Source organism: Sinohyriopsis cumingii, unplaced genomic scaffold (genome assembly GCF_028554795.1).
Source record: "Sinohyriopsis cumingii isolate HCF-2022 unplaced genomic scaffold, ASM2855479v2 utg000160l, whole genome shotgun sequence".
NCBI classification, from domain to species: Eukaryota; Metazoa; Mollusca; class Bivalvia; order Unionida; family Unionidae; genus Sinohyriopsis; species Sinohyriopsis cumingii.
The window spans coordinates 2,364,934-2,437,022 of NW_028315873.1; the positions used below are offsets into that span (position 1 = coordinate 2,364,934).

At 35.5% G+C, this 72,089-nt stretch overlaps 1 protein-coding gene across 1 annotated transcript; it reads right to left on the minus strand.

Annotated features, from left to right (window-relative positions):
• Positions 1-21,198: 21,198 nt before the first annotated feature.
• On the minus strand, positions 21,199-39,101 carry LOC149774634 (bone morphogenetic protein 6-like). The gene is made up of 4 exons (XM_089944961.1): positions 38,966-39,101; positions 24,720-24,903; positions 21,784-21,935; positions 21,199-21,416 (listed from the first exon to the last, which is right to left on the minus strand). Exons 1-4 carry the CDS (start codon positions 39,099-39,101, stop codon positions 21,199-21,201), a joined length of 690 nt encoding a protein of 229 aa, XP_089801087.1.
• Between the last annotated feature and the right edge of the window lie 32,988 nt (positions 39,102-72,089).

Below are 72,089 nucleotides of genomic sequence, written 5' to 3' on the forward strand. Positions count from 1 at the left end.
TATCTTGTAGTTTATTCCTTACCCGTCTTCAAACTTAATGACGTAGGAATATGATTGTTTTTTTTTTCGTCGACGAAATATTTATTTACCTCGTCCATATCTTGTAAATTGTTTATATCTAATAATTTAGGATCTGTATCATAATTGTATATATTCGTTATGTTCCATGGATGAGAATTTCGATTCTTTAGAAGTTTTATAAATGTATTCTTATCCGTGAATAAATCATCTCGTTTTGGTTACAACGTTTCTTCATGAAGAGGTGGTATATATGGCAATGCACGCACGCTTCGGATTGACGACTGATATATATCTACAGCATAATCTAACAAATTGATTTATATTGCCGCTGATAATATTGGTTTGTGAATAGTGATAGCCATTTTAGATAGTGTTCTGTGATAGATTTAATTCTGTTCAGAAATTCATCATTGATTTATTCAATTGTATCTTGCCCGTAGGTACGCCGACAACTTACCAATCGGGAGTGCCAACAAGTTTATCTTATTTGCAAATGTCAGTGAATTATTAGCTGGTAATCCACCAAATGATTTTGATCTAATATTTGGACAACTATGATATACTCGTAATTGTGCTAGTACTATTTCATTCGCGCGATCTGCAGTTGGAAAACTAATTCTAAATTCATGATTAGTTAAGGTTGCTGATATCATCGTGGATTTTGCCGGAGTTACACTAGCGACGATCTGTTTCAGTAATTATTGTGATCACAACATTATTATTAAACCCTTGACTTTAAATCAGAATTTCCAATCCCGATTTTATAAACCTGACGTCAATTCTGATACAGTCATTGCTTTGTCGTAAATCTTAGTCATTTCTGTGAACTCAGTATTCGATAGTATTCCATCGTTAAGACCTGAAGATATCAACGAAGATTGTATGGAGTATGCTAGCGTCGCTGTATGCAACTTTATTATATATTCATGTAATGTTGTATTTGTGCACGTACTTATTTTGTTTGCGATGATATTAATAATAACAGCAATTGTTTGAGCAGCTGAAACAGATTGTAATAACTGATGATAATGTCATTGTTATTGTTGATATCAATACACAGGTTTCAGCTATAACAGCAGACGTCGAATACACAACTATGACAACAACAACTACACGTCTGTGATATTTTTATTACTATTACTGAATACTCGTCAACGATATTTTTCAGTTTGGATTGCCATACACATACTTGGCTCTATCTGTAATGTTGCGCTGTAAGCTCATTATTGAAGTAGGTGGGAATTTAGCTACTAATTCAAGACACCAATGGTAGATCAAGCCGATTTTTTTCCTTCGGGTTCCACTACAATCGTTTCCTCGTGGTTCTGCTCCAACATCAGTAACATAGATTCAGAGAATACAGTTAGCGGATAACTCCGTGGTAATATGGTGGATATTGTAAATGTTATAACGCCACGTACTGAGAACCTGGATATACCGGTAACCTCAGTGCGATTTTAAATGGATTTATTGAGTGGTGACAATAATGCTTGTCCAGATGCTGCTGCTTATATTATTCTGTCGGTATCTTTTTTATTTCGGAGATTTTAATACCAACAGATGCTGGCTTTCCAAAATATCATCAGCAAGTACATTTACTTTTCTGCGATAATACAAAAATGTATTTACATGAGTAGTATAATCAGAAGCCAATGTCATCATTTCATTATTAATTGAAGCTAAAGAATTCATTATTGGAAGATTGCATTATCGGTTTGTTTCCTTGTTACAGCGTCATCGTCTTATTCTGGTTCTCCAAGACCAGTAATTGTATTACTAGCAATATTGAGAGAACCAATCTTTGTATCACGATATATTTGTACTTGACCAAGAATAGTATATGATATCGTTGACATAATAACAACATGCTTACTTTTTTTCCATTACTATCAAAAACAGCTATGCTATGTTCAGTTATTCCATTAATTCTAGCAATGATATCTTGTAAAGAAAGATTAATTGTTTTTAATTTTCCTTGCTTCTCTTGAAATACAACCACATCGTTTGAATCTACACTTGCAAGACTTAACAATTCAGATATTTCTTCACTAATCTGTTTAGTTACATTTTCATGGGTTATTTCGTTAGTGTTTTGTTTTGTGCAGAAGATCTTCCATATATATCAGCCATTATACATCATGATCTATTTAGAAAGTTGGTGGATGGTTATACCGTCTACTTGTATAATTGTGTACGATTTTATGAGGTGGTAATGTTGATGGTGACATAGCGTCAAGAACAGCAATCTCTTAACGACACCTATTGGCGGATCGGTTATTGTCTGTGTTGGTAATGTTAAATACCAGACGGGAGTACTTTGAAGATGAGTGATTTGCACGCCTCCGACATATTTTAAATGTTTTGGTGGTGCCAACCCATGCCAGTCGAAATAAATAGCTTCACGTGGATCAACCGCATATGAAAGTCATTACGTTCCAGGGCGGGAAGTTCATCGAGATTAATGATATCGGTTTCAATAATGTTTAATTGTTTTGGTAATTGAACACGCATAAAAACACCTTTAACGTTTTTATGGGTACGTTTTAGCAGCTTGAGTCAAATCAAAATTGGACAATGGAAGAAAAAGATTTGGGTTTAACGTCTTAAAACCTTTCCGTACCAAAGAGGGGTTCCTGGTAATCTTAGAACTCATCGTTTTTTTTGTTTTTTTTTCTTGGAAGTATTTATTCAGGGACCTGATGCTTTATTATTTATTCAGGGACCTGTTGCTTTATTTAATGCCATCCCAGCAGCAGTTCCAACATCAACAGCTGGTGTTCCAGCGGCTATTAATGCTGGCATAGTTTCAATAAGTGGAAATAAACCACCCGTAATGAATGCGTCTGTAACGGCACTAGCAAAAACATACAGTATGCGCCAGTCTGTAATCGCTTGGCCTCATTGAAGTACCTGCGTTGACATTCTGACAATGATAGTTTATACGGACAACCTGCGATTTATTCCATTTTTAGTAATATGTTTATTCCACAATTCCTTTATGATACTGATTGTAGCTTTTATTCTGACCAGAGGTCAGAGTAACACTAACACGATGATATGACCTAATATCAAGAGCGATATAATAGCTTGTTTTCTACTGGGGCATCACTGATTCTCATTTGTCCACCAACAGCTACATGTAACAATATTTTACCGCTGGGTATGACAGCGAATGCTTTGTAATTCATAGCTCGTATTACCACACGAGATCTAAAGTGTATATCAACGACATACTGCATAACAAAAATCAAATGTTCTTGAGGAAATTAATACTTTGGATACAGGGTTTTAAAATCTATTTTTGATATTTGAAGACCGGAATCAACATTTTGTTCACGTCCCATGAATGTCGTCGAACGATGATATGCACGTACAACACGATTATTCTCAAAGTTCATTATTAGAATATCTGGCTCGACGAAATATCGTCGTGGCAACGTTCGACATCATTCTGGCATATTTCAATGGTTCTTCCGTCAATCAGGTATGTAGCATCATTGAATAACGCCATAACACCATTATTAACAAAAACAACTCTAACATCCGCTCCATATCCAGTATTATCAGCATTCAGATTTTCACCTCTCTACTCCAATAAATGTTTCAGCGGGTAAGACATATCTGTTTGCATACTGAACTTGAAGTTTGATTCGTCACGCTGATTTTCGGTCTCGTGCGTCATAAGAATAATACTGATAATCACGTACAGACTCATCTCTGAGAACTGGCGAATCCATGTCAAATGCTGGATCAGATACACGTTTAAACTCTTTTCTTATAATTAATATCGTTTAACCAAATCGGAAAATTACGTTCCCTGCTATCAGACTAGGATTTATATTTTCTCTTTTTCGGATAGTGATACATCAGCTAACTCTGTTATATTTTTATTTGCAGCTTTTATTATTATACTGACATTTGCAGGCATAATTACCGTTAATTCTAATTTTGCTGATTGCAGTTATCGTCGTATTAATCGTGCTATTCTATCCTTGATTGCTGAGAATACTTTCCTTGCAATATCACCAACAAAACCAATACATTTTTTCAATAGCTTTCATTCAAGGTTGCTTTGCAATTTGTATTGTTTATAGGGCTATCCGTCTAAATAGACCCTGAACAACGTCCCCAAGTCCGTCAAGGTATCTTTGTATGCTGTTATTGAGAATTTATCACACTGACCATGATCGGTCCACGTTGCGCATTATGTATGATCATCTTTTTTTATTGTCAACAATCTAATTACATACCCTTAATCACCGTGATAATCATCAGCGATTTCGATGAAGGACCGATAAACACTACTGTACATGATGCCACCTGTGAATAATGTTTGACAAATATCAGTTGCTTCATTATTGATTTCTGTGTAATTATTCCCGGCTCGTATTCTGCCAATAGGTATTTATAATAATTCAACATCGGCAAGAACGTTATTTACGACAAGTACTAAAACAACTGCTTCGAGTAACAAGACCACTTCCAATTGGTACTTTTGCTTCTGTTTTACTTGCTGAACGTAATTCCCTCCTTCGTCTGATTTCTTAAAATTTCAAATCTTCCTCTTCCTCAATACGAGGTGTCATGAATAGTGATGTTTTGGTAGATAATATATCTCGAGTAAGGACGTTCTTATAGCTTATTTAACTAGTTTCTCGTATTCTACAAATGTATCCTTATATTCATCAGTGATTTTAGATAAGCCATGGGATTTTCGGAAGACAAAAGGGTTCCATTTTTTCTGAAATATCGGCGTTGAATGCATCTAATAATTTATCTTGACCTGGATATCCTGTTGCTGCAACCGCTACTGAAGTAGTCTAAGACCTTCTTTGGTAAATTTGGTTGGTGGTTTTGGTTTTGGTGTAACAAGATCGTTCACATCACCGACTTCCGAAAAGACTTTGTCAATACTCTCAAGTACTTGTTGTATTTCTTCTTGTATTGTGGCTGAGTAGCAGTCATTTCACCTGGAAGTTCCTGTAGAATCATTTTTGTTTTTTTTTTAGTTCTTTCTGCTATTGTTCCAGTTGCACCAACGTTGGAAGAAAACATTTAATAGCCTCTGTAACTCCTTATGTAGCCTTTTTAACAGGTTTAAGTAATTGTTCTGCACCTTCTGCAAATTCCACCTGAGGCTCTTGTCGAGCTTATAGTTATTAACAGCATTACAAACATGGATATAAGTTTTAATTGACTCTAGTCTCTCTCGAGCTAATCTAGCTGTGCGACATTCCATTAATGATATAATAATGATTTAATTACTATCACACTACAGCAGCAGGGAGGGGTGCGGCCAAACATGAGTGTCCTACATAGAAACAAACACGAATACAAATTTAAAAACAAACGACAAAGATAAAGTAACAAAAAAAGCTAACCCAAGTAGAGAAAATCTCGGTCGGTTAGAGGCTTCAGTTTGGCGTTATTACATTGGTGTTTTCATTTTTGTAGAAATCATTTTTTTAATCGTAAATGGACTTTCCAGCAAATGGTCTGTGTTCCATCCCTGCTGCTTAGCCACTGGGGGGCACATTTCACTCCCACTTAGGAAGTGGAGCGGTATAACTGTCCTGCTCATTCCCACCACAAATTCTGCAAAACGTTCCACTCACAGAAAGTGGTTTTCAATCCAGCATATAAGGAAGCCTCATCAGTCATACAATGTTGGGGAAAAAGACGAAAATCATAAAATAGAACAGACCATTCTCTAAAAGCAAGTTCACCAAAACTAATATAAGTCAAATATAGAACATATGTACGACATTACGGATTGATGCAATGATTCAGGGGTTATAACTTTGCATAGAGGATGATGATAATGAAATCCTGCGTTATAATGCTAGTAGGCACGCTCTCATATGAGTCTTATAAAATGAAGGCATGATAAATAATGACTACAACATACTTAAAAGACAACAAGGCTGAGAATTATTTGTAGAAATAATTGCATGACAAAACAGATATAGGATACAGATGCCTTAGTTCAAAAATCACAATTTTCACTTTCTCTTTAGAATGAATACATGTTTCCTTAGCATTTCCTTTGGGCCATATTCCCCAAAACCTTTTCATTTGCGTGACGGACAACATTTCATACAAGTATCTCTGTTGCATGACTGTTGTTGGCTAAACGTGTTTAGCATGGCAATACAAAGTCCAGTCGAATTACATTTCACAAAACAAATATATCACGCGTAATTCCGTACATTTTGGAATTTTAAATTTGGAAAGAATTATGAACTTCTGTATTTTGAGCTCCAACAAGACGTTTTATAGATATCTGTTTCTGATAAATATTTCGTGACAAATATGTTTAGTTCGATAAAAAACATTGATTGTGTCTGCCAATGTCTGTCTGTGAATTTTCTGTAAAGATATTTTGTATACATACTTTCATTTAGTTTGAAGTTACAAATGATGTATTTTAATTAATAAAGTGTATTTATTTATATAATGTCACTTAAAGTTTATGCATTTTATATCCTAAAATGAATGTATTGTTATATCATTTTGATATATATAAATATTACAAGCCAAACTACTCGGTAATCAAAACCTATGATTGTCAAAATCATGGGTTACTTACCTGTGTTTGTTTTAGAAAGGCCAGTTTTGACACAGTAATATTGCTTACGACTTTAATCTAACAACGATGATTGTATTCATGTGAGAAGGTCTTGTTTATAACTGATTGGACAAATGATAATATAGGTCTGTTTACCACGATATACTCAAAGTCAGATAAAATATACCATGACTAGATTTGCAAACAGTCGACAGAGAAGCTGGACATAAAATGAATGAATCTTATTCATTATAGAACCCTTGCGAACTCGTGATTGCTGGAATGTCAATATTATAGTTATCACATTATGGTCCAAATATTGCTTGTATGAAAAGAAGACCAGACAATTAAATGCATGATCATTTGAAGTATTATCTGGAGATATGTCTCATAATTCAACTCATACAATGAGCTTGATAATAGAAGCCGATATCCATTTGTGATTAAAATCGGATCAGAAATATAGCTTCCAGACACATCGACGTGCATACTATTCCAAATGGTCAGGTGAACTAACATTCGACTTGATCATATGCAAGTGTTTGCATGCTGTATTATGTATGGTCGTACTATTAGAGATGACACTAACACACCTTAACTTATTGCGTTAGTGTGGTCACACATATCTATACAACAACACACATGGGTCAGAAATATGATCATTTGAACAGGACATGCAGAATGCCAACGCATTAAGAACATTAATCGAAAGCCATAACTACTACGAAACAAATTAAAACAGACATACAGCGCTTATCCAAGTCCATCGCTACTGTACAAAGCAATAATTACACATGAACAGAGTTAATCCCAGGCCTTCTTACTGAAGAACAAGTCGGTTCAGCGTCTTGTAACACCTACAATGCACACAGTGGCGGACCTAAACTATAGTGCCACACATACAATGTACACAGTGTCACACATACAATGTACACAGTGTCATATGAAGTTACATATCGAAGTTAGAGAAGTTATGTAAATATGTAAAGTTAGCATTTAAAAGATGAAGTTGATTCCATTTACGTTTAAGAAGCTGAAAAGTCCCTAGAACATTACTGCATATAGGCGTAGACTACACAGGCATTATAAAAGAATGTTTTGGATAAAGTTATACCCATAACATAACATGTTACGAAGCAAAGTGAGTCATAACAACAGCTTTATTGATATACATGTCCAGACATAAGTCATAATGGTGAATATACACATATCAATTCACAACCATATATGCAACAATGTCTTGGACAACGGTAACAGTACTAAATCTAAATGTACAGCAATATACAACGGAAACAAAACGACACGTATATTGCACAGCAGTGTCCTGGACAACGGAAACATGCTTATTTATAAATGTACAGCAGTGTCGTAGACAACGGAAACAAGTCTAGATGTAAATGTATTGGACAATGGAAACATATCTATATTTAAAAACGAAAACTTGGCTACAAGTAAATTCTTTCACAATGGAAACAGGTCTACGTGCATAGGTCGTGTTCACCAGAAACATGACCACGTGTAAATGTCTTGGACAAAGAAAACATGGCTACATGTACATATCTTAGACAAGGGAAACAGGACTTCGTGCAAGTGACTTGGGCAACAAAAACATGACTAAATCTAAATTTCTTAGACAACGAAAAAGATGCCTGCAAATGGTTTATACCAAGTAAACAGGACCATGTGTGAATGTCGTGAACAACGGAAAAAGTACATGATAATGCTCAGAATAATAATGTTCTGTGGAGCGTGGAATGTAATAGTGATTTCGTTAAAACATATACACACATTTTCAACCAACTTAGCATTCACCAGCATACATCAGTCTTTAACCGACTATTGCTCACACAGTAATCCGGTAGCCGATTCAATGTATTACAGGAATGTCATTTCTCCCTATATGTACATTTTGCTTTATTTTGCTAGTCCATGATCGACGATCGATTGGCTTAAATATGTACGTTGATGCGAAACTTAGTGGACCATTTTGATGTTGGCTGGAGAAGATATTACTGCATAAGGAGATTTTAAATACAAAAGGTAAACTTAATGTTGGTATTGATAAGACGTTAGGTATTAAATTAAGTAGAACGCTAACTGAAGCCTGCAGTTTAAGTAACCTCAACAAACAACTTATTTCCTATGATAAAAAATGATTTTTCTCTCAGATGATTTTAATATAAATCATTCTGTAAACGATTTAACCTGCTTCAAGCTTTAAATGATTATATTTAATTGCACTTTTCGACATATATTAGTTCAAGCAGATTTCAAAACATGTACAATCGTCCAATTTAGTAACCTGACAGAAAAAGAAAACAAAGCCATTATAGCCAAGTTTGTAACATGTTTATATATATTGAACCATTACTGAGAAATATTCCTTTCTGTAGATGAAAAGAGTATTCGATATTACAAATGGTATTCTAAATATTTGGAACGAGAAGATTTAGTTTTATACTCGGAATACAGATAGTTGCAACACATTACTGTTTAAATGTACTTAATATTGTTTATAGCAATTGAGGATGCATTAAGTACGTGTACATGTCTCTCTATATTTACGCATAGCCATCTAAAGATTTTGTATGTAAAAACACATTAAAATTTAACTTAGATATATGGACAATGCTTCCGAAACAACCAATTTTAATGTAACCTGACTTTATCTTACAGTTAACCAACCGCTTCATAGTAATTAGCACATGTCTTGACCAAATAATATCTCTTTCTTTTGAGCCAAGCCCACACATGTATAAGAATAGTCATATAATTTGGCCTGTTAAATACGCCAGCCAAATCGGACACATACACTTTGACAACTGGCTACCTTACATCTAGGATAACCTGCGTTATTCATGAACCAATGTACTGTTTATTTGTTCTTATTTGAAAACAGATTATATTCTTTATTACTTTTAATAGTGTGATCTGTAATTACAGTTATTTCATACGGGGACAAAAGTGAGATCAATAGTTAGCCACATTTGAAAAAAAATAGAATCTTTGAAATGCCGTATAAATTTGCTTCTTCAAAAAATAGCAACCTTTAACTTTCTGTTATGCAATCTATACATAATTAGATTTAATTGTTTTACCGTGGTACAGAAGGAAGACCGATATTTAAATCCTAAATGACAATAAAAAAAATCATCATCGTAGAAGAACTGTTCAAAATATATTAGTTTGAATGTGAACAAAACATGGTCTGAGTAAATAACTATTCGTCTTCCAATGTAAAATATGGTACGCATGCGTAATAGGTCATCAAAGCTATCAAGGAAAATGTTGGCACACGGTACGTCAGCCACGCATGTGTGAATGACGTCAAATGGCATTGAATCCATTACAGATAGCAATAAAAGCTTATTCCAAACTTAAGTTAGAAGATGCACGTTATTTTCAGTGTACAAACCATTCTTACACCGAAGCTTTAATCTGCTCACACAGGAGCACAAAATCTGCCGCATGTGTGTGTGTCCACATGGGTGACGTCCGATAGATATGTTGGACTGGCCTGAAACGTAGCACAGAGAAAAAAGTTGTGTTTGATTCGGGATCGAAACGATAGCCAGTGTATGGGACAGAGCAGCGGGGAGGTGTGTTGTGATCGTGATACTCTAAGTATGATCCGAGCAGCTGTGTTTTGAACTTTTAGAAGTTTCTGGAGTAGATATTGAGATGAACCAGACAGAATTGAGTTACAATAGTCCAGTCTTGAAAGTACTAATAAACACACGAGTGTTTTAGTGGCATCAGCTGAAAGGTATTTGCGAATGGAGCTGATGCGTTTCAGCTCAAGATATGTAGTCATGAACATGTTCATGACATATTGGTGCAATGTGAGAGTACCGTCCATAGTAACACCTAGGTTTTTTACTGACTGTGTGAATTTAATATCGGTGTTGCTGATATTTATTGTTTTAGGTAATTAGATTACTTTAGAAGTACTATAGGATTAAATGATTATGGGTGGATGAGTTCAAATTCGTTTTTTCTTAGCTTTTTTTTTTTTTTTTTTTTTTTTTTTTTTGTTTAAGGTAATTTTACCTAACAATCTCTCTCTTTCTCTATATTATCAAGCTATTTCCAAAACCATTATATATCTTTCCATTTTGTCTCCATTTGTATACAGGTGTATGTTTGTCTTTGCTCTTCTAGCTATATCTATATCCCCTTCCTTTTTTCCTCAGTTACGTCTCTAACTAAATTTTTGGAGAAGTCGACATATGATTTTAAGGTGCAAGCAAAGATAAAATGTAAACAAAATATATGTATGTGGGGGAGCTGAGTGAAGTAGTTTGGGATTTTGGTACAACAAAATAGGAGGCTACAAATGCATCTTTGTTCCAATGAAAAATGATTATAAATGTAGAATTCGCAAATTTAGCAATTCATCCATGAACACTCTTTTCTCAGTTGGTCAAATTTATCATTACATCAGATACCCTAACAAATATTCTGTATGGTTTCCTCCTGGAAGAATTACAACAAAGTGTGGTTCACATAACGTTCTACATGCATTGAATAAACATGCTCCTTCTGGAAATATATAATTACCAGTTACACATAATAGCACCATAAAACAGTTATTTAAAGAACACTCAGTTCTCATTATAATGAGTTTTTATATAAAGGTGTAATAAAGAACTATATCTAGTTTTTAGTGTTAACTTTTTATTTTTTTATTTTTGCTGGATATGATATGTTTTCCTATCTATTTCTTCAACCTAGAGCCAGCCTCAGTAAACAAGAGGAAAGGAATGCTTGTTCACCACAGGAACATGACATTACTTTCTATCATTAAGTGATGTTGTATGGTGCTCTTCGAATATCATAAGGGTGTGATGTTAGCCGTTTGGGACTCAAGTAAATAAATGCTTCATGAAGGCCGGCGATTTTCTTTTAATATAGTTTGTATTATTATTATGGCAAGAAATTATGAAGTAAAATGTCATGATCAATTAATTAGAGAAGACTGTTATACACCTTAAAATCATATGTCGATTTGTCTCTACTCACTCGAGAAACATTTATTTTTATGTCTAATGACTCGTGAAAGTTTTCCTTGTGTAAACCAAGGAAACGTAGATATCAGCACATAGCATCGTTTACATAATCTATTATTACATTTTTACATCACCCTTTCTCTAACACGCAAACCTCAACAAGCATTACGTGATGTACTATATCTGCGTTATGCAGTTTTTTCTATTACTATCCGCTCACGTCTTTACGGCCAATCGTAAGCCATGGAATGCCAACAAAAGCAGGATGGATGCCGCAATTTGTATGGAACTTCATTATCAAATGTGCCTTATTAGGACTGTTACTTTGAACATGCTTTGATCATTTCTGCCTATCTTTAACAATTACATTTTTGTGTGGCCTGCATTCGGCAATTGTATGTATGTATGTAATACTATTATAGAGAAATTAATTTCAAAGATGGTAACATAATTAACAAAATGAACACGTTTAGTGCCATCTAAAATAAAACGATTTATTTTCGTGACATTCAAAGGTAACTTTAAACTGCACTAACAGCATTGTGAACCAAATTCCAAAATAAGATAGAGTTCCAAATAAATAATAGATCGTAGATATGATGATTTACAAATATATTTAATTAAGCTGATGAGACAAAAGATTATGTGTGCAACAACGATATAATGTAGACTGTCTTAGAACGAATTCACAATCATCCCAAAATAGAGTTTTGTCCAGAGAGTCACTGAGAACTTCGTACGTCTAATGAATTATTGCAATAAATCTTCCTTTCAAATTAGGTCTGAACACAAAAAGAAATGATTCTAGGCAAATATTAATGGCAGGAATGAATAGCATTTGTATTAGTCTTCGTGATATTGACTTTCGCCGTACTTATGATGCAACAAAATGTGTTATGTATTTGTTGCCAATTATTGCATCTGGGTAGACCTACGATATGGCAAAAGATTTTGTTTAAAATAAACTTCACTCTACCGCAGTATTTCGCAATCATTCATTATAACGTTATCATAAATATTGTTTGACTTTTTCAAACAAAAGAGTTGTTAATGCAAAACATTCTGGTCGAGGACAATGGTATTTTGTCAACGACAACCACAGGCTTCCACTATCATGTTTTGGTAAGCTTTATGCACAACTGACTTACCATCAACATACAAAATATATAATGGGGCCAATTTGGTTTTGGTTGGAACACAGCATACTTTGGTGTCGTGGACAATAGTCTGAAGAATCGCGTGCACTGTATGATTCATATGATCTGCCAGCGGGAACCTACATTCGCCAGCACAATAATACGCCTGATATCCTGAAGGGGCGATAATCCAGCTCTGAAATGGACATTAATATACTGTAAGTTGCAATCACGTGTGGTAATCATGGAACCGCTTATTGAATTAAAACTCTTCGTCACAGACTGAGTTCAAATTATTCACCTGCTTTTTTAATTCATTAAATCAAATTAGATTTTCAAAAGAATAACGACCTGGTCATATATTATCTGAAGCTGACTGTAAAATAGAAACATGTGTAAGAAATATGACAATGACAGTGGCGTGATAGTTCTCATCAGGTAAGATGCTAGTGCACTTCTCGATACCTACACAAGGGTAAGGATGTTGCACCAATATACAATTTAAAACTTTGGTAGTGCACAAGTACAATTTCATGGATTAAAACATTTACATCGGCCACATTAAGTTATAAAAGTGTTTATTTATTTTATTATTTTCAATAATATCGGAAATACCGTATAACTGTACAGCTCGGTATATAACTTTTGGGAGGGAGTGGGGTTTTGTTCTTTATTAAGAATTTGAGGTGTATTTTGAGGATTATATTTTATTCAATGCAATTTAATATAGTTTTTCATACTTGCGTATTTATTATTATATGTCATTGTTTATACCCTACAGAGTATTATGTCCATCAAACATGATGATTACAATTCATATTCATAAAGCAGCGCTAGTACATTGATTATATCATGCTAGTATGTTGTCACTTGCAACGTGAATATTTCGTATTTCAATGGTGTTGTATTCATAAAATGTTAGCTTTGCTTTCATTTAGTGTAGAGAGCCTAGCGTATTTGTAGACCTGACATAAATACAGAATTTGAGTACAGCAAAAATCACGAAGGCTCTGTTTATAACAGCCACTCAGTCTAATTTACACATTGACCTTACACTGTGACTAGAAACTACTAAAGGGAAACTAAAAGGAGCTGTGCTAATCAGGAAATCGTGATACGAGGGCTATGTCACATAAGAATGATGTGATGACAAGTCAGGATATGCTATGACACATAAGAATGATTTGATGACAAGTCAGGATTTCCTATGTCACATTAGCACTAGATACGCTAGAAAGGTGGAGAAAGTGCGTTTAAAAAACGTGAATGATGTGCAGGTAGACAGAGACTGTTGAAATATTATCTGTTTTAATCAGCTGTGGTCGTATTAGTCTGTCTTATCTGTATGTCGTGAGTTCCTTACACTTATGCTTATGTGGCTAGTCCAAATAGAACAAACGAACTAGATCTGTATTACAATGGAAATATGCTCTTGCTATAAAAAAGATAAGAAAAACTAAACAAGCATGCATAAAATGCTTTTGGTTTGGTAATGGAATTTCAGAATTTTAAGCACAAATGTTAATGGCTGCATCAATCGTTTTCAAAGCTATTCACCGTCAAAGTCCAGTGGAACGGTTTTATCATCATTCTAACGTTAATTTATTGACCTGGTGCTTCAGGCAAAACCTGTTGTGTCACGTGTAATTTAACACAAATAACACTATTAATTCGTGTACAATAGTGCAGTGTGTGGTGTTAAGAGTGCTCATTGGCTTCAAAGTTCCACCTGGGAATTCAAAGACCATCCAATGCATTTGTAGAAGGCCTCCACGAATATGGAATCGTGTCTCTCTACGAACATATCTTACCATCTCCGATGAAACTTAACAGAAGACCATAACTAAATTAAGGATCAAAGAAGAAAGCATTTTGAAATCATGTAAAAGTGGAGTTTCGATGACTTGATACGCCTACATCTTTATATGCAATGCATTCTGCCACATTCGTTGGATCGATTTTACAACTTTATGCTCTCTATCACGTCTGCGTTCCGAATCTAAATGATGCGTTTCTACAATATTAATCGGTTTCTTCAGCGGCCTGTACCATCATCTGTTGACTGTTTAAAGGATTACTAAACTAAGACACTGCTTCGACATGTGAACAAGAAATAGAACATCATGATTTCCCTCAAGATATTGCGAATTCAAGACGATTTTGTGATTCAAGAGGCGATCAGCAAATAAAGAGACAAAATGGGATGAGAGGCTGCATCATATGCAACAACGACAGCAAGGAAAAGATATGGATGAAAGAAAGATGACGACAAAGAATATCACTGTCTCCTACAGAGGGAGAACACGTTACCTACCCTTGCCTTAATTGTGTGGCATTGTAAGTTTGTGATATTTTATCCCATCCATGTTCAAACTGAGTCACTTTATTTGATAGTATGTATAGGTTTAAGGATAATTTTTTTTATGAACCCTTCTTTCTTCTGTGAATATAAGGTGTGGCGCTTTAGTCTATATTTACAATGTGGTAGCTTGCATGGCTCCGGATGTTGACTATATTTGTTCTCCATGTTACTTACAAGATCTAAATCAAACTGTTGTTGTTCGCAATGATTGTTACACCACTAGCTCATCGAATAATATTCAACCTCCTTTGTGCCAGAGTTGACAAAAAGAATCATGAGAGATATAAAGGTCAAGTGAGGAAGACATAGCTATCAAAATAAGCTGTAACCCAGCCATTCCAAGTAATCATGCTAACGTGAATCGGGACAAACATAAAATGTCTTCGTTTTATTTTGTTGGTGAACGTATGGATGAAATATAGCATACGCAATTTAGAAACAAACATAATAGTATAAAACAACGGTTTATTCCCAAAACATGTTTTAATAGTAGGAGCTGCCGACAAGTTAAAACAGGTGAATACTTTCTATAACAATTTCAAAAATATACAACTGCATTGTGTTCTCTCTACAGTACTAACCCGACCTGACGTTAAGGTAGTATTAGCCTTCCACTCGATGTATTATTATGACACTAACAATGAAATATATATGGCACCCTAACCCTATTAAAATTATTCAAACAAGTTTCAAGTTATCACACAAGGTGCAATAACTCGTGTATATTCCATCTTTTATATAATTAAACGAACTGTGCAAAAAATATATATATATATATATATATATATATATATATATATATACTAGAACAGAACAAATACAGTTTTATCGTTTTATAAATAAATTTAAATTGGAAAATTACAATGCAAATGTCTACTGAAAAAACTCCCAGTTTTTATCTCCCTCTTTACAATAAGTACTACCTAGTACAAACATAACATTACTCCAGTATTAGTAGTATGCATAGGTTAGTAACAAAGAATTTACCATATTTTGTATTCCGTAATAATTTTCTCACTATTACTTACCTTCTTTGCTGCTATTCGCTATTTATTATACCATGACCATGTATTATCTACAATAGCTCATTAAAAAAACTATCTGTAAATAAATTATTCATAATGTACATTAGGGTTCGTATGTTTCCTACAAAAGAACAGTTATTTCGCAAATAATTATGGAAGACATTTAGAATTTATTTCAACTTGGAACCCTCTGTAATGACGACCTAATACAAACATTACAAGAAAACTCAACTTTCACTCAGAAACTTCTTGATATATTAAAATAATATTCTCGTTAGCATATATATATATATATATATATATATATATATATATATATATATATATATATATATCCCCCAAGGTAATGCATTTTCCATATTGGAGCAGTTCAGTGACAATTGAAGTTAATCTATGACCAATATATAATATTCCAATCGATGAACAAGATCTCACGGATTTAGAATATTTTTTTTCTTCAGAAATGCATATCTTACAGTATGTGCCTACTCAATGGTTCGCCAATAAACGGGAGGGAAATCTTTTAATCAATGTCTCTTTCATAGCATACTTCAACTTTTAGCACCTTTGAGTAACCTAGCATTATCATTTGTAACCTTTTCAATGTTTGCCACCTTTATCAGACCTATTTCGGCATTTATTACAACGTCAAGTTAAATATTTTACTTATCAAATCATAATGTTTTTTTGACAAGTTTGTCCATTGCATCCAAGGGTAGATAGGGGTCTCTTCTGTATATGGTTCACAAAAGAGTAATGAATATATTTGCTATGAAAGCCGCAGCATGTTAAGAAAGATTCGAGGTTGTAATTAATTACTAGCAATTAATCATGCCACTTTAGGTCATGAACACTCATCATACACCCTATCCCCATAACTTTGCAGCCCATATTCAATCCATGCATGATTAGCAATCATCCACTTGCGACCCATTCATGGGAGTGGAGACTACGACGCGTATAGTGTTCAAATAACCTCCGGTGGGGCAACACTATTTAATTGCTCCTGCTGGTTATGGACGTGGTTGCGTACAGTACCAACATTTTGTTGCTAACCGATGTATTTGATGACACTGCTATGGACGTGTACATATACTTTTTGATACCTCACATAACCTTTCGTTACAGAGAAAATCTAACGTTGATTACACCAATCTTTGTTAGACAGTAAGTGCTGGACTTTTCGAATATATCAGGGTATGGTCAAGATGCGGTACATCAACACTGACTGTACGCGGACAATATTTAGAGAACTAGTTTGATAATACAAAGTGAGCGTCAGAAAGAAAATTCGCTGTTTAGTATTGCTAACAGAAAGGTTATTGCAAGTTGAAAGAAGATTGACTGTTACGATAAATGACGTTCGCTCATCAACGCCAGTTAAGTAACCATCAACAGAAAGTATTCTGACTGAGATTAATAAAGTCATTAATGAAGCCACTTATCAGCTATTCGCGGGATTATGAATGCAACTCTTGCAAGGGTAGTGAATTTTTACGGTAAGCCGTAACACAATAGTATTCGAAAAAACTAATAATGTATAGGTAGAAACTAATTTCTCTCTTTGGCTCAGTTCAAAGATATATCTGATCCAGAAAACTGCAAGTACTTGACACGTAAATGTTCGTTCTTCCCTGTGAGGCATTGTCGTAAAGTTGAGGAAAATGTGTACACAGTGATGATGATGGTACAGACTATTCTGTCAATACCACTGTTGGATTTGTTAAGAATAGCCTAACGGCGTTAATTAAATATAATGTCATTCATTCGATGGACAGGACATCGAATCAATTTTAGACAACGTTGAAATTGTCCAAAACAAGTTTTGGACTCGTCACGTATGCCAATTATTTCACAAGAGAACAGCTGTCCCATATATGGTGTTTATCAAGGATACATCTGTTAATGGTAATTCTAAGGATACTTCATAAGTATGGACTCAGCGACGATGCAGATGCACGAGCTGTAATCCTTGGCCCTATAGGCAATTTTCATTTTGATTTATTTAGCGCACAGGACAAACTCCTGGTGGAACATTACCATTTTCCTATGTAATTCCCTTCAGTCGCATATTCTGGTTCGCAAATATGTTTTCATGGTTTTGTTTTATTTAGCCATGGATGCAATTATATTGATGCGCAAAATCAGACCCAACGATGCTATTGGGGGGTTAAACTACTACTGTGGAAAAGTTGTATTAGAAACATTAAACTTGTGAATGCCTTTGTTATCACCTACAGTGACTACATAATATACAAGCACGAAATTTAGAACCACTTCTGCGTTGTACTTTCTCGCGATTAACAAAGAGGCGCCCGCACCAACTACTATTGCTGGTCAATATACTTGGCACAAAAGTAACTAACGTCGTTTCACTAAACCAACACATATGTTTGTGACTTTTCAACTTTCAAATCGAGACAACGACCAAACAGAGATAAAATGACATTTGAGTGTTTGCAAGTGATTGCGGTTTATGCGCAATTAAACGGTCATCTAGATCCTTCTTATGAATTTCGGCTTAATTTAAATAGCAACCATATTAAATGTGCAGGTTACAATATGTCCTTGTGTATTGACCGAAGTCAAGTCATTGACACTGGTTTCCATAATTCCTAACATGATTTCATACAATGTACCCGGTTTATTACTTTCTATTGGAACCCATGAAGTCGTTCAGGCATTCCGTTGTGTACATGTATTTGCATCTAAAGGGTATGTGTGGCTGGTGGGACATTTTAGATTTTATTCTGTGTAACTAACCGCTGTTTTATTTGACTATACCGGTAGAAACACCGGTTGATGGTCCCAAATGCAGCCAACGTGACAGTGACGCGTTGTGTGTGCATTTTAGTGTTTTCCAACCCCGCAGGTACTCTATTTATTTCACATTAAACTAGGGTTAATATTATACAAAATGTATATTAAAATTTATGGACTTTTCTCAGCTTGAACACTTGGTGCTGATGTACATTTGATGCAGTTGCCACCAATTCATATTGGTTTGAATTTGCAAGTCATGTTGTTGTTTGTGCCAATCCACGTAAGCTTGTGATTAGTGAAGACATAGCTGGTACATTTTAAATGACTAATGTTGACATTCAGGATATTATTGTAAAGTTAAAAGACGACTTACAAACAATCCGGTTCACTGACAATTGTGGAAGCAGAGATAGTGGCGTCTCTGTCACGTTTATCAAAGTCTACGCTGATTCAACCAATAATTTAGCAATTAATTAAATAACTAGCGTGATGTATCACTACCCGCAATACCGTCATGGTACAACATTATTGAAATATTAGTCAACGAAGGCGAGAAACTTATTGGGAAGGCCACGTTAACGAAGGGCCGACTTGTTTTCATGTGGGTGCAAATTGTTTTGATGCACCAAAACAACGCGTTTCAGAGGTACGCTAGTCAATTTCATGCATGTTTGCCTTACCTGGAAGTAATGGTGCATGGGGTAGAATAGGAACATTCATGAATGGCATGCGGTATATTCATCATGATTATGCACCACTAATATCAAAAACTTGGAGGCCACCGTAAGTATTATTGTATTTTCTTACTCAGTTGCATTACCAACATCATTAGTTAGCGGCGATGAAATTCAGTTCGAAGGAAATAATACTTATACGGACGGATGGTTAACAGTATTTGGCTTTTGTGGTTAAGATTAGAGTTTATACTTGTATATGCATTATTAAACAAACTGGAAGCGGATGGCAATTTTGATAAAAACTTACTTCACTTCTCGAGGAATATCAAAGACGTATCTGTGTTACCGAGCCCTCTTATGATTCGTTGTATAATCTTATATAGGTGCAACTATTCATTTCTTATCAAATTCACTCTGATTTGCCAATATCAACTTGAGCACAATTTGGAATCATCATACGATCATGTAAATACATTAGCAAAGTGGCATTCACCCCATTTATGGTCACTTTGAATATTTTGCACCAATATTGACTAAACTGAAGAGAAAAAATGTCTTGACTGCTATTTGAGAAGTACGCACTTGTTCGGGACACAGTTACTGGGCAAATACGATCGTTAGATGCAACATATGGGGGCTTTTTGGGTGTGTTTGTATATGAAAAGTGTGCAAACCACCAGAACAAACATAGCTGGAGATTTAAGTATTCACGAGGCAGATATTTTCATTAATTCTATCACAATTGCACCTGTAGAAAAGGGTAATTGGCTAAATATACGTCATCGTGTCGCAACTGCTCGTGATGATGAGTACTTATACGGTCAACCTGTCATGCATTTAAAAAACGCGATTGTATTATTAATAGAAGCTCTATGAAAGAAACTAAATCATACTGACGTGAAAAAGATAGCTGCGAGATTAAATAAAAACGAGGACCGCTATTATAATCAAATACAAATGCACATACTTGGATGTAGACGCTTTTTGTTGACTTGTTGCGGCAGCGATTGTAGTTCTAGCCGTGACTGCAACCACCATAACATCAGTTATGCTAGGTGCACCAATCGGAATTATAGTTGGAGCTATATCAATAGTAACCGGTGTCGCTGGTAGTGTTAGCAAGTTAATTTCGATGCGACTACATAAAAATCGTTTTGTAAGAAAATACAAGTCTCAATACGGTCCGTAATCTGTATTTAGTTTCAGTCGAGAATAAAATGATTTGAGGGGTTGAGTTTGAGACAGCGTTGTGCGAAACGGAAATCACAGACAGCTCCGAACAATAATAAAGGACAGCACTGATTTGCAAAATTTAAATGTTGATTATAAAATACGCATAAATCTGGTTATCGATCAAAATTTTAAGTTGCTTAGTAATTCATTATAGTATTATAGTATCAATCGTACCGGATGCAACCACATCCAAAAAGATGAATAGTAGTAGTAAATTGCTGTTTTACCCCTATGGATGCACTCTCGGCACTTGAAATAGTCGTAGACTACCCCCATGGATGTTTTACACGCGTGGATCATTAACGTGATAAACATGCATGGTAGCATATGTGCTAAGAAAGTCGTGTGGGTAGAATGTGTGACGTGGATCGGGGATTCAAATGGACCTGAGCCGCAATTTGCAACTAATACTTACATGAATGAAATTCCCAGAAATCCCTCGTTTTATTTTCCAAAGGAATAACCTCTTCTGTCGGCGAAATGTTCCGACGTTTTCGTTCTGAGCGTGCGTACCACGCGTGATCTTCGTTGGGCTTCTTAAAAAAGCAAATCATAAAAATTCTCTTGCTTTTAGGACCATCTTCAAGTACAATTCCAATCTTGTCGGGATCAATATACTGTCCTGTAATGTTAAACAACAGATACACGCCAGAGATAAAAGCTATTTTTTGTAAAAGCAAATATATGTGCCAAAGTTTGGAAATGCAGAGCATATTTATTTGTTCCTATTAATTAAAATGTAAAAAAGTTGTACCCTATGTAAGTAGCTTCGTCATCCTTACTTGTATTGATATCGGTATGAAGCAATAACATTTCGCATTTAACAAATTACTAAGACGCATTATGATACCATCTATAAACAGATAAAGAATTAATGACCTATTGCATTTGTATGTTTTGCAGAAACAGTTATTGGAGACGATTATATTTTACAAAAGAAGGAGAATAAACCAAATCTTATGTACATTCTTTTAGCACCTAACTCTCACCCATTTCTACGTCAGTTACTCGCAAATATAGTCCGAAGTTTCCTTCGCGGTTCACAGTCCAATATTTTGCAGCGTCGCTTACTTTCATACTCAGCCAACCTTCATAGCTTTTAGATACCGTCAAGTTAGCTGCCGGTTGAAGAATATTGTCCCTGAAATATATCCATCCGTGAGCAATTGAAAGAGTATTATATATGTTAGCATTGTGCAAAGTTACAATATACATACAATTACATTGTACTAATAATAGTGCATATAATTGAGAGATAGAGAGAAAACAACAGATTTTTAAACGTGTTTTATAAACTATACATACTACGACACGTTTGATATTAATCGCAATGAAAATGAAACATTTAAAAGTACATGTCATTAATAAAACAGGGAAGAAATGAACCTGCACATCGTAGACGTTCCAATCTAACGCATTCTACTCCAAACTGTCTGCAACAGTTTCATTTATACATGTCTTAAATATATGAAATTCACAGCCCATTTCCATGTGAACTATGAGTATTAAAACCATGACAAGAGAACAAAACACTAACCAGCCGAGCAACCAATTTCACGTCCAGCACACTACGCGAGTCTCATTTGAGTTCGTTCCGTTTTCAAAACCTTCGTGACAAATCTCTTTGTCAATAAATGGGGTTTTAAACGCGTTAATAAAACAAATGTTTTATCTCCACTCAAATCAAAAATTACACATTGGCGAGACTGATTTCATCAATATTGATGTGTATGTCACAGAATTAGGCAAAGAAATAACTTGGTTTTGCCTTAGAACTATTTGATAATTTCTAGGTGTACATGCGTACAACGTTATCTAGGGTGAATACGTGTTTTTCCAGGTAAGCGAATGTATTAATATGTACCTCGCAAGAAATTGCTTGTGACGAAGGAACATTAATAGCATGATATGCACGGGTATTTTACCCTGAATTTTGCTCACTCTCCTAAGGATTTAAGTAAAATCAATTTCTAAAACCGACACTGGTCGTTTTGGATCACGTCAGTGAGTGTACGCTCCCCATTGTTCTCCAGCCATAGGGGTAAGTGTTAATTTACATTTAATTTGATTTGCGAAGCTTATTCGGTTTGTAATGTCTTATTGCGTAATAATGTATTTAATTACGACGTAGATTTGAACATTGAATTACAAGTCAATATTAGAGGTTAAAGTATTATCATATATCAAGAGATTATACAGAAACTATTATTATGACCAATTTGGTTTTATTGTAGCTGATTGTGACTGTCACTGTGATTGTGACTGTGAATATGACTAGAGCTGTCTGAAGCTGTATAAAGTTGTTTAGAGCTGTCTGGAGTTTCCAGAGTATTTAAGGCTGAGTGCTGTCGATACGTATGTATGTATGTACGTATGTCTGTGCCACGGACGTAGACGTAGCAAATTAAAAAGGGTGTTGTATGCTTATGTACGTGTGTATACATATTACTGTACATGCGGTGGATCCATAATGGGTGCGAGCGGCCGATAAGATTGTGGGCCAACCCAAGGAATCGTGCGACTGTACAAGGGGTCTAGAAGCATACGTTTGGTTCAATTGTTGTTCCAATTGCATTTTAATGTTAATAAGATTATTTTGAATCTTAGTTAAATTCATTTAGTTATGTTCATAAGATTATTTTGAATCTTAGTTGTGTTCAAAAAGATTATTTTGAATCTTAGTTGTGTTCATAAGATTATTTTGAATTTTAGTTGTGTTCATAAGATTATTTTGAATCTTAATAGGAGTTCATATTCTAGAATATGTGAATCTCTCTTGTAGTGTAAAATACTGTTTGAAGCGTATATACAGTCCATGAGGTTTCTTGGATCCGTACTTCATACTGATTTAATATTTTTGGTTTATTTTCAATGTGTGAATGTTGTATGGAGTGATTTGAGTCAGTCGTATGTTGAGAGCGTGAGATTTTGTCTTTATTAATTCATTTTATAAATTTTAGTTCAAAAACCCACTCGGTTTCTATTCTGCGACAGTGTAACAAAGTCATATAATACACAAACTTACATGCGATATTCGGTAATAAATCCGCTATGAGTATTTGTATGAATACGCGTACCAGTCTTATTATATGTGCTTAACTAGGTCCATAGGTAGGAATATATATATATATATATATATATATATATATATATATATATATATATATATATATATATATATATATATATATATGAAACAGAGAGTGTGATTCATGGATTTTACTGACAAATGCTTGATAATACCAACATCAAATTTCTATACATTAGATTAAATATCATTGTCTTGCAGGGTAGAAAAATTTTAATTCGTATTCTACCAAGATTTTAACCAAGGTTATCGGGTAAGCGGCACCCATCTATTTGCCTGTAAGTGCAGATCCATACACCATCTGGACCATCCGCACATCACTAATAGCTGATGTTACAATGTCGGTGGCATCTGCATCCGTGAATAGCAGACACCCACGGATATAATGGTGATTCATTTTCATCTGTACAGCCATTCCGGAGTGATCAGACAAAACGGATCTAAATTTTAAATATGATTACTAATATATACCAAAAACATAACGGAAAGTGCTATCCATGGATTCTACAAAGAATTATACTAATGACAGACGTTATATAAATGCGAATCAATATTATTTTATAGATCAACAAACGTACATCGTTCCATGCAACTAGGTACTTCGAAAGTAAGTAGGCATTTGTTTTAGTAGGTCGTGTAAGTATGCATGTATGTATGTATGTATGTATGTATGTATATATATGTATGTATGTATGTATGTATGTATGTATGTATGTATGTATGTATGTATGATTTTGTCCTTCTTCAAATGAATACAACGAAGCATTGACAGCCGGTTATTCTTACTAATATTCCTATATTACCTTTAAGTACTGAATGTCTATACTCTAATCTTACTCTTTGTTAGTCCTTCGTCTTATCATGAAGATCTCAATCAGGTATTTGGATCTATGTTGCATTGTAGATCGTTCTTTGTAGAGTTTTACCTCCGCATGAGTTGCAATGACCCCTGGTAAGACGTTATTAAAGTTGAAGTACAACATACGTTTCCTCAGATGTGGAAGTGAATAAAGTGTATGGGCTACAATAGAGACGAATCAGTTCATTTAGAGTTTGTTTTAAACAGGAAAAAATAAAGTTTTTGAAACTACATTTACCCATCGTCTGGCCAAGAAGCTAATCAACTTTCCAACATTTTTTCCGTATTTATTTGTATGTGTATGTACGTGTGTATATCCCTGCCCATGTCCATGCGTATGGATTTTTGGATGGCATAGATGGTGTCACGGATGGTACATTTGTAGGATTTTATATGTTCGTAGACTATAAGATGAAACAAAATATTTGCATAGTATGCAAGTGTTTGTGTATAATATAAATTGATGATACTTATAAACCTTACGTTTATAGTTATATCAAAAAAGAAAAAAATAATGAACGAATATTTTAAGAAATAAATAGGGACAGCTAACTATTCTTGTATTGTAGCTCATTGACGACCTCAGGCTAACTAAAAAGATTTGTACTGTATATATCTCAGTGCTTTTGTTTTCAAAGGTCAGGACGATCTTACGTCTTACAATTATAACCCAAAAATATTTTGGTGGAGTGGGGTAAGATGACGACTGACAGAGTTTGCTTCTGACCTCAGGCATGATATAGCCTAACAGGGGCTCGTATCGTTGCTTAGAATTGACCTATCATACATGTAATATATGCATGTACTATAAAATACATGTACGATATAATAACTAAGGTCTTGATTTTTATATTCCCATGTCAAAACAGTTCACATTGATGTCATAAATAGTTGGTAAACGAAATACCGGTTATCTCTCTCTCTCTCTCTCCATTTCCTTTTCAACTTGATTGTCGAGAGAGAATATGAACGTTTCAGAAGAAGAAGAATATTGTGCTTTTCTTGTTTGTTTTCTTTTCCAATAAAGACCGTAAAAGACAAAGGCAAGGAAAGGAAAATGGAATATCCCTGTGTCAGTACCTGATCCCCTTGAAAAGTAAATGGTTGGTCCCTTTAAAACTAGTACAGTTCTCACTCTTGATGAAACAATACATCCCCCCCCCAACATAAAATGAGGTTATGTACATGACAGACTCGTTGATAAACAAACTTGGTTACTATAGTCTGAATCCTGACTTGGTATCTCACAAGCAGGATTGTTCCAAAATCACGTTCTAATGAACTAGTAAGCTACAAGTAAGACCCAGTGATTATCAGGACTATGCCGGTTGGAGGTCATTATCTCATATCTGTTTTTGTAGCCGGATTGGTCTGAATGTAAAGAGACAAAAACATACACTGACACTCGTTTACTTATTTCTGCCCTTTCTATCATTACTCTTCTGACTGTCCCATCACTTCCCTTTTTACTTTATGTTTGACCACACACCATCCGTTGCTTAATAGCCAAGCCCAAGTGTGACTGTGTCAGCATATTTATAGATAGATATACCTCCCCGTTTGTTTGTAACCCGTCAATACCAAATCTTTAATGTGATAAAAGTACACAAAACTTAGTCATTTCATTCATTGAATTTCTAACCTGACTGTGACGAGAGTGGCAATAACACTAGCATCCTCCGCACCTTTCAAGCTTAACGGTTCTTCCATACTAACACGGCAGCATACTATATACAATATGGGTGAGTCTCTATTCCTCAGACAACATAGTGATGTAGTTCATCCTATTCGGAGGGCATACGTTGTCAACACAGTAGCATGATTGCTTCTATCTTGAGATTCCTTATCACTGCTTTCTACAGATTCAAATGAATAGTGCATAGTTTTTTTATTACATATGCAGTATTTAATGTGTTTTTATGATTAGCTTTAAGTTGAATATTAAATGGTGTTTATCAATTAAGTAGTTGTCCCACTAAAGGCCCCATTAAGTGGTCAGTAGAGAAGTGAATTTTAAAAGCACTGACTGCATTACTATTTCTAAATTTAGAAACTAATGCTTGAATGATGGACTGCAATATCATTAAGGTTGCTAACTGAGCAACATAACACTGTTATGATAGTCTTACGGAACAAACCGTGCTGGTGGCCTAGTAGTTAGAGTGTCTGCCTCGTATGAGGAAATTATGGGTTCGAACCCCAGCCGGGTCATACAAAAGACTATTAAAAATGGTACTAGCAGCAGCCTCGCTTAGCACTCAGCATTAAGAGGTTACTGCTAGCACAGATTGACCATGTGTCAGGTTAATGTGACTGCAGGGTCAATCTTAGTCTGATGGGACCGATTGTAAGGTCAACATCATAAATAAACAGCATCATATAAAACTTGTTTTAAAGATTATTTTTAAATACCTTGTTCAAAAGGTGTCGCGTGCATAAATCCAAGGGGGGGGGGGGGGCACCAAAATGATCTGAATAAGGCCCCACATTTGCAAAGGCCAGTGCTGTGTGACTGAATGGGACAAGATGCTACATTTCTGTAACTTAATGCCTATTGCTAGACATCACAATAAGCTTTCTCACTGCAGACATCATTGTGATATGACTGAAAATATGGTAAAGCGACATTGAAAATTCAAATCACACACACATTTCCTAAATGATATCTGCTCCATACATGTTTCATTGCCTAATAGCTATGGTAATACTGAAATTACCATTAGGCCTTTTTACTTCTGGAAGTATATCCAGATAAAATCAAGTAGTTTCCTTTTTAAATTATTGGACCACCAAGTAGTTGTTTTTTTAAATTTTATGGACCACCTAGAGTTATTAACCACTTTGCTTAAAAAAATTACAATTAGTTCAGACATATTAGGCATATCTCTGCTTCCATAATTCTTGAATCTACTACAATGATGGTCAACACATTTTGAAGAGAAAAATACCCGTTTTGTCATATATGGACTGTATGAGAGAGATTCTTGAAAACTTGTCCTTGTTGACTGCTGATAGGTTATGCTATTGATCAGTAATTGTTCAGGCAGTACATGGTCCCTCCACCAGTGTATATCAGGGTTGATGCCCTACATGGCATGACTGACTGGTACCCTAGTATGTATCAGGGGTGATTCCCTACATGGTATGACTGATTGGTATCCTAGTATGTATCAGGGGTGATTCCCTATATGGTATCACTGACTGGTACCCTAGTAGGAGCTTCTTATCATGCTTCAAACGTGTGTTGTATAGTAAAAACGTGAATGGGTTGTTGATGCAACCAAATACTGACTATCCTGACTCTTTGGAAGATATTTACAATGGGCTTGATAAATGGTCCTATAAATAATGAAATGATGTAAAGCACAAAGTTTAGGTATAAATGACATTCACCTTGAATAAATGGCATTCCAGTTAATTGGTTTAAATATAATCACTTTGATTTTAATGACCTCATTTTGCGTACTGAAAATGTTTCCTACCCATTGCAATCCAATATTTCTCATTATTTTTAAAAATAGCTGGAAGGATGATGTTGTCATTGTGCTAACCAAAGTATGTCTGATTATTCTGCAGTTTTGTTTGATCCATTAATATGTCCTATTCTTGACATCTAACCCAGATATGTATCATAGCTAGACCACGTGCCATGCACAGCGACACATTTTCTGTCTGATGTGTTTTACGTATCATATATGTAGTTTTTTTGAAATATAATGATGAAACTACATGCAAAAATATATATTATAGATCACCATTTTCACATATTTGATAGGTCCCAATTTTAAAGGTTATATCATAGCAAGATACAAGATATATGCTCTTTAGATAAGTAACATAAAAGATTGATAAGCAATAAGCTTTGTAAAATTCAACAAATCAGTTTTTTCCCTAGAATGCAAAGTGAACATGTAACGTATGGTATTATGAATTAAATCCCAAATAATCCTAGAATTACAGTCACAAGTCCTAATAATTTAAAAGCCTGAATAAGTTAAATCCAAAACTGAGATTGTTGCTGTGCCTATAGTAGCTTACAGATTGTTGACGTTCCAACAGTCTTTTGGTGAATCACGGTAGTATAATTCCAGGTTTGAATTCACTATGTATTCAAATGACTGTATCTATCCAAGATATTTGTCAGAGTACCTTTGAATTTCCAGAGAATATAATCACTTGAATTCAATAATTTGAAGAAAAACATTCCAGTCTAGAAAAAAATACTGAACTCAACTTATAATTCAACTTGGAAGTGCTAAATCTTAAATCATGACTGAAAATTTCTCTCAATTACAAGATTACATAGTATTCTATTTGACCTCATGTCACGATTAGCATTTTTTAAACAAAACCTAATACCTAACTGATAATAACATTCTAAAATGATCCTGATGGTTACATAAATTTATTATTAGAATTCAGAAGCAATACTATGTGAATTAAACTAAAGGAATTTCTAAACCTAGAACCAGACCCAAATAAACATATTTACTTCTTCTGTTAATAATGGTCCTGATATTAAGCCGATACACAGAGGATATTTTAGCTATGTATTATTTGTTACAAAATAAATTTAAAAAATATCAGTTCAGTCAAGCAGAAGATTAATTCAGTTTTGGACATGCTCAAGTCCAACATACAATATTACATTACAATAGCATGTAATGAAATACAAAATTTAAAAAGATTCATCAAGCATTGCAAATTAAATTTACATGACAGCAGAATTTTGTGAAGATAATATATTAAACTTCTTGCCCCGAGAGTTTAGCACTTGAAATAAATTGATATGCAATGCTTTAAAAAATACCGGATGTAATCAGAAAAACCACTAAGGCTGTTAATTCCTTTATTAATGGTCATCATAAACAACTAATTGCAAGAACTCGTGATGATCTGTGTTGGTAGACGAGCTGATGTATTAAATGATATCTACTTCGTAACATCTATAAATTGAAATTTCATGATTATAACATGTTATTGAAATGCATCTAATTAGATTGCTTGAATCTTTTGTTGTATCAAAATAATTATATTTCAGAACAGTATAGCACCATCAGAAATGTATTTGTTACATACTGCAAGCTTTCACGTGAAAATAAAGAAATCACTGTTAATTCTAATATCTGTACTTTCAAGATTGTTTGAAAAAATAGGTGATGACTATATCTCACATTATTAAACTGAGTTCTTCTTATGTCAGAACTAATTGTCCCAGTATATCTAAATCATATTTAGTTAGTGGCGCATAATTCAATTTTTTTTATTTGATATGTTGCTAGAGATGTTAACAATTAGCTTGTTTACATTTAAACATAAAAAGATATACCACGGTTCTTTGATTTCACAGAGTTCAAATTAAAATGATAAAAATTTTCTAAATTGTATCTATGGGTGAGTAACCACTTTAAAAGTGCCTTCCCTGCGTTCCATGTATGTTTTAATGGAACAGCTCTTACACGGTAAACAGATTGACAATTCCTATTTCAAATGATATCAATGTTTTGGAAATGTAAGATCTGAAAGTCAAAAGGAATATTTTGTTTTATTAAAAACTGCAAGTCAAGTGTGAAAGCAAAAAGGAAGAAAACGACTAGAATAACGTGGTATATGGAGGAGAAATCAGCTGTATAAAGACAACTGGGACAATGTATAAGAACTGATTCACTACCAGGAAAAGCAATATGTGAAACGGCAAAGAAGAAGGAACCTATTATGGCAAGGTGTCAATGGAAACAGATTAATGGGACATTGTATACCTTAAATGCAAGTCTAGCAAAAATGTATTGCTCCAACCTAAGTTTTAATATTCTGAAGGCAACACTTATTAAACATCTTTCAGATGAATCTGTTTATGCAACTGTTATGTTTGTCAGATGTTCAAAATGTTAATCGATGCGATTATGTCACATCCATATTCTTGACTTGTATTATGCACCTGTTTTAAGTGTCTTCAAAAGTCTGCTGCCCACGTCTCATTTTTATCATTGTTTTGGACTTAGGGACAAAATCTAATTGGAATTATAGCGCAGATGAATTAAACTTTGTTTGCTTCTTTATCTGAATATATAAAGATGTAATTATCTGAATTACTCGAAAACGATTACACTTTACAAAGGAAAATGTCTTGTTTCATGATGTTCCTTCCAAAAACAAATTGACAGTGTGACGTTTCATCACGTTTGAAAGGACTACCTTCTCTGATTATAATAGAGATTGTCCATGCAGACAGTAATGATAAATAAGATAAAGTTTTCATGTATTAATGCAGCAGCATTGCATATGTATTCCTGTGATGCCATGTTTAGATGCTAGTTCGCGTCCTTTCGTTCATCTGTCAACACCCTTTGATTACCCTCAATGGCTCAGTTTTCTACTTTCTTTCACTTTAATACCCATGTAACCAACATTCTGAATGTTGTTCATGAGTGGGCCCAATATGCAATATGTGGCCAGCTACTTGTATTTATTCAATAATGACATTCATATTGACTGAAATGACTTTATTTAGGTTGCATCTTTTATATTAAACATTTTGGTGGAATGAACATTTACTGTATGCAGTGAAATATGTGGCATATATATTCATGCTCATCTGGCTCAATTAAATTATAATGCATTTTAACCATTTAATGTGTTTCTATTTCTTCTCTACTTCCTACTGTTATTGTTTTTAATTCTTTGGCTTCAAACAGTACTGGGTAGGTGGCCATTGCATCTCAGTAGGTGGATCACTGCGTTTCGTAATCCAATGGTCATGAGTTCTCTACACTGACAAAAGCTGACTTTACATCCTGAATAAGAACACTCTGACCAGAGTTTTCCTGAGATACAGGCAATGTGCCTGATAATAAAAGACTCTGAGAAGCTCCGGTTTCCTTAATATTTTAATCGGGATAGGTTTGGTAGAATTGTCCACATGTGATTTAGAACATTTTATCATAAATGACGTATAATTCTCAATAATAAAGTCAGACTGATTTGTTTGATCCAACAAATTTATTGCTTACAGTACAGGCCTGTAACCATGGCCTCTTAAAATAGGAGCCTTTGGAAAGTCTGTCTTTATTTTGTTTTCCCAATCTTTAGCAATCGGAAATACCATGCACTATCTTGTTGCAATATAGGTGTATCAAGTTTCCATTTTGAAATTCCTAACCTTTGTTGATATATGTCAGGTACCAACTTATCGCCCCTCAAGATACATTCCTTAACCACATCATAAATAATACATTGTTGCAATGACGATGAAGTGTTTATTGTATCAGTTTTGCCAATAAGTACACTTTGTACAAATATATTTCAATGCTATATTGGCCATATTGATCTACTTCCTCTTCTCTAACAATTGATACTAACTCCAAGTTGCATTTCCCCTTTTTCCTTTTCTCTCTGTATCTTCATATCTTCTTTCTTATTTGCCTACAGACCACTCTGTTGGCCTAGTGGCTAGAGCATCAGTCCTGGATGGGGGAGGTTGCTGGTTCGAACCAATCCCGAGTCATACCAAAGACATAAAAATGGTACAGCTTCCGCGCTAGGTGTTCAGCATTAAGAGTTTTTTGTTGGCACTTGTTATCCTGGTGTTAGGATAATGTCTTGGTAGGACAGCAGCATAATACCCCAGTGCTAGACATCACTATATACTGCCACGCTGCAGACATTGTAGTGATATGACTGCAAAATTATTAAAGCTATGATACATATCCAAATCGCACACACACACACACACACACACACACACACACACACTAAATTTGCATATCTTCTCCAGCTCTCTCTCTCTGAAATTGCGGTTGTCTTTCTCTTCAAATGAATTCCACTAGTGATGCAAACTAATTCCAATATTGAACTTGATATGTCAATAGCCTCGAATGTGCTAATGTGCATGCAGTCTTCATGTATCGGAGTAATATAATCCAAAACGTCATAAATCAATTTTGTACATTTTCAATATAGTGATTTTGTCTAACAAGTAAGAATGAGTATCTTGAATTTCCAATGAATAATTTAAAGTAATGAATCCTCTGAAATATTAACTGATATGCAACCTAAATTGAGTCCTCTAAAACTGACATGCAATAAAGAAGATCTGTTACTTCTTCCATTGTAAAATAAAATAAATTAATAACATAAACAGGATGATTGTTATTTTGTGAATTCCCAAGAGAAACACCATTGTCCTAAATTTCAACTCAAGTAAAATTTTATCTCAAGTAATATTGATCTTAATATATAACCTAAAATCATAGATAAATATTAGTTATATATTATATTGTTTACATAAAAATTAGACTTTTGTCAGGTAGATATTAAACTCAATTACTGACCAAGGTCAAGATCACAATTTAGAAATACGTAAAAAATTTGTATTGAGAGAAAAACTCTTGAAGTGTACCACCTGTATAATACGTACAAGGACAAACCACCCCCAGTTTTGCATCAAACTGATATAGAGTATGTCTGTAATCAAGGAGAACTGAGGAAGTGAATGGAAATGTACAACTGTACCGAACTCCGCTCCCCTCCTTAGTTCACAAATGATTGGTGCATAATTTAGAACAATGAGGAGGGGAATCGCTAGCTTTTGTCATATTCTTCTTAGGTAATATATTGTTTCCAAGGTGATTTTTACAATAAAATTCAATGAAATTGTTCAGATATTCATATGCACGACTTTCCGAATCTACTTGCCTGATGCCAGGAAGAAGTTCATATTAGTATCAAGCATTATCCCGTGGGACGGCAAAAGAAACAAGAGAGGTCGTGTACAGTTAGTAATTCTTTATGATTTGCAACTTTCATATTTTGCGATCTCCCAAAGTACATATATCATCATCTTTATGTATGATTACATATATCGCAATCTTCTTTTACATAATGGTCCATAATTTCAGTCTATCCCTGTTAAAGTGTATAATTTCTATTTTGTAAACCGTGACATAACATGAATATTTTTGAAGTACGTTTTGACAACAGGTACTATAGATTATATTTTATTTTGTCAGTTACACACACACATACACACACATATATATGTATGTATACATATGTATGTATGTATACATATATATGTATGTATGTATGCATATATATATATATATATATATATATATATATATATATATATATATATATATATATATATATATTAAAAATAGCATGGCTTTTATAGTGTTCGTATAAAGCAATTTGATATACAAATACTAACATTTAAACTTTAGTTGTGATGCATTGTCATCTAATGAGTCAGGCGCAGATTTCCCAAAGGCAGCTTCATTTCCAGTAAATTTGCAATGGGCAAACTGTCTTATGACATTTGTGTTGCTTTGGTGTCAACCTACATTTCTGAAATCACTTTTGTTATTTTAATAGATGAATTGACGAATTAGATATGTTATATTCCTAAGGTTTTATTTTGCAATATCTAGGCTTGATGCATATTTTTGCTATAATGCTATGTCACATTTACCAACTGGATGGTAATTTTTGATTGTGTCAATAAAAGAGGTCACAAAGTTGCAAAACAGTGAATGAGGATTTGGTTTTGGCAAAATAACCTAAAACTTATATTTTAATAAGATTTGAACATTTAAGCTCGTGTATCTCTCTGTCTATAGTTTTAATTGCAGATAAATTAGATCCTAAGCTTTTAAATAAATATCTTCCAATGTTTTTGCAGGACAGGCGCAATAAAAAAATCAGGTTCTCAGCTTGACGGTAGACTTTGATTGTGTGTAATTAGTCCTCACAATGACGTCCTCAGAATGATAGCAAAGTAATAGTAAGTCCTCATAATGTTTAAAGAAGTGTACGGCAAAAATGAAGTGATACAAATATTGCCTGACTTACAGTTAAGCTTACTTTCAAATTTCTAACATATACTTTCATTCCTTCGTATGGTCTTCGAAATGGACTTGTATGGCAAGGTCCTCACAATTATATAAATATACGTGTGTGTGTGTGTGTGTGTGTGTGTGTGTGTGTGTGTGTGTGTGTTTGTGGAGAGACAGAGAGAGAGAGAGAGAGAGAAGTGCAGGTGTATTTCAAATGTTAGCATACAGTACTCGCAAGTAAAATATTTCGGTTTGACACATCATACCTACGATATAACATACTTTGGGCATATCTGCTACAAAACGCTTATCATTATTAAAACTGGCTTACTCCTAGTGTAACAGGATTTTGCGTGAATGAACGCTTGGATTTATATTTTAAAACACAACAATATGTCATGAAAGGATGGAAGATTATTAGATGAATTTTTATAAATCTGAATATACTCTCCATATCTCTAAATACAAGACTCATTAAATTGTTTCATGCAAACATTCACGAATAGAAAGACAAAAATGTGATCAATATATTCTCATGTATGAAGGTATGATTCACATAATCTCATGTAATATTATATAATGGAGGTACGATTCACATAATCTCATGTAATATTATATAATGGAGGTACAATTCACATAATCTCATGTAATATTATATAATGGAGGTACGATTCAAATAATCTCATGTAATATTATATAATGGAGGTACGATTCAAATAATCTCATGTAATATTATATAATGGAGGTACGATTCACATAATCTCATGTAATATTATATAATGGAGGTACGATTCACATAATCTCATGTAATATTATATAATGGAGGTACGATTCACATAATCTCATGTAATATTATATAATGGAGGTACGATTCACATAATCTCATGTAATATTATATAATGGAGGTACGATTCACATAATCTCATGTAATATTATATAATGGAGGTATGATTCACATAATCTCATGTAATATTATATAATGGAGGTACGATTCACATAATCTCATGTAATTAGAGTAAGATTCAAATAAATATCATAATGAAAAGGACTAAACTGTATTCAATTGAAGGAACATAATCGATTGAAACAAGCGTATGACTCGTGACTCAGACATTTGTACAACCGTTTGACTACTTAATACTTGTAACAACTTGCAAACGTGTCCATTGACAAACCACACAGTTGTCCTGAATTATTGGGTTGGCCTTGTAATGGCCGCACACGCCCACCATGAATACACAAGTTTATAAATCATCGGTTCCGTCATTGTATGGCTTTGATGATCACGCCATCTTCCATCCCATACAAACACAGACGGCCATAACTACAACCTGATATACCCCCACACACATACAATAAAACCAAACTGGTCATAATAACAGGTACGGAATTAAAATATATAGATACATAATACTAAATTACACACTTACTAGCAACTTGTAACAATTCAAAAGTTTACAACATTTAAAATCCGCGAAGTGGTAAATGCATGATTTTACGCTACTACGTTAAAATCATAATATTTTTCGCATATCAAATAAAATAAAAATGTAACCCTGACCCTTATGGCTCTATAACACAAATAGAGAACGAATACTTCTTGACAAGAACCTAAAGACCAGTGTATCAGTTAAAAACTGGCCTTAAATCCACAGAAGAATGAGTAATAGCAAGGAGAAAATGACCGTGCATACCGTGCGTTTAGTGTCTCTCGCTGCAAGCGATCTACGACGAGATTAATGCTAGTTTAGTTTCTTAACCACCCTAGGTAACGTTGTACGCATGTACGACCAAAACAAAATGGTCTAATCGTTCTAAGGTGAAACCAAGTTATTTCTTGCCTTATTATGTGACACCTAGTTCAGCCTAAAATGAAAACAGAGGATTTAACAGACAAACGAAAAAATGTGTGTGACGGACGAGAAAATAAAAATTAAATAAAAAGGAGATTACAAGAGCGTTTTTCACCGGAGAGGTGAAAATACAAATGACACATAAAACCTCCTCATCCGTCGGTTTCACTTGTGAGTTTCGTCTGTTTACATGCTCCTTTGCATGACAACATTAAGTATCATGTATGGAGAACTTCTATTTCCGACACTTTCTGAGTTTACAGTATTTTCGATTTTTTAAACTTCGGTGGTATGACTTACTTACTTGCTTAAAGTTCCGAGAGCTAATTTATGCGAAGTCGCGAAATTAGACGGTGTTATTATCAGATTGGACACATCACATAACTACTTTTGGAGCATTCCCATAAAAAAGAAATCGGCATTGCGTACGACGTCGGTAATGTAGTTTTGTGTCGGTTGGAGGTCGTGGAGCATTTCTTAATTCTAAACTGAAGATTTCAACGGTATTTGAAGCAAACATCTTGATTATTTCACCGAAAGGTTTACATCAGACAGACTTACTGCCAGCTCAGTTCGTTCTAACCAACTTTTTAGTTAGACTGGAAGAATGGCAAAATTTATGATAAACTAAGGCAGTGAAGCTTTCAACATGTAGCCATTTTGGTGGAATTTATGAATTTGAATATATTATAACGATGTTATGAATAGTTATATCAAAGGAAAAAGATCATGTCATGGTTTTTAGAGAAGACTTAAAATATCAGATAAAATATATCACACATTAATTTTAACCCAGACTGTTCTAGCAGATACTATAAAATGTATGAAAGCGAGTACCATTCTAAATAATAAAACTGTCACAGTCTTCAAGTAAGAATGCTCCAGAATCAGATGGATTGGTAGGAACATTATAGGACTATAATTTAGTTTTGTTTAAAGTGTTTGAGTTACTTTCCATCATGTTACATACGAGCACCTGTTGGCAAGATCAAAATGCATCGATGATGATATATATGGGGGGCTAAACATGTCAATACTTTCGAAACGGTTTCTCGTATCATTGTCTAAACATAATAAATCACGCGTGACATTGACCGTTGAGATACTGAAATAATGATGTCTTGAGAATCTTCAGCAAGGTACGAGAATATTCGAATAAAGGCATAGATGATATAGACACCGTATCTTTACAATCAAGAATGAACTGTGTTTAACGATGCAAAAACGACTTAGACTCAACGATGAATATGATCAGGTGGTATCAGCAAATAATAGGTTTATCCCTTTGATTTGCTGCAGATCCGCACATCCAGTGTTTGATTTTTTAATGTTTGTGATGAGTTTCTTGAGGAAGAAAACATCGAAACTCTACAATTTTCCTCTCAATGATGATGATTATATTACATTAGCAACATAGAATTCGACCAGTTCAAGTTTATATATTGTCTTAGTATCGACGTATATTTAGATTCGCTCTCTATTTGAAAATAGCAAGCAATATTGTACCAGAAAGACGATCATTGACATCTACTTCAACGTTCCCCTTCGCAAATCTTGTTTGATCGGGTCAAATGCCGATGGTATAGCACAGAAAGTCAAGTATTTAAACGCTAAATCTGGAACTCTTCAATTGATTGCTTGACAATGAAACCATATAAGCAAGATATAGTCACCTTTCAATTAACCTTGTTGGATGACACTTAAAGTGATTATGCAACTCAGACATGATCGGTAAACTATGGAAACATTTGAATTTTACATCGTCCTCGTCTATATTTAACAGTTATATTTATAAAAAGATGAAATATGTTTTCTGTTTTCATCTAATGGTATTTGAAATACTGTATGAGCGATAATTATTCTGACTATGCACTTGCGAAACGTTGCAAAAGGCGGTCATTGGATAGATAGATAGATAGATAGATAGATAGATAGATAGATAGATAGATAAATAAATAAATAGATACATAAATAGATAGATACATAAATAGATAGATAGATAGATAGATAAACATATAGATTGACTTTACATACAGTGTGTATAATCTGATAAGTCCATTAAACAAAATATAATTATAAAGCTGTATTCACTTCGCTGATTAGACGCCACCTGTTAAAATGCTCCTCATCACACCTCTCTCTCTCTCTCTCTCTCTCTCTGCTTTTTTTTTTTTACAAGACTAATGTAAAATAGGCAAAATCGACGTATTATAAATTTCGGAACATAGTTATAGCTGTTTATTTATTGACAATACTACAATGGAGAGCTCAATGAATGTTCAACTGCTAATTTTTACAATCAATTACCATTTCCACCCCAAAAATAGCATCTAACGTAAAAGGGGCTTTTTTCTCAATTTTTAAGGCATACTATCTGACCGACACAAGCTCATCCAAATGTACCATGTATGTCGCGGCTAATGATGAATGGAGAGTTTAAATCAGATCAGTGACAAGTTTATTTTATCTACCCATATTTCTGGACTTGTTCACGAACTGGATATATGGCTTAGAAAAATCCATGATGTTAATTACCGAGGTTGCCGAGACTCATTATAAGACTTGTCCTGTTAATTTCATATCCATCCGGTATGAGTGTGTTGTTAAACGCCGAGTTACCTCCACTTGGTTCTACCCCTGGTCCTTCATCTTCATATTCGTAATGTATCATCTTATAAAGCTCTAACATAAAGGCAGCAGCCGAGTTCTCCACGGCGGTGATGTTAGCGAGGTTTGGACTTTGATGTTGACCCATTAAGTTTAATAATTCTTTTTCCATTTCTTGTCTATAGTTTTCCAGTATTTTATTGTCAGTGATTGTCTGATTCAAAATGTTGTCAGATAAAACGCTGTACGTTTTGTTGACGGTCGACTCGAAACAATTTACTGTATACAAGTTTATTACAAATACCAACTTCAGGAGAATTATCAGCGTTGGATACATTACTGTAAACATATTTGCCAGCATTACAACGCACATATCCTCATACGGAGAAAACTGTTTGAAACCACTTGTATATAGGCAATCCCAAATCACGTGATCAGTTTATTTACAGTGCGCTTTCTTCCCAAGCCAACGAATTGCCATAACCTTTACTTGATACTAAAGTTAAACAATGCATGGAGGGATGACCATTCAGTTTTGGTTATTTTTGTTACAACAAATAGTTTTCGTCAGCGAATATAAATGTGCTTAACCGTTATTATTTTCGTAAACCAGAGCGAGGACAATTTTAAAGCTAACGGAGGTGAATAATTTAGTCTTTAAAGGTACTGTCTCTTATCTCTCCCCCCAACACATATAGTCATATGGTCCTCTACCAATGTACACACAGCAAGTCAGTGAGATGAAGATGTGTGCAAATAGATTCCCTGCAGAACGATGTATTATGACAGATTTAGTTCTGCTCACAGGTTATATCACGCAGGAATTTCAGGAATCGAGTGTGTTTCTATGTGAATGAGAGAATGAGAAAAACGTATATATATATATATATATATATATATATATATATATATATATATATATATATATATATATATACATACATACATACATACATACACAGAGAGAGAGAGGGATACCCTAATCATTGACTCTAGTGCTTTTTATTCAAGTAAATGCGAATGGCATTTAAAAGAATGTATTTTCATTGATTTCCATCATAAATTACAATAACAACATTCTTAAAGGTCGGAAGCGATTGCAATTTTTTTAACCGTATTTAGCTATCAAAACAGTTTATAGAACTATCATATGGAGGTTGCCGACCAGGGATAATCTGTATTGTATACAACTTAATTGCCTCTGTTGATTATTGAACATTGGTTTATATGTGAAGGTCATGTCCATTCATGCGCGGTTATATTTACTACCAAACTGACGTCAAGGATTTTCATTTGTTTTAGAGAAATTGGTGTGCAGCAATTAAATTGAGTTTTCAAGATAAACTACTGAATTTCATTGGTTTTTAAATGATATGACATTCCTTTTGCGGAGTTCCGTCTCTACGTCTTTTCTCGTATGATTCAAATTCTCAGTTTACAGAACTATCATATGCAGGCTGTGGACCAGATATAATCTGTACTGGCATAAAACCTAATTGCTTCTGTAGATTGTTGAACACTCGTTTCTAGGTGAAGGTCATGTCCATTCTTGTTCCTGTCAATGAGCTTTTATATTTACTACCAAACTGAAGTCAAGGATTTTCATTTTTATGTTTTAGAGAAAATTGGTGTGCAGCAATTAAATTGAGTTTTGAATCAAACTTAATTGAATAGACTTGAAATTTAAATTCAAAGATAAACTACTGAATTTCGTTCGTATTTAAATGATAGGACAATTCCTTTTGCGGAGTTCCTTCTCCAAATCTGTTCTCGCATGATTCAAATTCTCGGTTTTGTTTTCCTATTTCAACACGCTTCATCGCACTGGCAGTATAAATATATCAAGTAGGGAAAGCGTTAAATCAGAAAGGAGAGTATAAGTTGAAAAGTTGGTACTGATATTAACAAACTATATAAAATCTTAATTTCAAATAGATAAATTCAAAATAGATATAAAACGTAAAACATATTGTATATCAGATGACTTTAATCTCTCAACTAGGACGGGATAGGTTTGCGGTCAATCAAATTCAATTCAGAACACTAGACATTTAAATCTAAAGAAAAAAGAAAGAAATTCGATAGCATTGAATGATCGCACAATTTCTTTAGCGGGGTTCCATGTCTGCCTCATTTTACGCATAATCCAAATTCACAGCTTTGGTTTCCTGTTATAACAGGATTCATTGCACCGGCAATCTGAATATGAAATATATCAAGTAGGTAAAAAGGTAAATTAGAAAGAAGAGGATAAGTTGATAAGTTGGTATTGATATTAACAAGATATAAGATCTTAATTTAAAATTAATAAATTCAAAATAGATATGTTATATCAGATGGCTTTAATCTCACATGTAGGACAGTAGTGACAGGCTGACGGTCCAGGAGAACATTACACCAGCCATGCCTTCGATCATACATCTCAAACAGTCACTGCGAACATCATGTTCACATCAAATGGGAACGGACAATAATTGCAATGCACGCTTGATCTCACAATACATGTGTCATAAATTACCCCTTTTGCTTTTGAAATTTTTAATTTGTGTCCGTCATTCGGAAATCGGTTCAAAACAACTTTTCACTAATATCATGTTACTTCAGCATCGATTCATTTTTCTTCGATACATTTGATGTCAATTTTAATTAAGAATCGGATTATGTAGATACGATTAATTGAGCCATCTGAAGCACTTAACTAAGTTAATATACAAATACGAATTGCTGGATAGTTCAGCCAGGGCAGTATACCAAGAAAGATTGCTGGCTCACTCAAGCAAGGTAAGGTCACAAAACTATTTGAAATACTTTACATCAGGTTAGATACCTACGAGTCTCTGGACCAGGGTTTAAATAAATTGTGGTGATATTTTTAATACTGATATCCAGAATCACACTAACGTTTTTAAACAAAATATAGTCCAAGGTCAGTGCTATATTGCATACATTGTGCTGTATCTGGCATTGACATGTACATCACTAATTTTAAATACCTTACATAAATGGGTACTATTACCAGTATTGCATTAAATTCCAAGGCTCTTTCCAAAGTGATTGAGATATTTCAGTAATTAAAGGGTATATGTTTCACTGGATGTATGTCTAGCAAAATACCGAATAAAGTGTGACGTTACTTTACGTCGTTGACTAACTGCACGATGCAGTCAGCCCCATTGATTTTCCATTGATATGGAAAGGGGTTGTTGTTCATCGCCAAATGAGGTTGATTGGTTTCAACTGTGTTTTCATACTGATCATCACTTCGCACTTCGTACCTTGTTATAACATTCTAAGTTAAATTGAGCGGCCGACTACTCCGGGTCGTTTATTTAAATGATGTTCTTATGTAGCCGTCATCACCAAAGGGTCAAGGTTTCTTGCCTCGTTTCTTTTCTCGTCTTACCCGGCATGTAATTGTCAGCTATTGACCGCTTCAAACCATGCTCAGTTTTGGAAACAGTCGCTTCAGAGAAACACAGATTGCACATATTTCTCATAAATGCTAAACATGGAGGAGGTCTCCACGTTAGAGATCTTATTTTGTATACATAGTAGCTTACATTAAAAAAATAGATCCCAAAACAACATCAATACAAGAAGAAGAAGCATGTGAAGAAGAAGAAGACGAAGAAGAAGACGACGACGAAGAAGAAGATAATGATGATGATGATGAAAAAGAAGAAGAACGGGGAGGAGGAGAATCTGAATACCTAGAATTTCTTTTCCACCATGCGCACTTAAACCTGGCCTCGAGGCATGCGCACTTAAAACTTAACAGTAGTAAAGTAAATTGTTTTGGATGATTCATGTACAAATCTTTTAGTTTGACTTCTACAGCAAAAGTGATCGATAAAGGGTATGAATATGATGCCGTCCTAATTATACAGTGACCTGCGACAACTCTTTACAAACCAGGCTAATATAAAAATGAACTCATACACACTTGTCAACTGCTACATCATGTAATCTTTATCTTGGAAATAAATGTCATTTACACAAATCCTGGCCTACACTATTCGATACTTTGAAAAAGTGATTGCATTATGACAGACACTTCAAAACGGTTATGGTGCATGACATAGTTAAAACAGTATTAAGATTATTTAATAGTTAGTTCAAGAACAGTGTTAATTAAACTCGTGTAGTAAACAATTTTCAGATCAACACGCTCATACCAAGGAATAGGATAACACTGAAAAAAAAACAAATACAGCATTTTGTAGCATGAGTAGTAAAACAGATTACTGGTATGGGTCTATGCTTTTAAAATAAATAACTGAAAACACTAGAAAGAAACAAGGTTTGTAAAATTCAAAACCTAATGTATTTCCCTAGAATGAAAAGTGACAATGTAAAAAATAAATTACGTAGCTGCGAATTAATCTCAAATATTTCTTGAATTATATACACGAGTCCTCTTAGCTAAAGTTCTGAATAGACATTACTGGATATCCTAATTGTCCAATGCTCAAAGAATTGATGAGCCTGCCTGTGATATGCATGTAAAGTGTACCAATAGTCTTTTGCTGGATCACAATCAAATAATTCAATAATTGCATCCATATTTGGAATTTCACTGTACAGTCAAGCTCAATAATGTTACCAAACACTTTTGTATTTCATAGAAGAAATAATCTGAATAATTCCGAATCGAATTATGTACACGACCATAACTTAATTCTGCCCAGATTATAAAGCGCGAATGAATAGTCTTTACAGTAGCAGGTTTATGTATGTCTATATCTAGATCACAATTAACTTGTTCTAAGAAACCACTACATAATGGAAAGAAGAAAAAGCTTTTAGAATGTTCCTAATGATTACAAGATAAATGTTTCGCTATAGTTGGATACCTTTAAAAGTGTTGCACATGTACGAATGAATTAATTGCATGATTAACCTAGATGTCCCTTTCAACATAGCGGTATCCGATGAATACATTTACATCCCAGGACATCTAATTGTAATTTAACTGATTTAATTTCTTTTTATCTGTGTAGGCTCCAAAATACCTAATCTGAAGCGAATGTTGAAGAAAAAGCGAGAGATAATACATTCTTCACCGTACTAAACAGTTATCTCCCTTGCAGGTATATCCCACCATAAATGACTTTAACTTACAGATGCTTAAGTCTTGCATAAATGCTGGGATATCAGGTATAAAATTTGGCCCTTGTTCATAATGAACAGATTAGGGATTGCCAAATTAAGTAAACAACATCAAAACCGTTCCTATTGCTATAGTTCTAATATTCATCAAATGAAATTCCTTTTCGAATGTAATATGACGCACATGGTATGGTCAACAAGGATGGCTATGGTCAACAAGGATGGCTATGGTCAACAAGGATGGCTATGGTCAACGAGGATGGCTATGGTCAACAAGGATGGCTATGGTCAACAAGGATGGCTACGATACTTATGACAGAAACAGTCTACCAGTATGCTTCTAAAAACATCCTAATGGGATTGCGAATTAAATACCAAATAATCCTAAAATTGGAGCGGCATATCCTAACAATTATACATCTGGTTCAACTCGAGTGCATATTTCTGAATAAATTATAGTGCAAACCCAGATTAAGTCCAGCTCTAATATTGATGATGTGCCTGTGATGGAGCGTAAGGTTACGATGTGCCCACGTTCTTTATTGGTAGCATCCACTAATTAAATCCTTATTTTGAATGTTACTGCAAATTCAGGTCTCTATTCCCATGCATTTTATCAGATGACAATTGTATTTCCAGAGAAGAATCAAATAATGGACACAACAATAACTTGATTCTACCAAAATGGTATGGTCATCTAGTTGACCTCAGGCTACAAATAAAAAGTTCTAATAAAGGCATGACCTAATTTCAAATACCCTTCTTGAATGTTCATACTGTTTAAAATATATGATTTTATTTATCTTTGGAAATCTATCACTTAAATTACAATATAGAGACTGGAGAATAATAATAACATAGACCCAGATAAAATGGTTATGTTAGTCCTTTTATTAAACCCTTTACACGCAGAGAATATTTTAGCTGTGTATTAGTTGCTTACAACACAAAGAGGAACAATAATGATTTTGGACAAAGATGCGTGGTACATAAGTCGTCGCATTAAAATACCATACATTGAAATAACAGAAGTTGCCTAAAACTAAGAAGCATACATTGCAAAGTCAATATACATGATATTACATGTACACCAACCCATATGTGGAGGTAGAACAAAATAAAATATAGGCAATGAAGAATTACAAAAAGCCATATGTGGACGTAAAACAATACAAAATATAGGCAACAAAGCATTACATCGATCCATTTTATGGAGGTTAAACAATAACAAAATGTAGGCAACGAAGCATTTCATCGATCCGTTTGTGGAGGTAAAATAATACAAAATATAGGCAACGAAGCATTCCATCGATCCGTTTGTGGAGGTAAAATAATACAAAATATAGGCAACGAAGCATTACATCGATCCATTTGTGGAGGTTAAACAGTAAAAAATGTAGGCAACGAAGCACTACATCGATCCATATGTGGAGGTAAAACAATACAAAATATAGGCAACGAAGCGTTACAGCGAGCCGTTTATGGAGGTAAAACAATACAAAATATAGGCAACAAAGCATTACATAGATCCATATGTGGAGGTACAACAATACAAAATATAGGCTACGAAGCACTACTTCGATCCATATGTGGAGGTGCAAAAATACAAAATACAGGTTACGAAGCATTACATCGATCCATATGTGGAGGTACGACAATACAAAATATAGGCTACGAAGCATTAAATCGATCCATATGTGGAGATACAACGATACACAATATAGGCAATTACATTAATCCATTTGTGGAGGTAAAACAATACACAACATAGGCGACGAAGCATTACATTGATCCGATTGTGGACGTAAAACGATACAAAATATAGGCAACGAAGCATTACATCGATCCGTATGTGGAGGTACAACAATAAAAAATATAGGCAACGAAGCGTTACAGCGAGCCGTTTATGGAGGTAAACCAATACAAAATATAGGCAACGAAGCATTACATTGATCCATTTGCGTTGAGATAACATACAATGAAGAACAATTCGTAGTATGGTGAGAAAAACAATAACGCAGAGAGTGTGAGAGACGAGAAAGTGGGTTGTTTATACATAAAAAAGCTCTTGGGTTTTCAGTCATGACGAAGAAATCCAAACCTGTTGGTGCAAAGTTAACTTCAAAAACAATATAGTCGAATGATACAGGTGTACTGCTTAGTGCGTATGATGACGATGTCAGCAGATCGAACATGTAACAACTGCTGACTCCTTCAGTTGAAATTTGCTTATATCGAAGTAAAGGTAAAACTCTTAAGCAACTATTAGGTTCTGCATTGCCATAACAAAGCTTGAGAGCTTCAAGGCCAATAATGGGGAGAAACTAGCAATAAAGGCAAGCTATTATAATACATAGGTTATAATTATATGGATAATTGAGCTAGAAGCCATAATGATACAACTAAATTTATAATGATTCAACTAAATCTGACTAAATTATCTCACTGATCTCAAACGTTGCGTCGCGTTCCAATACGGCTTATATGCATATCCTGTAGATACTTTACAACAGTCTAAACCATCCCTTTATTCACATTGACATACCAACAAACTGCATCAACCATCTTTCTATCCCAATATATATATATATATATATATATATATATATATATATATATATATATATATATATATATATATATATATATATATATATATATATATATATAAGCAGGATATATTTTGATAGCCTTAACCTTTCAATGATCAGACAAATCGGCTGTTTTTGATAAATGCCAATGATGAATCGTCTCATTCAAGAAATTTTGAGACGGAATTTACATCAGCAGTGGTTTCCACTCCTATGTTTCGTATATTCCTCTTTCTAGTTGTACGTTTAAACCAGTTTGATGTAATGAATTATTTGCATATAATATTGAACTGATATAAAATCACTGAAACACAAATAAGGTATATATCCTGAAGCATTCGTCAAATTAACAGTGCTAAGTTCTCTCGAAGAACAAAACATTAACACCTGCACACTCGTGGTTGGATACGACAACACTACAACAAAACATTCATATTTATTTACGTTATATTTTAGACGCGTAGGTCAAACAATTTTAATTTCTATGTTCATATATGCAGAGGGATATAATTCCAAATTATGTAATTTACGCAATTATTCAGCAGTTACCGAACAAGATGAACTACGTCATTATGTCTTCCGGTGCTAATAAACCAACCTATAGCGTACACAATATGGCGCCGTGTTAGTATGGAAAGTCCGTTAAGCATGAAATGGTGCAGGGAATCCCAGAATTAGTGACATTCTGGTCACAGTCATGTTAGAAAGAATAAATCAACGATTCAATTGACTTAGTTCTGTGCACTTTTTATCACATTAAATGTTCTCGTTTTTGAAATCGGTAGGGGGGTACAAACAAACGGGGATGTAGAGTCAGACTATAATAATTTAGCTCATCAAATATTTCCTCATTTGAATATCCTACGAAATTATGATCGATATACTCAACCGTCCTTTCAACCATTTGAGTTTCGTAACTCTTTATCGCGCAACATCTGGTTATCATCTTTCAATCGGTGTAGATGTAGCTCCAGTTGCAACCTTAAAGGCCCTCCCCTACACTCCACTCCAACCATACACTCCACTCCACCCCCTTGCACTCCGTTCTGAATCCATCCAGTATTATCATAACTACCAAATAATGCATGTATGGCCGGAAATCTTCAATGCATTTTCTCTTGTTCGATGTATGTCTCTGTGTGTTCGTATAGGGAAGAGTAGCTTTGTTACAGATGGTGGCATACAGTACTCACGACCACAATAGTTTGGTTTAACACATCATACCTTTTATCTCACTAGGATATAACACTGTTTGTGCTGATCTGCTACAAAACACAAATCATTGTTTAAACTAACTTAGTCCTAGATCAGGTTAAAATGAACACAGATGTTTTAACACACAGACGAGTACGACGGACCAGATAACAATAATTAGCTGAAAAGGACATTATCAGAACTTTATTGAATGGATAGAAGCATATATCAATACCATATAAACCCTCCCACACCCATTCCTTTAACTAGAGAGTTTTGAGTCCTTGTACATGCTAATTTCCATTGCAACAGGAACTATCATGTATGGAGAATGTTTCGGAACTAGTTTACAGTTTTCTTGATTGTTTGAATTTCGGTGGCATGAATTATTTACCTGCTTTAAATTTCGCAAGCGCAATTTTGTTCGAAGTCGCGAAACTAAAATAAATTGGAATCTCAGCCACGTACGAATTATTTCTTTCGTGCATGATTAAAATACCAACTGAATTAATAAATTTGTAAAGGGCGGCTGCACATATTCAGTGTTGTTCAATGGTCGTCACACTTTCTTTGCAAATGCAAATGCATGATGTGACATTTTAGCCTATAATCAAGGTCCCCATCTTCAATATTGTTGAACTATTGCAGTCTCTGACGGGAAATTAGCGTTTTTAAACGTACACTTTCAGCAGTGTGGCAATATTTTGTATGTGAATATTGAACTGGTTCGTTGTATTTCATTTTACGATTCATTAAAGCAATACCGTTCAATGCACATTTTTGTATATTGTCACATTGCTAGAAATTATTGGTCTCAAATGAGACGTTATGACATATAACACGAGTATAACACTGAGCTACATTGTTATGTTGTTAGAAGTTGCTATAAGATTAGTCACTAACAAACTTTATCCAATGTATCACAACACTACTTTTGGAGCACTCCCCGAAAAGAAAGGAATTACGTCTGACGTTAATGTTATTATGAGGCGTTGAGATGTCCGGCAGCATCTCTTAATTCTAAACTGAATACTTAAACTGTATTTAAAGCAAACACGTTGATTATTTCACCGAATGGTTAATATCAGATAGTCTTTTTACCAACTAATTTCCTTCCATGCAAACTTAGTTAGATTGGAAGAATGGCGAACGTTATGATAAACAAGGGCATATAAGCTTTCAACATATAACCATTTTGGAGTAAGTTATGAGTTTGGATATATTAGAATGATGTCATGAAATGTTTAGGTCAAGGGAAACAATTCAATATAAAACACTAAAAAGGTCATACTTAAAATGTTAGTAAATTCCATAATTATCACTTTAAATAACATAAAAAATAGCCGATAAAAAGAGTATCAATAAACCTCCGAGTGGTCTCGGGCTACAGGATAGATTGAAAGTAATCTGGAAATAATGGCTACAGCAACGTAGTGGCTGCTCTATGAAAGTGAGTAGCATTCTAGTTACTGAAACAAACACAGACTTTAAGGAAGCAAACTTCAGAATTAGATCGCATTGTCGGCGCATTATATGACAATAATCGTAGTTGGGATGATATAGTTTCGTTTAAATAGTTTGACCCCGTTTCCGTCATGTTACAGATGAGCACTTGTTGGCAAGATGAAAATGAACTGAAGATGACACATATCATCTAAGACGCTGAACATGTCAACACTTTCGAAATTGTTTATCATATGATTTTCAAAACACGATCAGGCACACGTGACGTTTGACCGTTGAGATACTGTAATGGTGATGTATGGGGAATCGTCAGACAGGGATGAGATTATTCAAGTAAATATATATTAGAGATAATGTATATTTTAATCAAGCGTGAACTGTGTTTAGTGATACAAAAGCTTATAAACTCCACCAGGAATCCCATCAGGTGGTACGATTAAATGATAAGTTTATCCCTTTGATTCGACATAGATCCCCCAACCAATATTTGAGATGAGATTTTTAAGGAATAAAACACCGTAACTCTATAATGTTACATTCACCTATAATGATTGTATTGCATTAGCAGCACGGACTTCTACCCAGATCAAGTTTATAGTTTTGTTCTGTCTTAGTATAGACGTATATTTAGATTTGCTCTCTATTTAAAACTAGCAAACATTATTGTAAAGGGAAGACTATCACTGACATCTACTTCAACGTTTTCTTTGGCCAATGGCATTTGATCAGGTCAGCTGCCGATGGTATAGTATTTAAACGCTAAATCTGGAACTCTTCAGTTGATTGCTTGACATGGAAACCATATAAGCAAAGTAGAGTCACCTTTTAATGACCTTTGTTCGACGACACTCTGAGTATACGACAGAGTCACAATCGGAGAACTATTGAAATCATTGAATTTTATATTGTCCACGTGTATTTTAACAGTTAGATTTATAAACAGATGACATACCATAAACGTAAACGTTGTATACACGCCGTCTTGGCCGACCTTTACAGCCGATTACTCATAGATAGATAGATAGATAGATAGATAGACAGACAGAGATAGATAAAACTCCAGACCTTCGACATGTAAACCACACTGATTTGGCACATTACTTTACAATACGTGACATGTAAACCGCACTGATTTGACACATTACTTTACAATACGTGACATGTAAACCACACTGATTTGGCACATTACTTTACAATACCTGAGCTGTAAACTGCAGAGATTTTAAACATAACAATACGTGATCTGTACACAAAAATGAGACTTTATCTTTTTGCTTACAAAGATGATATAAATATCTTTAATGCGTACATATATAAAAATGTAGACCTTTTAATTATTGGTCTCTGTTGTATTAGGTCATTTAACAGCGCAAGATAGGCAATACATGGCGGTCAGTATAAGTGGTGAAGGAAAAACCTGCAAAATTCCAGTAACAGCCAACAACCAATGAGACGCTAGTGACAAGCTTTCCCACATACCCACAATAACTGAACTCGAGACAAGAATCGATTAGGAAGAAGATGAGACGTTAGCGATAGGCAAAGACAATCGCTTCAAACAACTTTGCAACCAGGGCCCTTATTTTCACTCTGCGAGCTAGCTATAAAGAAATTTTGCGATTAAAGCGAAACATTCTTACTAACCGTTTGCTCATGCGGCAGTGCTAAGCTCTTTTATGAACGACTTTGCTCCGTTGTATGTGTAATAAGAAGTAATGATTCCTATAAAAAAAATTGTTCTGTGATATTTTGTCGACAGTATCAGGCTCTCAAGAACTTGAAAAATAGTTTTACTATAAATTAAGGTAATAAAATATGATATATCAGTTACAATTTTTAACGAAGTTCGTATAGCTTAAATGTAAAAGAAAATATACTGCTTTAAAAGATAACGTTAACCTGGCCCTATTCATTTAATAGTCATTCACCTATAACATTTCATTGACCATCAGTTTATATTAGGAGGAGGCTTATCATTATCAGGGTACGTGAGACACCTGACATCGTGTAGTTTTCTTCGCGACTGTTTACATGGCTGAAAAACAAAGTTGTGTCTATTTCGTCTTCGTCTTATGCTGTTTCTAGAATCTAGTTGTTTTAATATACACCAATATGTATACGAAGAGATTCCTCCCAAGTTTAGCATTTATGATACATTTATGTAATGTGCATTGTTCTGAATCTACGGTTACCAAAACTGGTCACGGTTTGAAACGGACCATCACTCCCAATCGAATGCCGGGGAAGACGAGAAACGAAATGTAGCAAGAAAAATTGGGTCTACACCAAATTCAGGACCCAGCTGAAATCAATGCCTTGGATACGTCGGCCGCTCAGTTTATGTTAGAACTTTATAATAAAATAAGAAGCGGTGACAAAAATGAAACAGCAGTGAACAACAGCCATTTCCCCGATATACATGAACTCAACGGAGCTGATCTCATCATGAGTTTCGTCAATGAATGGTAAGTAACATCACAGCTTCATTTGTTACAGTTTTATAGGAATAAATCCATCCAATGAAATAGGTCGATAGGCTTACGAATTTATACATGGATTGTAATGGTAATAAAGTGAATCGCGATAGCAAACTTCGTTCTACTCATGTTCCATTTAGGTATGTACATCTAATTTGATCCACAGAAGTATATCGAATATCAAACATGTCTCTCTCTCTATACTTTTGTTAGTTCCCCTTAGTTATCAAGATTCAAGGTCGCATGGAAAGATATTCTGTTAATTTGATTAGTGGTCATGAAGTAAATGTATCCTGTCATAAGTGTTTCCTCTCTTACAAATGCTATACTGATAATCCGTATGACAATACATGTTTACTTAGAAGAAATTTCATTAATTCATTATGGAGAAACTAAATTTTACTCTCCGCTAAATGGTTTAAAAATTATGTGGAACAACGACTAGAAGATCAGTACTGGCAGGCTTTCTCACATACCCACGCTAGCCGGGCCTGAGACTCGAACCCGCGCAGACAGAGGTGAGATGGCAGTGATCCGGAACGGTGAGCGCTTTAGACCACTCGGCCACTCGGGGCCCCTGACTCATTAATGTCAAACAAAGTAGACTCATTAATGTCAAAATAAAGTAGACTCTTTTCCTTCCTGACACACATTTGCTAGATGGAAAGAATGGCGGGTAAAATAAGAAAAGCACTCTACCTTTTACAGAGCTTATGGTGGATTGAAAAATCCTAGATCAGACATTATGGTAGGGTCGTTATAGGATACTAAAGGAATAGGGGATGATTTAGTTTTGTTTAATGTGTTTAAATTCTGTCCTATCCTGTTAGAGACGAGCGTTTCCTATCATGTCAGATACAAACGTTTCCTATCATGTTAGAGACGAACGTTTCCTATCATGTTAGAGACGAACGTTTCCTATCATGTTAGAGACGAACGTTTCCTATCATGTTAGAGAAGGACGCTTGTGTGTAACATCACAACTTACTGACGATGCGAATTTACATCAAAGGGCCTTAACTTGTCAACACTTGATAAACTGTTTGTCATATTATATTTAAAACACGAGAAATACCACATACATTACAATAACATTGCATTTAAAGTGCTGGTTTAAAGCAAATTGATATACTAATGTCTTTTGGTATACCAAATTGTGATCCGCCATGGCACGATAAAACGATCATATAAACATTTTTACAACTGTAGGCTTATGATGAATTTCTACTCTATAATCGTTGATGACGTAAGAAAATAAGGAAAAAAGTATTAAAAGTTCCCACTTTCTAAATGAATTTAACGTAGTACACAATGTCAGAGCAATCCCTTCTTTTTTCCGTCTCCCTCTCCACTACATGCGCAAGGGGCAATAGACTCTGAAATATGGAGTAATAGAGAATATCAATTTGGGATGGATGAAAAACTAAACTTGCGCCAAGTAACCTACAGGATTTTGCTTCATCGTAATGGTATCGTTACGAGGCATACATACAATAACGTATTTATTGCTTTATTGTTGTTTTTGTTGCTGTTTCTTGAACATATTAAAGCGTTCTAAAAGTTAATCAGTATTAATTTACTATGAAAATATCCAAACGGCGGACCCTACCTTGCTCCCTCCCTCACTAATCCTTACTCTCTCTCTCTCTCTCTCTCTCTCTCGATCCATCCATCCATCCATCCATCCATCGATCGACCACAGTAGTAAGATGCAGTCCCAATTTCATGACTATAGGAGCGTTTGGGATTTTCGTTTGTGTCATATTATGGAGTATCTAGACTTATTGTAAAATTAAGTCGAACCATCCGAAGGAAAAGGAAAGAAAGAGAAAGAGTGAGAGAAAGAAATAAATAGAGAGAGAGACAGCATTATGGTCTGTAGTAATGTTAATTAAAGCAGAATAATAACTTCGATCAACTGTAGCTTTATTTAAATCTTTTCATTATGTCTTATTGCTTCGTCATTTCTCGTAGTGTCTATTCCGCGCAAATTTATATACGCCACATCAGTGTGTACAAGAAGCTAATATGTTCGTAGTGATCTACTTTCTTCATAAAAACAATATTCAATGTCTCAATCAAAAATGTCTTACATCGATTTAAACAATGTGAATGAAAAGATAAACTTATAAAGAACGCAATCAATTTATCACTTTACAAATGTGAATTAAAACAACACAAAAAGCATATAAATACCGGTATACTTGCATGGATTTGTAAAGTTCATTCACACGGTCAATATACATTTGCCTGGAGCATATCTTAACGCCGTTCAAAAGAATAATATGTGCATTTATATGTGATCTAAATAATATATACGTGTAGTATGTACATACACTACGATGAAGGTGTTATTGCACATCAAGCGGCCTGTGATGTGCAGATGACAAAATTCTTTTTTGCAAATCACAAACATATATTCCAAGATATCCTTGACCGAATTCACTATGATCCAATTTCATGTTCTTGTCAACAAAATAGTACGGCTGAACATCGTATTTCAAGCAAATGATTATATGAACAAATAATACCACCAAAATAAAATACCGAACTGATTTCGCCTCAGATGTTAGAAGTAAGAATGTGTAACTATTAAAGCAAACTTATTTATATAAAACTGGAACAAAATAAGAATCAGGATGAAGGTCAAAAGTCTATTCCTAAAATAATTTAATGTTTCTACAAGAACAGATCTCTTTCTACCCTTATAATAAACAACATGGTAAACATCAGGTTCAACAGGTCTGTCCATGGGAAATATTTATCTCATTTAATTACGATCAGAATTATCAACCAACATTAATAGAGAAAACTAACTATGTATTATGCTGTTTGTCAAATAGCTGAACTTGAGATCAGACATGAAGAGGTCCAAAGTACAATTATGCATAACATATGATCATGGAGAAAAAGCTAACACACCATATAAATTAAATATACATAACACGTTTTTCTAATTGCAAGTTAAAGCAGGCATGCACGAGTTATGCCAAAACTGTTAAATGGAACATTATAGTACTCAGAAATTCATTATCATTTTTTAACAGATCAGAAAGTCATCCATGTTTGTTTCTGTGCTATGAGTTGGTCACAACTATGGCTTAGAACTGGGTAATTGGTGACGATATTAATCAATGATAGGATATCGACTGACAACTTCCATGCTACTATGGCTTAGAACTGGGTAATTGGTGATGATATTAATCAATGATAGGATATCGACTGACAACTTCCATGCTACTACTCAGGAATTACTAGATATTCTTGAATCCAACACCGCGGGGTTGCAAAGGGTTTGTGTCATGGAAGCTTTACCAAGCCTTTAGCGCACAAAGAGAGGGAGCGATAGGCAGACCGACAGAATAAAACAAAAGAGTAGCGAAGACATGGATAGATGATGGTATGGGGTTGTCCTAATAGTATAATTCACTTTAGAGTTTTCGTCATTTTGCATTGCTTATGGCATTTAATTCCATCCGATGAATGAACAAATATTGTATATGACCAAATGACATACTTTCAATTGCATTATAATGTCATTGTTATTGTTCAAATGAAACAAAAATGAATATTCTTTGTCAATTTAAGCGAAAATACAAGGCTGCATTCAACAGGATAGGGACCGCGTGGTCTACTTCGACTTCAGTGATGTCTCGCCAGGTCACATTTTAAGTAAAGCAGAACTCAGATTGTTTAAAGAGGAACGAACGAAATCCAAATATCGGATCGAGATATTCCGATTAGGACGAGGGAATGACACAGAGTAAGTTTTGAATGTAGATCATGGTTTTTAAAAATGACTTTACGAGCTTTAGGACGAAGAATAGTACGATATCGAGTTTAAAGGACAGATAAGCTATTTCGTTGTATAATATTGTAGTAAACATGGTATTGGATTATGTATCCGTTGAATACAATATCATCAACATTGTTTTTGTTGCACTTAAACTTTTTCATTATTTTACTTGTTTCACTTTTTACACCACAAAATAGGTCTCATAAGATTAGTAAGTGTGGACGATATAGAGAGAGTGGGAATGAGCATTACATGACCCCAGGACAATATTAGGGACTGGCGGGACATATCAAGGAATAAACATAGACATAGAGAGAAACACATGGCAAATACGTATATTAATGAACAAACAGATTTATGAATATAAATCTATCAAACATAGAATATAAAATCTACTAAAAATGTGTTAGGCAAAATAGAAGAGATATCTTTTCAAGGCATGGAGCGGCCCTAATTGTATCATATATAAAATATAAAATCGACTGAACATTTTAAGCAAACGAGAGTAAATCTTTTGGAGGCAATGGAGTTGCACTGAAAAGGGCCTTTGCTTTTTTGTTAACATCATTCCTTTAACATATAAAGCATAGTACAGATCTTCTTCTCCTCCTCAAATTTCGTCTGACCTCTGGGATTTCTACATATATCATTCGTTTCCAAAAGAGCCGTCTCAGTAATATGGGTGATAGCCCATGATGATTTGACAAACATGGTATAATCTGTGTTTAAAAGCATCGCCGATAAAAGAATTGACGATTATGTGTTAGACATCCTCTTGCGACGAGAACAGGTGAAGGGAATTTAGTGAACCGCGGTTACTTATTGGGGAAGAACGGATCGAAACGGATTGAATTAGTTCACCAATACTAACACGCGTTACAAAATTCAGTCACAGTGCAGAAGATGTCTTCGAATCCGAAGAGAGCTACCTGTAACGTCACATTCCCTATATAGATGCGCTATCGTCTCTGAGCAGTGAATCAATTCGACAGACTTAGAACATGACGGAAACTAAGAAGACGTTGAATTGGGATGCACCAGCCGTCGATACAAAAAGTGATGAAATAGCAGCAACTACCAAAGCAAACACGGACCTACTTTCAAAAGAGACCAACTTGAATTGGGATTTAGTGGATTTTCTCTGCTCGTCGCAAGAATTTGGTCCCTGAACAGCACCTACATAACCTTCTCTTTCCTTACCACACGTCAAGGATTTTAAACAGAGACAGAAAGGAAAATTGGAGAAATTGTTACTGCTGCAGAAAGAAGCATAACAAACCTTTCTTCTTCAACAACAACAGCGAGAAGAAGATGCATGAAAGAAACGAAGGAAGAATAAGAAGAAGCAGAGAAGAAACAAGATTTAGGAGAGAATAAGGACGATGAAAGTCAAACGGTGATAGTACTCCTTGACATTTTGTCAGAGTTAACGAGTCTGAAAGAAATTATCAGAATTCTTTATTACGAACCAAGAGAGAAAGACCTTCCTGAGCTAAAACAGTCCAACCCTGTTCACAGACATGCCATGCCTGAGAAACCCACCTTAGTGATTTCTACCAAATTATCGACAGGAGCAGGTCCACACGTAGGCCTTGGCAAAGGGATAAGGAAGTTAAAGCTCATTACTTCCTGTTCCTGAGTTTGTTAACAAAAACATAACGGTTATTTTTCACGAACACATACTACTTTCATTTTGCCAAAATCAATTAAAACTCAAGATCCCTTTTTTGCCCTATAATGTATACGTGTTTGAGTGCATGAGTGTATGTCCTTATTTAACAAATCAAAAGCAAGATACACGTGTACCTTTCTGCTATATTCTGATGAAACTGTGCAATTCAATTCACAGCACAACACTTTAAAAACTTTATAGACCGCTACAGTGTCTTTTCACTTTCTCCTCCTATTGAATTTCTTCACATTCTCCTGTTTTTCCTCCTCTTTGTTCTCATTTTCTTATTGTCTTGTTGTCTTCCTTTTTTTCTCCTTCTGTACCTGTCTGCGTTCTTTATTTGAGGAGAGTATCTCTTCTTCTTCTGTTCGGAACCCCTCTCTTCCTCCTGCTCCAGTTCTTCCTTAGGCAGTCTGAAGACCAATGCCCTTTCTCTTGACAATGATAATAGGTATATTGACATTTATCTCGTTTGACACCTTCTCGTTTTTTTTTTACATTAAGGACATTCAGAAGACCACTGTCCTTTCTGCTGCGAGATATAGCAAGTATCTTGACATTTATCTCGAATGGAAGGGGCGTAATCGGCGGCTTCTCAGAAGAAAACCTTCATATGACACCTCGCAATACTCTGATGAAAGGTTATGTCTGCGTTGCGTTAAAATGAATGATTGGATGGAAAACACTGACTCCTTATATATGGATGACACTGGTCGGACATGGATATAAGGGGTTCCAAAACGTTTAAAATGTTTTTATTTAACTTTTTAAGCTTAAGATGAAATAGCGCATCATGTCGGGAAGAACGGAGTAAAATGAAAAGACAGAAACGTGACTTAGTTCTCCGCACAGTGGCTGGCGTCTTGTCTCAGATTCATGCGTGATATTGGAGATGACAGAAGTGAGAAAGAATGCAGATACAAAGAATATACACCAAACCATGCCTACCACCAGCAAACCCACATTAGATACATTTATTAGCGCTCCTCTAGACAATTTCGAACCACATCCTAGATGTGGGATTCTTTGTTAACCACACGGAAACAGCAATGTCACGCCAAAGAAGACCATTGCAATTCCGTTTCAAATAATATGCGGAATAAAGTACCGAACGTCCTGATGTGACTTTAAATGGAGCCAAAATAATTTCCTTGCAAGTGGGAAAGTGCAGTTTAAAGATTCGATGAGTTACTTGCCCATTCCTTTCAGCCGATTGCCTTAAACGTTTTAAATGCCACTTATGGCGAAATGCTATTCACCGCACCTTTTCAAGACCGAACCCAGTCAACTCTCTGTTCTACCTCATTTGTCTGATGCTGACTACTACGACCCCAACACTGAGCAACAAGAAGCTGTCTCTACTTGTTACATCTCCCACGCCTGGGACACCTTCGACTTTCAGAAAGAAATGTTAAAGTATTGACGTTACAAAGTAGACATTTTACGGCCTCTCTGTGAAATCTTTCGAGAACTGTTCATGGCGCACGGAGGGATATATCATTTTAATAAAGCCTGCACTATTGCCAAAGCCTGTTCCTTGGTGTACCGCCAACGATTCATACCGGAAAACACCATTCAAGTGATCTGCCCGCAAACGGCGAACATGGTCAAACTTCAATAAATAGTCTAAGCTATAGACTGGCTGCATTGCTCGTACGGCAAGGAAGACAAATGGACCTAACACGCCCGCAACAGTGGAGGAGAAATGACCATCGGCACTTGTTAAGTACATAGCTGGGACTTTAAAAAAAATAGATCGTTTACAAGTTTAGCGGATGCTTATTTCAAGGAGGACCAATCTGTTACCGTCAACGTGATACTTAAGATCAGTTTTTATAACGTACACATGGCAGACTTGTACCAGACCAATTGTCAGTGGCGCTTGAAGTTATAACAGGAATGGTACAACATGGTGGAAAACGAGTGCGTTCAACCATTAAAAACCGATGGCGAGTTTAAACATATCTCGGAACGTTTCAGGTTGGTGGACCCACTGAATCCGCGAGACAGTTTGTACGTAGGACGAATGAATGTTACATGTTGGCTGTACCACGCCGAAGAGTAGAAAGGAGAAGACATGAAACACTTGGACGTGTGTCTCTTGTATCCTTACGTGTGCAGATATTGTCACTTTCCAACAGGAGACCCGCAATTACTGATGGAATTCATCGACCTAGACAACATTCGACAATACGAAGGGTTGATCAAGTGCAAAGTCTAGCATCCCACGGACTTATACCATCCCGTTTTACCACACCATTCCCAAGCAAAACTGATGTTTACCTTGTCTCGCACTTGTGCCAAAACGTGCAACCAAGACCAACATTGACAGCACACCTATTAAGAACGCGCATTGATAGAAAAATGGGTCAGCGTTTCATTGTTTAAAGATCTGGACTTGTAATACCAACTGTTAGACAGACAAATACCACAAAGACGACCTGAATGAGAGACGCATTTTCGCAGACAACGTGAATGACATTTTGAAACTGAAACAAGAAGTCAGCGGCGATGCTTCTTGGTGTCATACTTCCGAAGACCAATATAAATTTAGACTGAAATACAGGGAGCAGGAAGGCATCGCACTAGACCACATGGAGAAAAACTAAGGAAGGCGATGTTGTGCTTTGCGATGTCATCGATGCCAAACACTGTGACCTCAGCGACTCAGTACTACATCATGGGAACTTTCTTATCACTACTACTACCATAACTAACGTAGAAAGTTATGATATGCGAGTCAAACCTAAGGAAATTCAAAAGCGATGCCACTCGTTATCGAACGCATTTTCTCTTTACTGATTTTCATGGTCTATGTCATCAACCTAGATAAATCATGTGGCTACCACCCTACGGCTACCATAATGTAGGGGAGCCTTGCGTACTTCCGTCACTCTTCCATAATGTAAATGAACATGTGAAAGAATAATATTCGTTTCCCTGTACGTTTGCCCGAAAACGTCGATTCCGAACTTTCCAAGGAAAGTGGCCTAAATATATGGGAGGACATACCCCCAAAGACTTAGCCAAAGCCGGATTTATCTACTTGGGTGAATGGGATAAAGTCAACTGATTTAGTTGCGATGTGTCACTTCAATAGTTGGAACAGAAAGATCCCTCTTACCAAGAACAGTCTCGAAGGTCTCCACAGTATCACTACCTACCTTTATTCGGACCACCTCAGTAATCTTTGGATGGATACTTTACAAGAGATCACACTGGACAACAAATTTTTACAAAAGTCATGTTACTGAAATAAAATTAGTCAATTCTTATCAATTTTTATGTGCTGAACACGAATATGACAGTCAAATTGCAAAACTGGCTCTAGTTTTTTTGTAATCTGCAAGAAATTAATGTTTACATAACGAAATGCATTCCAATAGTAAAAGGTCAACTGTAATAGCCTACCTATAAAAAATCAAGTCATTGACTACATCTTAGATTTCTTCGCCTGTCTCTTGTACAGCTGTTCGGGAGCATCTCTGAGGAGTGTCCAGCAGTAGTCAGCCAGCATTGTAGTGGACCATTTTCCCTGGTATCTTTGTTCCATTGTTGCGATATCTTGATGAAAACGTTCGCCGTGTTCATCACTAACAATACCACAGTTGCTAGGAAAGAAATCCAAATGGGAATGAAGGAAGTGAATCTTTAGAGACATATTGCAGCCAAGTTTCTTATACTTCATCAACATGTCTTCTACTAGTTCCTTATAGTTTTCTGCCCTAACATTTCCGAGGAAGTTTGTAGAAGCTAGGCGAAAAGCATTCCATGCTTGTTTCGCGTCACCTTCCAGCAAGTTGTTGAACCGGTCATCTTTGAAAAGCTCTCGAATCTGAGGACCCACAAAAACTCCCTCTTTAATCTTTGCTTCGCTGAGTCGAGGGAATTTTTCATGCAGGTATCGGAATGCTGGCAAAGTCCGGTCAATGGCTTTCACGAAGTTCTTCATCAAACCTAGTTTGATGTGAAGGGGCGGTAGCAAGATTTTCTGAGCCTCAACCAGAGCTGGGTGTTGGATATTCTTCTCTCCAATGGCTACATTCTGCCTGTGAGTCCATTCCTTCCTCATGTAGTGCATTTCCCTTGCTCGGCTATCCCACTCGCATAAGAAACACATGTATTTTGTATATCCTTGCTGCAGTCCCATTAAAAGGGCAACTACCTTCAAATCACCACAGAGGTGCCAGCTGTACTTGTTATACTCACTGGAATTCAGTAGCTGCCTTAAGTTGTCGTATGTCTCTTTCATGTGGACAGCATACGCTACTGGAATAGATGGAAGAATGTTTCCATTGTGCAAAAGCACAGCCTTGAGACTCAGTTTCGAAGAGTCCACAAATAGTCTCCATTCTTGTGGGTCATGAGTGATTTTTAAAGCATTCATGAGGCCCTCAATATCGGAACAGAATATCAGATTACTTTCCTTTCTGAAGAAAGGCTCCAATTGCTGGTGGCGCTTTCGATATGCAGTAATTGTGACATCTTCTTCTAGAAGATTCCATTGTTGGAGTCTTGATCCTAGCAATTCTGCCTTGTTCTTTGATAAGTCCAAATCACGAATCAGGTCATTTAGTTCTTCCTGTGTTATTCTGTGTGGGGTTGATGATGCACCACAGTGAAAATCTGGATCACTGCATGCTGATGGACCAGGAGAAGAACAGGTCGACTCACCTTTGTCTTCGTCAGATGAATCAAGAGAATATTCTGCTGGAGGTTCTGGAATAGGAAGTCCCTCACCATGTGGAACTGGTCTCAATGCAGACGGAATGTTTGGGTAGACTATTCTCGACTTCTTTCGCTTCGTTATTCCGCCGGAAAGAGGAGGAACCAAGCAGAAGTAACAGTCATTTAGGTGGTTGCTTGGCTCTCTCCACACCATTGGGACTGCAAACGGCATTGATGACCTTTTGCAATTCAACCACTGTGAAAGCTGTGTTGTACATGTAGCACAGCATATATGCGGAGCCCAAGGCTTGTCTTGGTCACCAACCTTGCATCCGAAGTAAAGATGATATGCCTTCTTCACTTGAGAATTGATACTTTTCTTCTGGTTGGCAAATGTCACTTCCCCACAAATATAGCAAAAATTGTCCGCGGTATTAACACACTTTCGAGGCATTACTGTTCTTTATTGTACGTAAATGGATAAAATAATAAGTTTTATGTAACAGTAGCTTGAACTGTCTCGCACAACGTCTAAAATATTTTAAATGCTGAACCTATCTGATTGGGCTTTATATAGTACACTGCTTACGTCAGCTTCAGCAGCCGCCTGGCATTAGTATAATAGGCCTACACATGTATAGTACACTGCTGACGTCAACTTACTTCAGCAGCCGCATGGCATTAGTATTGCATTGCATCAGAAAATGATGCAATCAACTGTGGATGATGTGAGCATGATGGTATTATGCAATGTTACATCATTATTCCGGATGTTGCTGCAGTCCTACTGGAGAAATTTACACAGTGAAACATAGAAAATGAGGTATATGAATATCTTCAAAACGAGAGCCAATACAAATTTTTCACGGTTATATTCGTGTTCGGCACACCAAAATACTACAGATTAGGGCCTTTTCAAGTCAGTAATGATTTCACTGTTGACCAGTGTCATTGGTGATTAGCTTGCTGAGTTGAGAGAATGATCATTTGAGAGTTGGTCGAATTACAAATCCAACACAAAGAACAATTTCATTCGTTACGTCACTGATGTTGGAACAAATGGTACCTGATTTGTATCAGAGGACTAATTCATTTTAAAGCATTCGATTGATTAGACATTGATGACTCACGTGAGATTCATCAAGTATTTGATGCCACTAATTCTACATAAAGGGTGCCAATATTATACCGAATTTAAACGGACGAGGTATAGGATAGCAATGCTCTTTTACACCAAATACCATTTGTACAACGTGTAGTGTGTTAGTTAGTGACTTAACATTTTGGTGCAGTACTGAAATAAGACCGAAATCTGTTCAGAAAATACATGAATTATCTTACACCAAGATGGTATAAACACTGTCTGCCATGCTACGACCTATATCATTCATGAAAACGATTGCCTCGGAAGAGATCAATGACAGTCTACAGACTGTGGAGGATTACCAACACTTATTAAGAGAACTGTGCCCGTTGAACTGCTGTCGGCATGTGGTGTGTGTCTTAGTGACTTGCTTTCTGGGATTCCGATTCACATCAAATTCATTATGAACTCTGTACGATCTGTACAGCCAGGTATCACTAAAACAATCATGAAAGTGGTACCGTTAAATGTACACGAGATTCTCCTTTTCATCTCGATACTTCACGACCTCTGTGGGAAACAACGATTTGTCAAATGTTAGGCACTGAAGATATTTACGACGAGGTGTGTGTAGCTTGTGACTTACACCCTCACTAGAATGATGTACGTGACTGGAACATTTTGGGTTTCGAGGCTCGGACAAAATAAATGGAGCACATAAATTCAAAAGTCCACTGAAGAAAGTAACTTTTAAACCTGTCTTAACTGCAGTGCCAGAATAACCCATCACCGAGGAAAACCACCCCATTCAGGACAGGTCTGTCATCAACATCATCTAAAGGTCATTCCGGGAGGACCCATTTGTGACTGAGCTAAGTGTACAGATTCTAAGAACATTACAAACTGTCCCGACGACACCACATCATGGTCAAGCAGAGACTTGTTTATATTCATTTTAGATCGTTTTTGTGTATTTTGACCCTCTTCCCAACCTTACGGCTTTTATGTAATTTTGTATTTCTTCTTCAGTTATAATGTTTGCAATAAACGTGTCCTGAAAAAGTTTTAAAACACTTGCCTTGTTTGTGTGCGAGTAAAAATGACAGTTCCTACACTATGGCAACCTTTCTGTCTCTGCTCACTCTTCCTCCACTTTCAAAGTCATCGACGAAAACTTAGATCGTGTCAGTTGGGAGTAATTGTGTCTTCGTCATCCCTTTAAAACGATAGTTGCCTGACCCAGCGGTTCAAGCAAAACCGAATTTGTCAAACTTTTGATCGAAAATATACATCATTTGTTTGATCATCCACCTCAACATATCGTGTGGTATTTCAAAGAGTGGCTATCCTGCAATTCAAAGCGATTATATCGTGTTTGTGGAAGGTATTCCTCGTGGAGACGACGGCATCGTGTCTGACGTTAGTCCAACACGTCTGATCATCTTTGACGATATATTAGGAGTAGACGAAGAAGGAATTAAACTGTGGTTTACGCGCAAAGGGCATCGTCGTAATGCCAGTGTAATTTACATCACCCAAATTTTGCTTCAACGAAGTAAAGCCCATCTTACCACAGTCTCAGTACTCATTACGTGGTCTCGTTTAAAAGCCATAGAGATATAGTGCCAAACAGCAACGCCATGGCTGACTCGTACTTACGACTATGTCACTCAGACTCCACACGCCTATTTACTTGTGTATTTAAAACTCACCACTACAGATTATTTGCGATATCGTACACATATGTTACACCACTGTTGCCTAGACGTGGAGCCTGTCGTGTACACGTCCCAGCGGACATAACAAAAACAAAGAAAACATATAAAAAGCCTCGTCCTCTTTTGTTGTTTACATGACGTCTCTTCAGTTTCATCTTCCTATCAAATTCATTCGTGCCTTGTACGGCATCAGTCCCTAAAATCAACATATACGTGTTCATGTCATGGTTTATAGTGACAGCACTTTAAATACTGCAAAGAATCGTTCACATTCTACATCAAGCCTAACGTTGTTGTTTTGACGCAATCGGAAGATACCCGCAACAACACACACAACAGAAAGCAAATAATTTTTGAAACCTAAAGGTAGCTGTTCTCTAGGAGTTATCATTCGCTCCGTCTTAAAATGTCATCCCAACTCACCTAAGTCTTCCCCTAGAACAAATTCACTACTACTAACTAACTAACCCAGAAGAAAAAGAGCATTGATGTCAGGACCAGGTCACAGTCCCAGAAAAGTAACAATCCACGGAAAAAGAACAAAAATTCCAAGGAAAAGAACTCAAAAAACAGCTTCTACCCTCACTATAGGTACTGCGACCAGTACGCAACCTTACATCCCCAAACCGCGACTGTCACCTTAGTCCACTTGTCCGTTGCTGGTGATGCCAGCCATATGCGATATGACACGCGTATTTCATAATTCGACGACAAATTGGAACCCCCCAACTTCGAATGATGCCTGACATGAAAATGATATGATTCAAAGATAATCAGTGACGACGCATTCGAGTATAAAATAACCTAGGCAAACCATGGGGATTAGTACTTTTGTGCTCCTGAACGCCCAGAGATGCCCACTCAACGAAGTGCACATCACCCACCATTCTCTAGCCCAAAAAGGTAAAGGTAAAATATAAGGACCCCAAAGAATACACACTAGTCCAAATTAAACGAGGAGCAGCCCAAGGAGAGGATCTTTGGGCGATGGATTTTTCAATAATATAGTCTATGAGATCGTCAGACTATTTGGTCTACTTCAAAACTACACCTCCAAAAAATAATAAGACAAAATGTAACATGTTGACTAATGACATTCAGTGTAATTTATGCTCCTGAACACCCAAAGATGGCCCATCAAAGAAGTGCACACCACAACCATCACGCTTCTCCTATGCAAAAATTGAAACGGTAAAAGAACGGACAGTCACGTCACCTGAAAAAGTGCTTAGCAAGCATGGACATCTACCCCAGAAATAAATGCACTCGTCTAAACAAAAAAACAACATTCAAAGGTGATGATAGTTTGGAACAATAGTCGTCACATTTGTGATGAAGGGATAGTCCACAAAATAAAAAACTGAAAAGTGGGAAAACGACGAATGATAGAAGTCAAAGTACGTTGGAAAGGATATGCTCCCAGTTTTGTTTCTTGGATCGACGCTTCGCATGTCATCAACTATAAAAGTGACCATTATGCCCTTCAACACAGGCCTAACTATCACAGTGACTTTTACCCAATACTTCTGTGCAAGATCTATAAAAGCAACCCTTATGGGAGTCTTCTGTGGAGAACGTGTGCATAAAACTCAAATGGTCTTTTTCTGCCAAATCGGTGTGGTGTTCGCTACTACCATTGCCAATATCAGTTTGCAACAAGGAGACAAACAGTTGTGGACTATTTTGCTGAGCAGTTTCATCGGTTACATTCTTATTAATCCTTCTCTGAAATGCTATAATGGTCACAAGGGAAACCTTGTGTACAACGTCAGTCTCTCTTCCAACAGTCAGCACCCAAACAATAATCCTTTTTTGACAATTATCTGACCTTCATCGGCCCTCGGACAGCAGAACTCTGGAATTATGAAGAACCAATTTTTACTTAACCTGACCCAGTGGCAGTTATATGAAGGTGATTCCCAACACTTTATGCTGCTTTACGGCCTAATTACATCAAGCCATCCAAATGGACCAGGAGGCCCATTGGAATGTGGATTCATGGTATCGATTCACCCTACACAAATCAAAATCATTATTGAAAAACCCAAGCTTTTACGGTCGACGATCCTGACGACCAAGTGGAACCCAGAAGCCCACTGGATAGCTGTCCTGTGTAAAGTATTTTATATGGATTACCGCCTTTGGAAGACATCAATGACTTTTTGAAAAGAAATGTCCAGACTACACGATACAACAAAATGAAATTACAAGACACATATTATATGGTGTGTGGACACCATTGTGTATATATTCTTCATCAACGCAGTCTTGGGTATTCTTTGGGACATTTAGTGGCATAGTTTAATCGTAACTGTTCTAGAAACAATTAATAAAAGTAGATGGATGGTTTTGTTATGGCTATCTCTTGCATTTAGGTAGGAAACGTAGTGTTCATAAATGACCAAATGACTTTCCTTCGTGGAAGTCTAACAATATTTCTCAACGTTGTCAATCTTTTCAAAACAGTTTTCTTTTAAAAATAGTAGCATTGTTAGTTGTTGGTTGTTTGTTAGCTAAGTAACCTTTGTTAGTCAAGTAAACATTTCTTTTTGTTACATGAATTGTTAGTTGCTTGTGCTTTAAATAAAAAATGTTGTGTTTTTAAAAAATATGTAAGTCGTTTGTTTTTAACATTCACTGTGAATATACATGCTATTTGACTTCTCTCTATCCTTCATCATAAGATCTGATATATAGCGCTCTTAAACAAAAAAATAGTAGGGGCTATTTTCTATATGGCCGGGGTTGAAAAATATAAAGCAAGGCAGTATCCAGTCTGACCCTCCATTGTTTACTCATCCTCCTATGAAGATGTTTTCAAGACTAGCCAAGTAGAACGAGGCTTACCTGAATTTACACCGTGTCAATCAAAACCTGATACAAAAGACTCATGAGATAATGTCAGGATGTTGAAAGTGATCAAAACCATGATAGAAGAAATCTTCAGAGATCGAATCAAGAAAGAACAAAAAGTGTGAACAGAGAAGTATAAACTTCAGAAGCAAAGAGAGTAAAAACAGAAGCAGCAGCACCAGCAACAGTTGAAGCCAGAAAGACGTTTTGTCGACTGCCGTGAAGACCGAACGAGTTATCTTTCTCTTTCCGAAAAAAAACAAACCCTATCTTATAGATAAACATGCAGCCAGACATGGACGCAATATTATATGATAAAATATTACTATAACTCCCCGAAAAAACACCCCTTTTTAGAGTTACCCAACCCAATCGGAAATAGACACTAGACAAATTGACAGTTGTGTGTTAGTAAATTAAAAATAGAAGTGTGTCTGTAAGCACTTCGTTTCTCTGGTTCGTAAGTTAGTACGTGTGTGCGTGTGTGTGTGTGTTTGTGTTTGCATGCTTGCTAGTACGTGTGTTGGTGTGTGTGTTTGTGTTTCAATACGTGTTCGTACGTTTGTTGGTATGTATATTTGTGTCTTTGCGTGCGAGCTGGTACGTTTATTGGTGTTGGTATTTGTGTGTGTATACGAGCTCGAACGTTAGTGTGCGTATGTATGTGTTTATTGTGTGTTTGCACGCGATCGTAGTTTTATGTGTATGTTTTGAGTATGTTGCTGTGCGTGCGTACCTTTGTGAATATTATGTTGTTTTCGTCCCTTCTGTGTGGATAGTAGAGATTGGCTTTTTCCTTCCCTTTTGTGTGTTTGGTAAAGATTGGGTTACTTATTCCCTTCTGTGTGGACAGTATATATTGGTAGTAATAGTATATAATGGGTTTTTTCATCTCGTACGTTTCTGTGTTGATTTGTGTATTTGTATGCGTGCTCGCACCTATGTTGGTCTTTTTTATTTGTGTTACGTTTGTATGTTTGTTTATTTGTCTATATCTATGTATATCCAGTCCCACCCCGCCACGAGTTATATCCAGTAGTATGTCCCGCTCCGCCAAGCGTTATTGTTCGTATAGTTTCACCGTTGAACTGGCTGAATTCGCTGAACTTACCCGCTTGTCGGTGCGGGACATAACGTTACCCTTTTTTTCCTACTGTCGCTGTTTGCTGTTTGGCCTGATTGAGTTCAGCCGCTTGCAACATTGCTGCTTAAATCCAATACCGTCACGTCGCCATTCATATTAACCCTATACTAGCCAACCCGTGTTTCACTTTCCTTTATACATCTAGTCCCTATATTGTCCCGGGGGTCTTGTAATGATATTTACCTTTGTCCCTATTAATCTTGTCCCAATATAGTCCCACTGGGTCTGTTAATGCTAATTCCCATCTTAATTATATAGTCCCCAGTTACAACGCATATGCCATACTTTCTTATCATTATAAATTTTGTCCAAAATTGTATCTTTATGAACCTCACGTTCTAGAATTAAGTTTTAAAAATCTTCTCTGATTGAAAACCTTGACCATGATGTCAAGTACTAAGTTACGTATTGCTGATGTGATCTATGTAATTATGAAAATTTAATTTTATTGATGGAAGTTTTACAATAGATTACACGATAGAAATTTCGACTGATTTCACGATAATGTAGTGATAAAACTTTGTACAAGAATGTAACGGTTGCTGGTTATTTTTCGTGTCACTTATGCATTTCCAGAGGATAGCTTTCCTTAATAAAATGCAAGATATGTTCCACTAAATTATGTTCCGTTCTGTTCTATGTCTCCGTTTATAGTTTTCTTAGATGTGCTAGGAATATATTTACCAAACTGTGTAACCAATCAATTATTATGCACAATCATCATTCATACGGAACCGTGTTCACAGGGTGTATTGGATCTTTTCGCTGAATATCTCCTCCCTAATTTCTTAATATAAGGAATGTTTTGGTGTAGTAACTCGTATACGTTTATTAGTTTGAGATAGGGATAAATTCGTGTATCAAACGTTATAGTCATTTTGTATAGCAAAAACAACCGATCAATTCCTAACGCATCGCTTATTGGCAAACCTGATTCGATAGAAATATACAAGTATCAAACTTGCATAAAGACAGATTACAAAAAAACTCATGTAAGAGTAATATAAAGGTACAAATTTCTGGTCCGGTTAAAGTGCATTCAAATCTGCATACTTAACAACAAATGCTACCTTGTAATATCTAAGAAGAAGGGGAAACAACGACTTCAAGCCAGACTCACCCAATGTATTCGACATTGTATTTATTGATCAGTCGTGGGGTGTTTTTATAATATTGGCATGGGACAATGTTGTGAGGAAGTTTGAATACAAGAATAACTGTTTACGTACTATTGTTAGTTATATCAGTATATATGTACATTTAAACAGCAAATTTTGCATTTTGTTAAAACGTATTCCTTAGCTCGGAAGATTGTAAATTGTTCAGAGATTTGTATTTTATAGGGACAGGATTCTTGAGCCGGGAGCAAACATGATGGTGTCTGGAGACTATGAAGGTTGGCTCAGCATATAAGTCACTGATGCTGCAAACTATTGGAATGTGAACAGAAATAAAAACTTTGGGCTCTACGTGCAAGTCACTGATGTGGAAACGGGTCGGAATTTAGAAACTGTATCACGTTTATTTTAGAATTAATTAAAGCCTTTATAAATTCCATTAGGTTTACTAACTGCAATTATGATTCTAGGAAGAATCTCTGTCTACAGTTTATGGAAAATATTAAAGTACGTCTTATATAATTTTATCAACAATTTTAAAGTACAATAACATGAACTGTTAGTACATTAGTTACCTCCACATAAAATTGAATCGATCATTGGTTTCTGCAGGAGCAAAGGACCGATTTTTATATTTTAATTTCTTTCTTCCCCTGTTGAATTGTGTTACTCATTCCACAGAAAGATTCGCATATATTTTTGTATTTATGATTGCTTCAAAGACATATGTATATATATATATATATATATATATATATATATATATATATATATATATATATATATATAGATAGATAGATAGATAGATAGATAGATAGATAGATAGATAGATAGATTGAAAGATAGATAGATAACTATATAGATTCTGTATTGGTACTTAAATTATTACAGGCCAAGAGATTTATCCCGACAAGTCCGGAATCGGAGGATATGATGGTCCTAAAAAATAAGCAACCGTTCATGATTGCCTTGGTTAAGAAACAAGACGGGGATTATGTGCGGGGCACAAGCTCAGGGCAAAGACCTGAGAATGTTGCATCATCAGAACAGGAAAGCGCACGGGAATGCTACGAGAGAGATTTGGAAGAAAACAACTCTCGTTAGTTCAGTTTATTTATAATTTTGTTTTCATGATTCTAATTTAATAGGAAATCTATTGTTTTCTCTTGCAAATATGGTGTAAAACCATAACAATTTAGTATAACATCCCTTCCCTTCTCCTTATTGAACATGATATGACAAATGTATTCTTAATGCCAAAATCATCGTTCAAAGAAAACGCTGGTATCGGTTTCAGCGGAAATTAAATCACGTATCTGTGATTGCGTGCAGGCTTCTTTGGTTGAGTTTTGGGTCCTCGGTTAACAGATGTGTTTGACTATTAAGTATGTTGAGTAAAAACAATTTCACCGCCATCAATCACAATGTACAGCAAATTGGTAAAAGATGTTGCAAGAGTCAAAGCGTCTCAGAAAACAAAACCGACTGGATTAATAGCTACTACTTTCTTTTATTTCGTGTTGTGCTTCATTTTGCGAAACAATGCGTTAAAGAAATATTAATAATAAATAATTTATCTTATCCGCCATCTTCAAAATACCGTTAGATTCATAATAATTTGGTGGCATTCACTTCCTGGAATGACTTGTTTAGAAAAATAATTCCACACGAAAGGAACTAAATTAGCAGATTCTCGTGTCGGGTTTCTTTTTCTTTGTGCGGTTCAGATGACTTGAGATATTTCAATCTTATTGCAATCAGCTGGGAATATTAAAATGCCTATGAAGGAGACATAAGTTACATCCTTTGCTTATGTTTATGTGATATTCATTCTATTTGCTTGGCTTTCATCTAAGCGATATACGACCATCACTATGAAGATGTACCAAATTACATCTATTTTATGTATCCACGGTGAATGACGCCGAGGACACATTTTAGACATCCCACATATAGGAATATTCAATATCGATGAAAGGCTTATGCATAATACAGAATTACCTCACTTTGTCAAGGTCCTTCTGTAAACGTATCGAAATAATTCAGCTTAGGGCATGTACTAAGTATGCTCATGGAATTAAATACTTGGCTTTGCATATACCAAGAATTCCCAGTAGGAAACATTTAGTGTCTCATTAACATTGTTTCTAATTTATCATTACAG

Bases quoted from the DNA above. Each gene is read 5' to 3' on its own strand.
- LOC149774634 (XM_089944961.1), bottom strand. From the start codon at position 39,101: ATGATACATTACGAATATGAAGATGAAGGACCAGGGGTAGAACCAAGT. The intron at 21,936-24,719 runs GTAAGATTAGAG...GATATATTTCAG, and splicing joins AGACGAAGGACTAACAAAGA to GGACAATATTCTTCAACCGG. The intron at 21,417-21,783 runs GTGAGAGTTAGG...TTAACATTACAG, and splicing joins AGTAACTGACGTAGAAATGG to GACAGTATATTGATCCCGAC.